Source organism: Pleurodeles waltl, chromosome 5 (assembly GCF_031143425.1).
Source record: "Pleurodeles waltl isolate 20211129_DDA chromosome 5, aPleWal1.hap1.20221129, whole genome shotgun sequence".
NCBI classification, from domain to species: domain Eukaryota; kingdom Metazoa; phylum Chordata; class Amphibia; order Caudata; family Salamandridae; genus Pleurodeles; species Pleurodeles waltl.
This window is the reverse complement of record NC_090444.1, coordinates 1,320,845,780-1,320,917,868: the sequence shown is the minus strand read 5'-3', so window position 1 is coordinate 1,320,917,868 and position 72,089 is coordinate 1,320,845,780.

Genomic DNA, 72,089 nt, shown 5'->3' with positions numbered 1-72,089 from the left:
ACCCCGCAACCTTACTCCACAATGAAAATGCTGAGATTGCAAAATTGGAAGACATTGAGCATGATTGTCTTAAAGTAACTGGTCAATGCACTAAACCAAGACCTGTTATTAGAGACACCCGATTGGAAGAAAAATGACCAAATTGTCTTTGTTGATGGTTCCTGTATAAGAGGCAATACGGGAATACTGAGAGCAGGATATGCTGTGTGCACAATTTCTGGTATACTTGAAGCATTCTGGCTTTGAGGAGTATAGTCTGCTCAGGTAGCGGAACTGGTATCCCTTACTAGAGCATGCCATGTTTCTGCACAGCTTAAAGTTACCTTTTATACAGATAGCCAGTATGGATTTGGAATACTGCATGATTTTGGCCAGTTGTTGTAACAGAGAGGTTTCCTGACCTCTTCTTGTTCACCAGTAAGAAATGGTGAGAGAATTCAAAAGTTGTTGCAAGCTATCCAAATGCCTAATAGATTGCCGTGGTGAAATGCAGTGCACATCTGAAATCGCAAGATCTTGTGTCAATGGGAAATGGATATGGGGATCAAGTCACAAGGTTTTGCACATTGAACTGTATATCGTTCAAGGATAATTGGGAATTGTTACCTGAAGAAGATGAGACATGTCCAAGCTATGCATTACATGTAATAAATACATTGGAAGAACTGAGAACATTGCAGAATAATGTTGACAGGGAGGAAAAATGGTCATGAGGCAAAATGAAGTGTATACAGCAACATTATGAATTGTGGGCTTCAATTGGTTTTGCCGAACAGTTTGTTGACTCAAATGGCTAGATATTATCATAGTCAAGCGCATGTTGGGAGGGATGCCATGATTCGACTGTTCAAACAGAACTGGCTCAATCCAAAATTTAGAGAGGTTGCTGAAGCAGTTTGCCAGCGTTGCATCCTTTGTCACCAAATGAACTTGGGTAAAGGGACAGTGGTCAATTTGAGCCACATTGAAAGAGCAGAAGGTCCATTCAGCAGAGTGCAGATGGATGTTATTGAGATGCCTGTGTGTGGAGCATTGAGATATGTCCTGGTGATTGTCTGCATCTTTAGCCATTGGATCTAAGCTTATCCTACATGAAGAAATGACAGCCTCACATTAGTGAAACTCCTGCTTATGGAACTGATACCACGTTTTGGGATTACGATCTCTTTAGAATCAGATAGAGGAAGTCACTTCAACAATGAAGTAATTAAATTACTATGTTCAGCCTTAAACATTGAGCAGAAGTTGCATTGTAGTTACAGCCCTGAAGCATCAGGACTTGTGGAACAGATGAATGGTACCTTGAAATCAATAATGACGAAAATGTGTGCGTCCACGAATCTGAAATGGCCAGACACACTACCATTAGTTCTGATAACAATGAGAAACACACCTGACGGAAAGACAAGACTGTCACTGCATGAGATCCCCATGGGCAGAGCAATGAGGTTGCCAGCGGTTCCTGCAAATGCTCTTGTGAACATAACAGATGATATGGTGTTGGACTACTGCAAAGGCCTGACTGAGGTGGTTCACTCTTTCTCTTTTCAGGTGGAAGCCACCACACTGCAACCGTCTCAAGATCAAAGGCACAACCAGAGAGCTGGTGACTGGGTTATGATCGGAAAACACGTGAGGAAGACATGTTTGGAGCCTCAGTGGAAAGGCCCTTTCCAGGTAGTTCTGATCACTACCACAGCTGTGAAGTGCGCTGGAGTTCCAAACTTGATCCACACAAGCCATATGAGAAAAGTGGCATGTCCTCTGGACAGTGAAAAAGAGTTATTGAGAGTACCAACAATGACCACACCAACCTAAGAACGGAAATAGAAGAAAGAGGAACTGAGACTGGATCTGAACACATTGAGAATGGTTCAGTCACTGCTGTGAGAGACGAAAGAGAAGACCTACAGGAGAGCGACAGTGAGCTAATCTCAATTGTGGCAGCAGGAGAGTCTAGTCAGAGCAGGGCTTTCCCTGAAGTAGACAATTTTGAGAGACGAACAGAGCAAACACCAGACCCTGAGAGGGAAGGAGTTGAGGCGGATCAAAGCCAATGTGGTATGACTCCTGCTGAACCAGTCGCAGGTCCATCAAGAGAAAATCCTGCAGACCAAGAAGAAGTTTCAAGTTCAACAGTGACAAATGCACTAAACAAAGGTCCATTGAAAGGAGATAAGTGGCCAGAGTCACAAGCAAAGAGAAAGAAAGCAATTGGTGTGAAAACGATTGAGGAACAAATAGACATGACAAGAAGAGAAGACCTGAGTGAAGAAGAATTGAATGGAGATCAAAAGTTGACAAGAAAGAGAATAGCAAGTCAAAGGTACACAGGTCCTGAATGGGCCTATGCAACAGCAAGTGAATGGCAAAGAGAAGTTTTGTCTTTTTGTTTTGATCGAGACATCCCAAGTCAATATTTTGGCACTTGAAGGAAATTGATGGACTGATCTGTTGGATCTACAAATTGAGAAAAAGTACAAAGAAAAGAGTCTGTTGAAAGTAACTGGAAAATACTTTTGAAGACCTGATTTGACAAGATAACCCGATTTGACAAGCTGCTAAATTGATTTGACGTAGGGTCCTAGAAGTGAGACTGAAAGCTGTATAAAACAGCTGAAAGAAGATGGAAGATTTTGTTTTTGATTTTTGCTGCATAGTTACTATTTTTCTCTTCTACTTTCTGATTCTTTACAGATGATGAGTAACCTTAGCCACCAGTTTGGAAGAATAGGTGCTGTAAACACATGAGTATTGGTTTGGCAATTGTGTGTTTGGTATTGTGCTTGATACTGATTGTGGGAATGACTGTTCTTGACAAAAGCAAAGCCAACCATGCATCAGCTTTAGAGAAAACTACTGTGTTTACAGAAATAGAGAAGTTCAGGTTAGATGAGAAGTATCTGCATGTAGACAATGTACAAGGAGAACTTTCCTCTAATGTCTTCTATCGCTTATTGAGTGAGTATGTTAAGACAATGGGTGCGAGAGATTGTTATGTATGCACACAGATTCCTTCATCAGTCTAAGAAGGAGTTACCTTTCATAGTTTACCCCTTACATATGGGATAAGTGTATAGCCAGCTACTTACAAGATTCTGCAACCAGGAGTACATTCAGTATTTCTATTCTAACCATGACGTTGTGTTTTCGTTTGTCCCCATAATTAAGTACCTGAGTAGAGTAGCAAAGCAGAACACTATAGAATTAGTGAGAGGATTCTTTGAGCCTACATTAACTTTTGGCACAGCAAATGCTCACAAGAATAACTTGGCATGCTTACTTACACCACTAGAAAAGAGCTTCTTAGATCAGACAGATGACAGAAGAAAGACATTTAAGGAGAAGTTAGAAAAGAGGATGGTATGGCACATTTTACGTAGCGATAGTTTTCCCAAAGACATTCCAACTTGAGGACCTAAAAAGAGTGCCAAAAATGACTGAGTTACATCACATTATACAAAAAAGAGAGTCTCCTTCTGGAATAGTGGGAGATACATTTGGAGCGATGATTCCTTCAGTGGCAGTTGTTCTGAATTCTATAAAGATTCAAAAGTTGTCTACTATTGTGGATAAAATGTTGACAAATTTTTCAGGAGCCATGATCCTAATGGATACAGAAATGGCTGCGGTGAGATCTATGACTCTTCAGAACCGCCTTGCATTAGACATTCTTTTAGCAAAGGATGGCAGAGTTTGCAAAATGCTTACTTCGAAGCATTGCTGCCCATATATATCTGATAATAGCAAAGAAATGAGAAGCTTGCTTACTTATCTGACTAATGATAGTACAGATTTGAAAGAGCTGAAAGAACCAGGTGTTTGGGAGAAAGTTGGCAAAGGATGTGCTTCAGTGGGTAATTGGCTCAGCAACATTGTGAAAGGGATAATATTGAAAATAATACAAGGGATATTGATTAATATGATTTGCCTAATTGGAGAATGGGGAATATGTAAATTGGGTCACATGATTAAATTAAAGAAAATGAAAAATGATCAGAGGAGGGAAGAAATGAAAAGGGAACAGTTGTTTAGGGGAAATTCAAAGAGGGAACGAAGATTAAGAGGGATAGAGATGACACATTTCAGCTGAAGCAGAACATTTTTGTGGGAAGACGTAGATGTGATGACATATTTAGTCATCAGAGGAGAGATTGTGAACGCTGAATTTTTACTAATGAATATTCATGTATTCTGAATGTTGAATCTGCATAGAAAATGAGTTAACGTTAAAAAATAATACACAGATTTGAAATTGTGCCTCCTTGAATGATCACCAATATTCACGAAGTGTACTTATTAACAGCTTATTAATGTAAAATGTTGAGCTCATGTTTGGGTTAATGTAGTAATATGTCATATTAATGGTTATATATTATGAATTTGCTTCATTAATCTTAGGCCTTAATTTAGCAAGGTCTTGGACCTAGTTGCACAGCTTCATGTCAAGATGCATTGCTTAGGCGATTTATGAAATGGCTGCTTAGAGAATTAAATTTAGATTTTCCACTGCGTTGACCAAATGCTAGTAGCTGAAATTCTTTCCCATTAGAACTGCTTGCTAGAATATGCTGTACGTGCTAGGGATACATTGTATAACTTAGTGTGTGTAAAGACGATCTTCCCAGAAGCAGACAATGGATGCACTGACTGGAGTATAAGCTGATACAAATTTGTTACCTGACAAGTCCAACAACGAGAACAGGAAAAGAGGAGCCAATCATCGACATGCGAACAGTGGACTAGTGAATTCTTAGGTTTGGTGATCTACTTTCATTGGACTAAATGTAAACGTACAATTCTTTGACCAATAGCAAGGCTGGAATTAATTTTGGGAAATCTAACTTAGCCAGACTGCACCGAGAGGAAATACGCCATTCGCCCTTTCTTTCCTAACCATCACGAGAAGCCATTGGCCCCATTCTTCCAAAACGCCATTCTCCCCATTCCTTTGAGTGTTCGATACTATTCTTTCTGAACTGCATGAAGAGACTTCACGTTCCTGAACTTTAATGCTGAATTCCGATGCCTTGCTGACCGAACTGATGTCCAATTAATGAAGACTGTCACAGCTTGCTGGACCATACTGAGGCAAGGTATAAGATGATGTTACTGATTTTTATGTATATTTGCTTTTGTCCTTAGATACCAACTGCTACTTTTGATAGAGCCATAGCTAGATGTTTTCCAAATTTGTGTTGAATAAATTGTTTTGCATAAAGCCCAAACAAGCTATTCTAATCTGAAGGTTAGTCAGGGTACTCACTGATAATGCTCGCTACATGTAATGACAGTTGATGTCTTTTCTTAGCTGAATCCAAATGTATGCTATTTCTTTTGCACAGTTATTCTTGTTATTGATATGTACTGTAACCTTGGAGTGTGCAGTGGTCCAAGCCTTGATTAAATTGCGATTCTTTAAGCGATTTGGGCAGCCAGTATTGTTTCTGTCTGCTTATCATTTGATTTTGAGACTAATTTATGTGATATTAGCATTGTTAATATAGGGAAATAAACATTCTAACTTTTACATAAAGGTGTGGTCATTCATGGCCAAGAGGTCATGGTGTGCGGAAATTACTGACTCCTATGATTATTGATGCTATTGATTGTCATTGCTATTGATCTGTATTGGTATGGAGTCTCATGGTGGGAACTACCCTAAGCGCAGTCTAAAGCTCTATTGACCTACAAATGCGTCCCCTTATCAATTAACCAAATAAGGTCATACGCGCTAACACTTTCAAACAGGTAGTTAGTACTGTAATCAAAGACGTTAATGAAAAGTTTGGCTTATGGTAAAATAATGGCAATTGATAATACCATGGGAAAAAAAAAAAGAATTGGAATCTGCAAAAGCAGACATGATAAGAATTAAAATATGAAACGTGAAAGCATGTGGGGCACAACACTGCATGCTCTTCTCTGGCTCTATGCAACCAGAAGAATCTCACACAAGGCCCTCTGCATCCCATCCACCATGCCCTACCTAAAATAGAAACTAAATTATTTCAAAGGAAATTCCTGTTTTATCCGCCTCGGAGCAGCCAGCACTCAAAGTTCCATCTCTGAAATCACACCACTTACCTTCATCAGATCATGATTTGGAAGCTCCCCTTTTATATTCAAATTTGTACCGAGTCACAACAGATATTTTCATGGCTATCTTACTTTCCACATAGATATGAAGACACCTCTGTTCATGAATACATGTCCAGGGTAGGCCTGGGATAGATAATACGGCTGCCAACAAAATAAAATTGGCCCCATTTTGCGAATCAAATAGTTAAAAAGTAGCCGACATCTGTAAATTAGGGCAAGTTTGAATGTAAAGATAAGCTGTACAAGTGGTTTGCAGAGTATGAAAGACTGCATGCATTTGTGCTTGCTGCTTGCGCTTGCTTGTTTGTGATAATATTAGGGAAATCACCAGTAAACCCCCCCCAACCATAAAACAGGTCCACACACTGCCATGTCAGACCAGAAAATTCAGCATTGCCAGATTGCGCTACAGGCCAATCTGACTCTGTCCTTGACCTTTGTTATGTTGATCCTTTGAGCCCATGTGGCATTTGGCGCATAGTGGTGTTCCGCACTCTGCACGGCATAGTCAAATGTGTTACGACCCCCGCTGTGACGGGAGAAGTGGTCCGCTCCTGACGTAAGGGGTGGAAGGAATAAAGGAGCCTGCAGTTTGGTGCCAAGGGCCATTGTATCCTACGAGAGCATGTAGTGTGTTTTATTTCACCCCATGATTGAATCTGGGCCATTGCCGCAATCCCTATATGCAGGCCCGCTTCACAACAAACTGCCGATGAGGTACGGAAACCAACCTCGCACTGCTGCTAGGTCCGCACGCCGGAGGCATCTGTAGTCGGTCGGGAAGGTACGTGGCTTAGCAGTGTGCATGCCGGAGATTCTGAGCCGGCACTATATGCGGCACGGCAACCTGCTGGGTGGCACCAAATGAGGCAACGCATTCTGATGGTTGCAGCAGTCGACTGACGGGAAAGAAATCCCAGCAAGGGCCCCGCCTGTGTCGTTGCTGTTTTTTTGCTTGTCTCCCACTGAGCAGCATGAGGTGTGAATGATTGGCAATGGACGGGCTGCCAACACACATTTCAACACGGTGAGTCAGCATTGGATACTGGCTCAACCAACATGTGTGTCTGCAGCAATATAAAAGCCCAACAGAACTGTCAGGCACTACAGTGGGGAGGATAACTCCTAGAAGAGCTCAATCAAAAAAAAAAAAAAAAAAAAAATCTGCAGCCAGAGACACCTCAGAAAAAAACAAACTTTGAAGCACTTTTGTTATTCAAGACTGACCACGAAGATGATCTATCCAGACACATAAGTGTAGTCATGCATCCTGAGTGGGTTGTCCCCCCCAACTGGAAGAGTGTGTTTGGTAGCGTCTTCTGTCAGTGTGTAAGTGACTACTCAATCGTTTGGTACTGGCTCCACGGCACTATTGCCTCCTTCCCGGCGATGGAACCTTTCATAGTAGAAGGGCCCCCGTCCGCCCATGCAGCCAAATGGAAATCGTGGGTGGAGCAATCTACGCCAGACGGAGGGATCTAGCCAGCACGTACACACTACCAGACCCAGGAGATGAGATTTGCGCGCAGTTTATTCAAGGGTGTCACTCCATCAAACTGAGGAACACATTATACAAGTCCCGGGTATGTCAATGGCTGACATATTGACAATGGGACGGTCTAAAGAATTGTCACATGTGCGGGCAGCACACATGGAATCAGAACTTGCCAAAACAATCAAAGTAGAGCCAGTCAACGCAATCTCCACAGGAGCAACCATCAAAAAGAAAGACAGAAACAAGTTTGCAAATACCAGTTGTACCTGTTACATGTGTGGTGGGGCGTATCCGCACCAAGGCAAGTGTCCAGCAGCGGGAAAACAGTGCACCAACTGCCAATGCCTAAACCATTTTGCAAAAGTTTGCCGTTCATCACCCAGGCAAAAATCCAAGAGTCCAAAGACGGTGCATGCAGCAAAACAATTCACCTCCAAGAAGATACACTAGATATGGATGATGATGAACCTGAAGGGACTGTATACATTATCCACACCACCCAACCATGCAACCCATCGAAGAAAAGACTTCCAAAGTGCAGAGTGAAGGGCTCTGGTCATCAGGTAGTGGGTCTCATTGGCACAGGAGCCTCAATAAATATTATGGCTCAATCTGCATTCAAACAGCTACTGTTTCGTCCTGTTTTGCGCCCAACCACTGTACAAGTATTTGCTTTTGGGTTGGCAACACAATTCCACTAGCGGGAATGATCATGACAGAAATCAAGAACGAGGCGATCACTGCCCATGCCAAAATATACGTAGCCAAAGTGAGCACAGGAATGCTGTTGAGCTGTCACGCCGCTGAAGAACATCAACTAGTGGCGTTTGCTTTTAGTATCCACCTGGGGGCTCTGGAGACATTGGAAAAAGAATACGCAGACTTGTTCAAGGGCATAGGCTGTTTGAAGGAATACTCCCAATTGGATCAATGACCAGGTTGCCACCCAGCTACAGTCACGGCAGGTGCAAAATGATAGAGTGTCTCAAAAAAGGCGAGCCGGTTCTCGTGACATATGAGTGGGTGAGTTGGTCTTGTGAGTTGGTCTTGGTAAAGAATCCACACCCTGGGGGAAAGTTCAAGCTCCCTTTTGAGGTTCTCCCGTGGGCAGTGGTCAGAGTAAAAGGCACCCTGGTCAACGTCAAAAAAGGTAATGAGCTGCTGATGAGAAATGTGTCTTTTTCCAAGAGATACTATCCGTCAGATGGATAGTGTACATCTTCTGAAGGACCCGTATTGTCGGGAAGGGATGACAAAAACGGTGAGCAAAGTATTCCGAGTTTGGAGACATCCCAGTGAGATCAGAGGTGGTTCTGAGTGGGTCACAAACACCGTTGAGGACACCTTTTAGAGTTGATGGAGGGGATCAGGATGAAGTGGTGACCCCCAGTCTCCCCCCAAACTGTCCAGTCACGGATGCGGTGCCCAGGAGAGGCAAAGACTGATATAACCTCTGTCCTCAACCTGCTGCCAATCAAAAACGGAAGGACTATGTATGTAAATGGATCTGCAACGTTTGATTTCCCCTAACAGTCCGCATTGTTTGTTTTTCATTTCTTTTGTTTTTCTTTTTGATTTTGTGCTTATGGTTAATGTTATTTAAGGTTAAGGAGGAATGTTATGTTGAGCCGTTGAGCCCATGTGGCATTTGGCGCGTAGGGGTGTTCCGCACTCTGCGTGGCATACTCAAATGTGTTACGACCCCTGCTGTGACGGGAGAAATGGTCCGTTCCTGACGTAAAGGAGCCTGCGGTTTGGCGCCAAGGGCCATTGTATCCTACGAGAGCATGTAGTGTGTTTTATTTCACCCCATGATTGAATCTGGGCCATTGCCACAATCCCTATATGCAGGCCCACTTCACAACAACCTTATTACCACTGCAAGGGCCAGATGTATCAAAGGATTTTACCCATTCTGTGTCTATGGGAAAATACTTTAGTACATATGGCCCCAAATTCCTAGATCACTTAGGCCCATATTTATACTTTCCTTAGCGCCACATTGGTGGCGCTTTTTGATGCAAAAACGGCGCAGACTTACAAAATACATTTGTATTTTGTAAGTTTGCGCCGTTTTTGCGTCAAAAAGCGGTGCAAACACGGCGCTAAAAAAGTATAAATAAGGGCCTTAATCTGTTCAATGTATCCAGTTCTTGGAAGCAGCACAAGATGACTCCTGCCTATGCTGGTACAAAGAAAGATCTGTTTACCCCCAAAACTTGTTGCTGCACTCACTACCCGCACATCACTCAATTTGTGATGGATTGAGACAATTTGTTTTTACGTGCACAATCTCCACATACAAATAGCTCCACTTTTGCAATGCAAGCACACAAATGTGCAGGCAAACCCATCATTGTCAATCTTTTCTTCTGGCCTATGAGACCTGCTGAGTGACATTTATAACATTATTTCCACCATATCTGTCCAACTACTTGTTTAGCCACGTCCAGTGTGATGTGACGAGAGCTGCTCTGCAGTTGCTCCTGACAAAACACTATCAAACAGGTTACACTGAAAAACGCCTTACACATACATATTTCCATGCACTTGTCGGCTTCTGAGAATGAGATAACAGTGCTCCGAAAGGTGAAGAGTGGCTACATCAGTTTTGAAGGTGTTACACAAATTGAGGGGTGCATGCAGGAGCTGCAGAATGGCTGAAGGTGCCAAGAAGGTGCTGAATTTCTTGTGACTTACCAAATAATATGTGAAGCTGCCAGGGGAGTTCCGAAGCCACGGCAGGAGCTGGGGAGGTGACACAGAGAACATTGAAAAGAGAAGATAGAAAATAGGGAAAAGTAAAAGTTTTGAAAATCTGATGGAAGAGTAATCAAACATGAAAGTATAACATTACGTATTTTAGGTGAAACAAACATTACATTGTAAAACAATGTGGGAAGAAATGAAAATGTACATTTCCTGCACATGGTGGCAATCAAGTAGATTGGTGTGTGCCCGAGAATAGTGGAAGGACAGGCAGTACTCAACCAGCACCACACTCAGTTCTTTACAGATCCAAAGTAAATATTGCAATAGCAGATAAATATCCACCATCTGTCCCACTTCTCCACTCCAGGTATCTGCAAAGTACAGGGAAGTTATGGAATGGCAGTAGAAGCTTCTCTGCCTTCTCTGTCCTAGTAGAGACCCAGGGGAGAGAGCAGATGTTTCTTGTTTTCCACAGCCTCTACAAAGCACAGTGCCTGCATTACTACCACTCACCCAAAGAGAGTGTAGGTGTGGCTTGCTGATGGAGGAATGGAGGGGGAAGCAAGGGTGCCAGGGCACAAATTAATAAGTATTGAAATGTTTTCCAAAGGTGAAGGGATACTGATGCAGAAGAGGGTGGTTTCAGGATGAAGTTAAATTAGATTTATGTAAGGGAGGAAGGGAGGGCCTAGTGGAAGTTGGGGCATCTGGAAAGACAACAGAGATACATTCCATATATTTAAATTGGAGGTGGTGGTGGTGTTAGAACTGGTATAAGGGATGAATTTATATGGGCCTCCTCTGACGCAATCTCCCTTCCACAACCGATGGATGGATTCAGCTTTGGAGGTAGGAGAGTAATACAGCACACAATTATAGATAGGCAGTTAGCAACAAAGGGAATTTTTCTCCCCAGGGTCCCGAATTAGATCATAGGCAACTCACGTTTCACTCCCAAAGTCTATGAAGTCACTCAGTCTTTGGTACGGATTTGAAGATGCATGGTTCAGAGTTTTAGAAATATATAATGACAGCGTAGTAGTGTAGTGCATTTACTTATACGATTCGAGAACTGGTCAGTAAGAAAAAAGAAGTCAAAATCAACATTTTCCACCCGCACCTTTTTGGTTTTCTGCTCTCTTAAAGCCCTTTCTCTTGTTTTCAAAAATCTCACCTTTGACCATGTAGAAAAATATGCCAGCGTATTAAAATGATTGAGTGCGGAGTCTTAACCTTTTTAGCAGCATGGATACCCTTCGTTGCCAAAAAGCCATCTGCGAGTTCAAATGACAGATCCAGAAGTATGAAATAAATAAATAAACATCTGTGGACATTTATGCCCATGGGTGAACTTCGAATGGTGGAAACCCCACTAGTATTGTGAATTAGCTGCTGTATTAATTAAGTTCGCGATAAAAGGTCGAGCTGAGGTGATCCTAAAGATGGCCTTTGAATGCGACCTCTTGAAAGAAAGGAAAATCACAAGGTCGTAACTTTATAAGATTTCATATACATTCCCAATGTTTTTCCATCCCTTCAAAACATGGATGCATACTCCAAAAAGAGCTGGAGTAAAAATATAGATGAGGTGAAAAAGTTTCCCAAATATACATATTTTTCAAGGAAGCATAAGGGAACAAGTTTCTAAACAAGAATATTTTTTTACTTGTGGACAAAAAAGAAAAAAAATAGACTCATCTGCTCCTGCATTGTTTCTGATCCATTTGGGCCAGAGGTGCGAAAATTGGATTTGCAAAAGTGGTCACAAATTGCGCACTGACGTTTTGTGAATCCAATTAGATATTGTGAATCTAGCTAGGGACTAATAGGCTGTTTCAAAAAATCACCTTTCCGAGTGGGTCATGTACTATTCACGAGGTAGGTTGCAAATTGCGATTCACTATGATTGCTGGCCATCACAGGGATACTGGCTTGCTGGTGTCAGCAGACTGCCATGTCTGGTATCGCTTTTTAAATGTTTTTTTTTCTTTAATGTAGCCCATTTTCTTTAAAAGAACCGAAGCCGCCTTTAAAAAAAAATATTTTTCAAAAAAGGTTTCTTTAACAGCTGGTAGAGGTCACTCCTAAACAAACTTATTTTGCATTTGCAAAGGGGAAGGGGTTCCAAGGTGACCCATTCCCCTTTGCAAATGGGTTACTACCTCCGTTGAAGAGTCCCTAACCTATCATAGGTTTTCAACCTAAATTGCGCTTGTGAAATATTGATACATACCATTGTGTATTGCAGTTTTCAATTTAGAACAGACGGCCTAAGCAAGTCATTCCAAATAGTGCTCTATAATGCATTTCTCAACTCATTTTGCAACTCGGTAAACATGAAGAATAAACGCGATTTCTGGATTGCAAAACTGAACACACCAAAATACAGTTCGTTTTTTTTGCAAAAAGACATTAGTAGTAATTTAATGTGAATCAGATTAAAACACCTTGTCTCAGATTGTGTGAAAACATACAGAGGCTCTATATTTTCTTCAATGACCTATATCACTAAAAATATAATCACGTTGCTATAAATAGCAGAAGAAGGAGAAGCCTGTTCCTGTTGTCCTTCTCCAAACTGCAGTTGCAGTCATGCTGGTTGGCCTGCCTTTCACATTAATTGTAGCCTTTTGTAGCATTGAGATGTCAGAAGTCAGCTATAATACCTTACTACAGTCGAGCAGGAATGCAATTTCTTTATTGTACTCACTAATGTATAATTATAGGCCACCAGCATCATTTTGTAGTCCCACCTTTATACTTTTCGGTTTTCTGGTGGTCTTTCCTCTTGTTTTCAAGAATTTTGACTCTGGGGAGTGAGAAGAACATGTCAAGGTACCAAAACGATTGTGGACATAGTCTTATATTTACATGGATCATAGTTACACGTAGTTGCAATCAGCTAAATATTACTCCAACCTGTCAAAATATGCACGAGATCTATTTAACAAAACCTCTCTCCATACGTTTAAGTAGAAATTTGCTGCTGGATTGCTTGCATTCTTTAATACAGTTTTTACATTTACCGTCCAGTGAATTGTCTTTTCTACATGGAGAGATTTTCCTCAGAGAATTAGGGTCTGTAAACAAACACAAAGACATGCTCATTTTTACTTGGATTAGGCTGCCATGTTCATAACATGTTAAAAAAATTGTTCATTTAAAATAAGATCAACGGCCCTCGGAACAGACCTCAAAAATGTTTTGTTGTTTGGGAACGCACTGTTCATCTCACTCTTCTCACTGCTGTTCCCACTCAGTGTAGAAATGATAACTTACTTGCTGATTCATTTTCTCCCCAATTAAAAAAAGAGGATAAATCTTCATTTTATTCAAGAGACGTCATCGTTGACATCATTGTAATTTTCCAGTGAGTAGACTGAGTTTAGTCAATTATTCCGATTGAGTTAGCTGGAATTCTGAAATCTATAACTTCGTTCTATTGTATGAATCTGCGTTCCTTCTTCTCTCGTGAAAATTCATTTTGATATATTCAAGAATGCCTGGGCCCTTCTACGGGGGCATAACAAGGTCTCATAAAACCCCATGTGCATTAATCTGCTCTCCTTCGTAGTTCTATAATTAAGTTAAGGGCCAATAGGCCATCTGCAGTTCTTCTCCCTGGTTACAAAAGAAATATAATATAAACCTCAATTGAGATCATTATAGTTAGCTCTGCCACTAAGGCCCAGCAAGCAACATGCGTGAACTAGGCACATGGTGTGTCCAGCAGAATGAGAGTGCAACTCTACTTACAAGCCTCTAAAAGGTGGTGGATTGAGCAACATCAAATTGGATGAACCCAACTCCTGTAATTTGCAGTGTGTTAGGAACTGACGGAAAGTATTTGTAGTAGAAATAAACATTTAAAACAATGTATTATTGTTTTTAAAAGATACTGACTGCAAGGTTCTATCAATGCAGTATTGCTAGTTTTTTTGCCTTCACTTGAACCCTATTCTAGTACTCGACTTAGAATAGCAAATACGTCCACGGGAGTATTTTGGGGATAATCAAACTTTTCCCAAATATTCCAGGGCTGGAGTTAATGTAAATATTTCCCAACAAACAGTGTGGGGAAGCAGCAGGCCAAGGGTTTTCACAGAAGTTTGACATGTGCTATTTTTTGATGGCCCCTTCTACGAAAATGAGAGGTCCTGAGACATGCGGTTGGAGCACTGAAAGGCACTTCTACTATGCCAGCTACATTGTGCTTTCCACCAGATCTTCATCTTCCCACCGCTTAGCCCCGGTTACTGACTGAACAGTGCCCCTCCCTCACTTATTGACTTCACACGCATCTACCACGCTCATCACATATATATTGACTGCACGCTGCTTTTTGCTCAATCACTATCTGATCAGACAAATATTTTATAACATAGCTGGTCCCATTTGATGGCCTCAGACATGAACTTGCACGAGTGAAAATTACAAAGGTGTTCATCGGACTCGGCATTAGAGCTACTTCTGAGCAGTCAAAGTGCCTGGACTATGCCTCTGAAAGTCTTAGTTTAGTTGTCAAACACAAATTAGGCAAGTTCCACTAATATTCTGGTAGATCTGTGGAAAAGCACCTCACATGACAGACTGCCACTTCTGAAAGGCTGGGAGGTCTGCGGCAGAGGCAGTTACAGGTCACATACACACATAGAGCTTCAGCCAAGCGAATCTCGAGTCTGGACTGTTGCTCTAAAAGGCCTATATGGCTGCGACAGAATCAGACAAAAATTAGACCAGTGTCCCTAAAAAGGACAGAAGAACGGTGCCAGTCAATCATGGGCCACGTTTGTGCCCTTGAGAGATTGACACAGGTGTGGAAGAGGCACTCAAAATTCAGCTATCCGAAAGGGTAATTGTGCTGCAGCAGATGGCAAACTATTCTCTGCTGTAAGGATTTGCTTTGTGAACCTCAAACATTTTTTATTGTCTGCACCTTGCTCTCAATCTCCACTGGGGTAAAGACCTGTATCCATGCGCTAACATTCGTCTTTTCTGTATAAATGGGATCAACCCTCCTCTGAAAACCATGCTCATAGAATGAGTAAGGTTTAACAAGCCATGACTTTTAGGGGCAGATTTATACTTTTTGCAGGTTAGCATTAGTGCAGGTTGCAGGTTAGCATTAGCGCAGGTTTGCAGCAAAAAGTATAGTGGCGGCTAGCGCCATTCCTAGATGCCAGCCTGGCGCTATATTTGAGGAATGGCATTAGCCGGTGTTAAGGCTCTTAGCGTCCTTTGAAAGGACGCAAACAGTGCCTGGAAAGCGTAGGGGAAACTGGGGCTTGTGCGCCAAATTATGGCACTACACTGTTTAGAGGCAACAAAATTGCCTCTAAGCAGTGTAGCGCCATTTTCTGGTGCACAAGCCCCATGGACATGGCTCCTGTCTTAGTAAAGACAGGAGCCATGCCCATCACCCCAGTGGCCATGCCCAGGGGACAGATGTCCCCTGGACATGGCCATTGGGGCCAGCGCCGTGCAGGGGGCCCCAAGTCAGAGCCCCCGAGCAGCGTTGGATAGAAAAAGAAAAAATACCTACCTGGACTTAACTTCGAATGGGTTCTCCATGCGTGGGTGACCTCCTTGTGTGGGGAGAGGTGGGTGGGGTTGTCCCTGGGGACAGGGAAGGGTACCGGTGGGCAATTTCCATGGTCTCTGACCACGGAAATTTGCCTCTAGGTCCCCTTAAGCCTTCCCATACCCAGGTGTTAAATAATGGCGCTATGCAGGCTTAGTTCCATTATTTAAGACCCTCCTCATCCTGTGCATGATTTGTTGCACGGGAGGATAAGTAAGGCGCTAGGGCCTTTGAGGCATTTTTTGCCTGTGAACGCCTACCTTGCATGTCATTGATGCCATGTAGTTTTCCGCAGGCAAAACATTTTGTTAACTCCAATATTTTGGTGCTAGACATGTCTAGCACCAAAATATAAATATGGAGTTAAGTTTGCGCAGGATTTGTGTAAAGAAAATGACGCAAATCCGGCACAAACAGAGTATAAGTATGGGCCTTAGTTTCAACACGGGGATGGATTATTTTATTACAAATGTTGATTTTCCCTGTGTATGTGGGTAGAAGCCTCTACGGGTGTTATAGAAATATATTGTTGGAATTTGCTCTTTTACAGGTTCATCCCCAATCTTTTTGCCTCCTATTTTTTCTGACCTGGTTCTGTTGGCTTTTGAACTCTGAGCAGTGCTAAAGTGCATATACTCTCTGTGTAAATTGTATGGTTGATTGGGTTATCCATGATTGGCATATGTGATTTACTTGTAAGTCCCTAGTACTAGAGGTGCCCAGGGCCTGTAAATCAAATGCTACTAGTGGGCCTGCAGCACTGGTTGTGCCACCCACATAAGTAGCTCTGTCTCAGACCTGTCACTGCAATGTCGGTGTGTGCAGTTTTAAACTGTAAATTCGACTTGCCATGCCTAAACCTTCCCTTTTCACATGTAAGACACCCATAAGGTAGGCCCTAGGTAGCCCCAAGGGCAGGGTGTTGCGTATGGTTAAGGTAGGACGTATAGTAATGTGTTTTATTTGTCCCGACAGTGAAATACTGCCACATTCATTTTTCACTGTTGCAAGGCATGTCCCTCTCATGGGTTAACATGGGGGCTACATTTAAATGTGATGAAAGAGTATATTCCCTTTTAGAGCGGATAGACATGTGGAATTTGGGGTCTCTGAGCTCACAATTTAAAAATACATCCTTTAGTAAAGTTGATTTTAAGATTGTGTGTTTGAAAATGCCACTTTTAGAAAGTGAGCATTTTCTTGCTTAAACCGTTTCTGTGGCTCTGCCTGTTTGTGGATTCCCTGTCTGGGTCAGTTTGACAGTTGGGCTGGTTGCAGCTCTCACTAGACAGTGACACAAAGGGAGCTGGGGTGTAGTCTGCATTTCCTGATGAGCCATCTGTGCTAGGAGGGAAGGGAGGAGTGGTCCCTCACACCTGAAAGGGCTGTGCCTGCCCTCACACAATGCAGTCTCCAACCCCCTGGTGTGTGTCGGGGACCTGGCCTGGGCAAGGTAGGATTTCACAAAAAAGAGAGGCTTTGCTTTAAAGTAGGCCTCCTTCAAAGGGCAAAATGGGTATAAGAAGAGCACCCAAAACCACAGACTTTAGAACACTTCTGGAAACCAAGAGGAACCTCTGCCTGGAGAAGAGCTGAAGAGCTGAGGAAGAAGAGCTGCCCTGCCTGTGCTTTATGGAGCCATCCTGCAGTTGCTGCTTCTGCCTGTGCTAGAGGACAAAGACTGGACTTTGTGTTTCCTTCCTTCCTGTGGAGAACTCTCCAAGGGCTTGATTTAGTGCTTGCCTCCTGTTGTTTGAAGTCTCAGGGACAGCGAAGACTTCTCTCTGCCAGCACATGGAGCCTCTGCTGAGAATTCTACTCTGTCAAGTGGTGCCAATCCAGTTCCTGGGACCCTGAAAGGAGAAGCTGGCAGCCCAAGAGTGAGAAATCCACGCACAGACCACCGTGTGGGGAAAAGATCGACGCAACTCCGATCTGCGGCTGAAAAATCGATGCGCTGCCGGCTTCGCAGCTGAAAATCGCCACTCGCCTGCAATGCGACCGGAAGTTCGACACCCGTGGCTGGAGAAACGACGTGCAGCATCACTGACGGAGGCTGGTGAGATCGCAACCCGCGCTGCGTGGTTTTTGGACCATTGTGCGGCTGAATTTCTGACGCAAATACCACTGGGCATGTAAAAATGAAGCAAGGCATGCCCGGACCCAAGAGTTCTGACCGGATCGACGCATCGCTGTTCTGCAGAGATAAGAAACGATGTACGCTGACCCGACTAACGACAGAAGGTCTCACTCGTGAGTGAAATCAACACATGGCAAGCCCTTTTTGACGCACACTCGCCCGTGCAGGGTTATTTTTAATGCACTCAAGGTATATTTTCACACTGACAGCGTTAGCGTTGTGTTTAAAATTACATGAGGATGCTTTTTGAATTCTTAGTGATAACTTGACTTGTGTAGTGTGGATTTTTGTCATTTTGGTCTTGTTTTGTTCAGATAAATATTTTCTAATTTTCTAAACTTGTGTTGTGTCATTTTGTAGTGTTTTCATTAAGTTACTGTGTGTGTTGGTTCAAATACAGTACACCTAGCACTCTGAAGTTAAGCCTGCTGCTTGTGCCAAGCTACCAAGGGGCTAAGCAGGGGTTAGCTGAGGGTGATTCTCCTTTACCCTGACTAGAGTGAGGGTCCTTGCATGGACAGGGGGTAACCTGACTGCCAACCAAAGACCCCATTTCTAACATGGGTGATCAGCGTTTGGGATTGGACTTGTATTTGTACTTGACATATAGGGGGTCATTCTGACCCTGGCGGCCGGTGGCCGCCAGGGCCACCGACCACGGGAGCACCGCCAACAGGCTGGCGGTGCTCCCACGAGCATTCTGACCGCGGCGGTTCAGCCGCGGTCAGAAGCGGCAAGTCGGCGGGCCCCCCGCCGACTTACCGCTGCTCGGGGGAATCCTTCATGGCGGCGGAGCGCGCTCCGCCGCCATGAGGATTCTGACCCCCCCTACCGCCATCCTGTTCATGGCGGGAAAGCCGCCATGAACAGGATGGCGGTAGGGGGGGTCGCGGGGCCCCTGGGGGCCCCTGCCGTGCCCATGCCAATGGCATGGGCACGGCAGGGGCCCCCATAAGAGGGCCCCGCAAAGTATTTCAGTGTCTGCCTTGCAGACACTGAAATACGCGACGGGTGCCACTGCACCCGTCGCACCTTCCCACTCCGCCGGCTCGATTACGAGCCGGCATCCTCGTGGGAAGGGAGTTTTTCCCTGGGCTGGCGGGCGGTCTTTTGGAGACCGCCCGCCAGCCCAGGGAAAAACTCATAATACCCTCCGCGGTCTTCTGACCGCGGAGCGGTATAATGGGGGCGGAATTCTGGCGGGCGGCCTCTGCCGCCCGCCAGAATCAGAATCACCCCCATAGTGATTAAGGGGGTCATTCTGACTTTGGCGGGAGGAGGAGGCCGCCCGCCAAAGTCCCGCCGTCAGAATACCGCTGCGCGGTCAAAAGACCGCCGCAGTAATTCTGAGTTTCCCGCTGGGCTGGCGGGCGACCGCCAGAAGGCCACCCGCCAGCCCAGCGGGAAACCCCCTTCCATGAGGATGCCGGCTCCGAATGGAGCCGGCGGAGTGGAAGGGGTGCAATGGGTGCAGTTGCACCCGTCGCGATTTTCAGTGTCTGCTTGGCAGACACTGAAAATCTTGGTGGGGGCCTGTTAGGGAGCCCCTGCAGTGCCCATGCCGTTGGCATGGGCACTGCAGGGGCCCCCAGGGGCCCCATGACACCCGTTACCGCCAGCCAGGTTCTGGCGGTCAAAACCGCCAGAACCAGGCTGGCGGTAAGGGGGTCGGAATCCCCATGGCGGCGCTGCCTGCAGCGCCGCCATAGAGGATTCCCTAGGGCAGCGGGAAACTGGCAGGACACCGCCGGTTTCCCGTTTCTGACCGCGGCTGTACCGCTGCGGTCAGAATGCCCATGGATGCACCGCCAGCCTGTTGGCGATGCATCCGCGGTCCCCGGCCCTGGCGGTAGTCAACCGCCAGGGTCGGAATGACCCCCTAAGTGTCATTACTGTTTTAAGTTCAGACCTCTACGTGACCACATACTACTTGTCTTGTGACTTTTCTTTTTTGTTCTCTGATGTCCTCCTGGATATATTGTTGAAATTTTGGGACTCTGGTTTTTGTTTGTGAAACCTTTGCAGAATGGAAGTACATTTTTGCCACTTGGAGATCTATTCAAAGAGGGAGCTACAACCTTTCTGCAAGGACAGGGCTGTGAAGAGAAGGTCCCCAAGGTTGGTCTTTGAGACAGCCCTGTTTCAGTATGAGATGAAATGCTGGGAAGCAACCATACCAGTTGAGTCTGAGGAGGAGGGCTACTCTGATGAGGAGGGCAGTAGCCCTGATGAGAGAACAGAAAGAGATGAATGGCTGCTAGCTCAAATCCAGAGGCTGGATGGGCTAGATGCAGAGATTGAGAGGGCTGAGGAAGAGAAAGCCTTAGCTTGGGAAAAAGAAAGGATTGCAGCTCAAGAGCTGAGCTGTGAGGAGCTAAACCTGGAAGCCATGAGGGCTGAGTCCAGTTCAGATGGTGGCAGAATAAATCTTGTATCCAGTACTGCTGAAGAAGTGCACATGCCCAGATATGTGGTGCCCTACTTAAAGGAGGGAGTTTACACGCACCAGGAGGTTCAGGGGTATGAGGTAGCTCCATTGATGCACAGGGTCCCTGAGGTGGATTTGGTACTGGCATGGGGAGTCATATTCCTACTGGTGGGAGGGACACTCTACTGACTCTAGGTGAGAGTGACAGGGAGAGCCCCCCCTCCCCCCCCAGGTAGAAGTCCTGGTTATGGAGTGTTAAGACATCCCAGAAGAGTGTGGGTTGAGTGTCAGGGACAGTCAGGTACTGTCTCACCAGTCTCAGGAGAGTGATGTGGGGTGCTTTTTCAAAGCTGAGTCACTGGATGGTTGGGTGAAGGGTAGTTTGGTTCATTCATGTGAGGGGCTGAGTGATGTATTTGTTGGAGAGCATGTGTCTAGTCCTTATTTTCCAGAGCTACGCCAACACCAGGTGGATTGTGAGTTCTCTGACCCCAGGGAACGTACACTGGAGGCAGACCTCTGGGTGAGTACCAGAGAGTCTGAAGAGGCATTTGGTGGTGCTCCTGAGGGGAGTGGTCTAGGTATTTCCCAGCCAGGTGAGGTAGGGAAGGATTGCAGTGTCCCAGGTAGGTCGCAGTGTAGTGGGATGGGTAAAGGACCCCATGCCAAATCTCAAAGGAGAGGGAATGGGGATGGGCTGAGGCCTAGGGTGCCTGAGATCCAATCCCAGGTCCTGGAGGGTTCCATGAGGGAACACCAGGAGGGGAGCCTAGCCTGTACCGTAGGGCCATCTGCTGAGGGAGACCCCACAGTGTCAGGAGAACTTGGAGGGGCAGCTGTAGCCAGTGTCCCACCAGTTCTGGTGTTGTGAAGTACCACTCCTAGTGAGGGGGTGCAGAAGTCAGACAGAGGATTGAGAGGGGGTTGTGGACCCCAATGGAGAACCTGGAGGGTCAGCTCTGAGAGCAGAGCCCCGCAGGAATGACCTTGGTGAGACCATTTCTGGGTTGGGGGAATCCAGATTCTGCCAGATGGGTAGGGGTCAGGAGACCTGCGCCAGCCAAACTCTTGTGTGGCCCTTGGGGATGGTGTGTCCCTTGTGGGGGATAGGTGTGCCCCATAGGAAGTCCTGGGTTGCCAGGCAGTGGTCCAGTCTGAGGGTACAGACCCTAGACTGAAGGATTAGGTGCAGGGGGTGAACCCTGACCTGAAAGGTGGGGCAGTTGACCCAACAACCTCCCAGTGTGATTTCTAGGGGTACTCTTTCTGAGGGGGGTGCAGAACCCTGCGAGTAGGGGCAGGGGAGGGAGAGACTCACTCCTGACCCCAGTGCAATCTAAGGGTACAGACCCTGGATTGGAAGGCCAGGTTCAGGGTGTCCCCCCGGACCTGGAGGAAGGGGCTACTGCTAACAGTGCCCCTACCATGTTGTCTTCTGGGGGAGCCACTCCTAGTTGGAGGGTGCAGGACCCCAGAAGGGAGGGCAGGGAGAGGGAAACCTCACCCCTGGCCCTGGTCCAACCTGAAGGTAGAGACCACAGGTTGGAAGACCAGTTGTAGGTTAACATCCCTGCACTGGTGGAAGAATTGTGGAGGGCTGCTTCTACAAGCATCGTGACAATTTTGGACTCTGGGGGTGCCGCTCCTAGAGGGAGGGTACAGAGCCCGAGAGGGGAGGACCAGGGTCATGTTGTCATTCCTGACCTGGTGGAAGGGAGAGTGGTCAAAGGGTGCCAGGCACCTTGGGCTACCGCCCCCACTCTCCACAGTCACAGTGGTTCGAGAGGCCTGAGGTGGGGCTCTCATCCCTGACAGTTGTCAGGGGTCACTGTGGCTTGCTGTCCAGAGTTGCCCCTGGAAGGGGGACGAGAGACACACCCTGGGGGTGGAGTGGGCAACACCACTATGTTTGCCTTGGTGGTACTATCTGCCCCCTGGGATACATCTGCAAGCAAAGTAGAGTTAAGTGCTGCACAGATGGTATCTGCAGATGTGGAGAAGGGTTCCCCATGGGTTAGCTTAGTGGGCCCTGAGAGTATAGACAGAGGGGTCCAACTGGAGTCAGGAAGGCATAGAACTGGAACATGCCCCTGCTGTTTTGGGCCTGGGTCCCTGTTCTATTTCCCCAATCAGGGAAGTACACCAAGGTATTGATTGTTCTCCCCTGGCTTTAGGCTTGTAGGGGGTCATGTTGGAATTTGCTGTTTTGCAGGGTCATCCCCAATCTTTTTACCTCCTGCTTCCTATTTTTTCTGACCTGTTTCTGTTGGCCTTTGAACTCCAAACACTTTACCACTGCTAACCAGTGCTAAAGTGCATATGCTCTCTGTGTAAATTGTATGGGTGATTGGGTTATCCATGAATGATTTACTGGTAAGTCCCTCGTCAAGTGCATTAGAGGTGCCCAGGGCCTGTAGATCAAATGCTACTAGTGGGCCTGCAGCACTGGTTGTACCACTGACATAAGTAGCTCTGTAATCATGTCCCTGACCTGCCACTGCAGTGTCTGTGTGTGCAGCTTTAAACTGTAAATTCGACTTGGCAAGTGTACCCACTTGCCAGGCCTAAACCTTCCCTTTCCATACATGTAAGACACCCCTAAGGTAGGCCCTAGGTATCCCCAAGGGCAGGGTGCAGTGTGTGGTTAAGGTAGGACATATAGGCCCTCATTCTGACCCTGGCGGTTCTCTACCGCCAGGGCCAACGGGGGCGGGAGCACCGCCGACAGGCCGGCGGTGCTCCCTTGGTCATTCTGACCGCGGCGCTTTGGCCGCGGTCAGAACGGGAAAACCGGCGGTCTCCCGCCGGTTTTCCACTGACCTTAGAATCCTCCAAGGCGGCGCAGCTCGCTGCGCCGCCGAGGGGATTCTGACCCCCCCTACCGCCATCCTGTTCATGGCGGGAAAGCCGCCATGAACAGGATGGCGGTAGGGGGGGTCGCGGGGCCCCTGGGGGCCCCTGCCGTGCCCATGCCAATGGCATGGGCACGGCAGGGGCCCCCGTAAGAGGGCCCCGCAAAGTATTTCAGTGTCTGCCTTGCAGACACTGAAATACGCGACGGGTGCCACTGCACCCGTCGCACCTTCCCACTCCGCCGGCTCGATTACGAGCCGGCATCCTCGTGGGAAGGGAGTTTTTCCCTGGGCTGGCGGGCGGTCTTTTGGAGACCGCCCGCCAGCCCAGGGAAAAACTCATAATACCCTCTGCGGTCTTCTGACCGCGGAGCGGTATAATGGAGGGCGGGATCCTGGCGGGCGGCCTCCGCCGCCCGCCAGGGTCATAATGAGGCCCATAGTAATGTGTTTTATATGTCCTTACAGTGAAATACTGCTAAATAAATTTTTCACTTTTGCAAGGCCTTTCCCTCTCATAGGTTAACATGGGGGCTACATTTAAATATGATTAAAGTGTAGATTCCCTTTGGGAGCGTAAAGACGTGGAGTTTGGGGTCTCTGAGCTCACAATTTAAAATACATCTTTTAGTGAAGCTGATTTTAAGATTGTGTGTTTGAAAATGCTACTTTTCTGTGATTCTGCCTGTTTGTGGATTTCCTGTCTGGGTCAGTTTGACAGTTGGGCTGGTTGCACCTCTCAGTAGACAGTGACACAAAGGGAGCTGGGGTGTAGTCTGCATTTCCTGATGAGCCATCTGTGCTAGGAGGGAGGGGAGGAGTGGTCACTCACACCGGAAAGGGCTGTGCCTGCCCTCACACATTGCAGTCTCCAACCCCCTGGTGTGTGTAGGCCTACTTCAATGGGGAAAAATGGGTATGAGAAGGTCACCCAAAACCACCGACTTTAGAACACTTCTGGAAACCAAGAGGAACCTCTGCCTGGAGAAGAGCTGAAGAGCTGCCCTGCCTGTGACTGTGCTTTGTGGAGCTATACTGCAGTTGCTGCTTCTGCTTATGCTAGAGGACAAAGACTGGACTTTGTGCTGCCTTCCTTCTTGTGAAGAACTCTCTAAGGGCTTGATCTAGAGCTTGCCTCCTGTTGTTTGAAGTCTCGTGGACAGCAAAGACTTCTCTCTGCCAGCACTTGGAGCCTCTTCTGAGACTCCGTCTCTGCCAAGTGGTGCCCATTCAGTTCCTGGGACCCTGAAAGGAGAAGCTGGCAGCCCAAGAGTGAGAAATCAACGCACAGACCGCCTTGCGGGGAAAAGATCGATGCAACTCTGATCTGCGGCTGAAAAATCAACGCTCCGCCGGCTTCGCAGCTGAAAATCAACGCTCACCTGCTACGCAACCGGAAGATCGACTCCTGCAGCTGGCGAAAAGACGTGCAGCATCGCTGACGGGGGCTGGTGAGATTGCAACCCGTGCTGAGTGGTTTTTGGACCATCGTGCAGCTGAATTTCTGACGCAAACACCGCTGGGCGTGTAAAAGCACTGCCTGACCCGAGAGTGCTGACCGGATCGACGCATCGCTCTCCTGTGGAGAGAAGAAACAACGCACACCGACCCGACTAAAGGAGAAACAACGCAATGTCTCTAGCTCGTGAGTGAAATAGGTGCATCACAAGCCCTTTTTGACGCACACTGGACCATGTGGGGTTATTTTTTATGCACCCAACGTACATTTTCACGCTAACAGTGTTAGAGTTGTGTTTAAAATTACATGAAGACTTTGAATTCTTAGTGATAACTTGACTTGTGTATTGTGGATTTTTGTAGTTTTGGTCTTGTTTTGTTTAGATAAATATTTTTTATTTTTCTAAACCTGTGCTGTCATTTTGTAATGTTTTCATTAAGTTACTGTGTGTGTTGGTACAAATACTTCACACATAGGCCCTCATTCTGACCCTGGCGGTCGGTGATAATGCGGCGGCCAAGCCGCCAACAGGCCGGCGGTCCAAAATATGCAATTCTGACCCTGCCGGGAACCGCCAACACAGCCCGCCGCATTAACACTCCGCCCGCCACGGCGGCACAAACAAACAGCGCGGCGGTCCCCGCCAACAGCCAGGCGGCAGACAATGTACCGCCCACCCTATCACGACCCACCAATCCGCCACCTTTTCCGGGGCGGGAGCACCGCCGATAAAAACACGGCGGAAACAGACTACGAACGGGAAAACGCTCACCTCTACGCACTCCACGCGAGATTCCGGCAGTATGGAACCCGAGTTGCAGGTCATCCCCGCACTCCTATACCTGCTCCTGTACCGGGAGCACGCCCGGCGGCGCGGAAGACATCGGTGAGTACTGCACCTACGACACAGGGGAGGGAAAAGATTACCAGCACACACCCACCCACCCATACCCACTACAACACACACATCAATGCATTCCCACAGATCACTGTCACAACCCACAAACCCCCCCCTCCGAAATAATGCAAAGACCAAAAGAAGAGATCATAAACGGGCAGATATATTGAAATATGGACACCAGTAATCCCAATAAATAAATAAACTATGTACAAAATATATACAGCTACTAAATGTAGTCCAACCACTGTCCGTGGACCACAGGGGTCCTGTGCAAAGGGGCAAGGCCCAGTCCCACGACAAGAACTCCACGGAGAGAACACTGCAGGGGCATCAGAAAGAAAATAGGACAGGCACCTCAGGGGGAAGGGAAGGGGGGGCACCTCAGCCACTTGAGTACACGACGCCAGATCCACGAGGGGACTCCATGACCACTGGCCCATCCTGGGGAGTGCAAAGCCACAGTCCATACAGTCCATACAGTGGGTGGCCTGCCCACTGGGCCATCCTGGGGAGAGCAAAGCCGCAGTCCAAACAGTCCATACAGTGGGTGGCCTGCCCACTGGGCCATCCTGGGGAGAGCAAAGCCGCAGTCCAAACAGTCCATACAGTGGGTGGCCTGCCCACTGGGCCATCCTGGGGAGAGCAAAGCCGCAGTCCAAACAGTCCATACAGTGGGTGGCCTGCCCACTGGGCCATCCTGGGGAGAGCAAAGCCGCAGTCCAAACAGTCCATACAGTGGGTGGCCTGCCCACTGGGCCATCCTGGGGAGAGCAAAGCCGCAGTCCAAACAGTCCATACAGTGGGTGGCCTGCCCACTGGGCCATCCTGGGGAGAGCAAAGCCGCAGTCCAAACAGTCCATACAGTGGGTGGCCTGCCCACTGGGCCATCCTGGGGAGAGCAAAGCCGCAGTCCAAATAGTCCATACAGTGGGTGGCCTGCCCACTGGGCCATCCTGGGGAGAGCAAAGCCACAGTCCAAACAGTCCATACAGTGGGTGGCCTGCCCACTGGGCCATCCTGGGGAGAGCAAAGCCACAGTCCAAACAGTCCATACAGTGGGTGGCCTGCCCACTGGGCCATCCTGGGGAGAGCAAAGCCACAGTCCAAACAGTCCATAACAGACCCCACTGCCACTGGAGGAGGCATGTTGGCCAGAGGACATCCTGCAGCCCTGCCCGAGACAGATCCTGCCCTGCCACGTCTGCCAAAGGGCCAGCGGTTCTTGCCTGGAAGGGCCCAGTTCAGCGCTTCTTGCCTTGAAGGGCCCAGTTCAGCGCTTCTTGCCTTGAAGGGCCCAGTTCAGCGCTTCTTGCCTTGAAGGGCCCAGTTCAGCGGGTCTTGCCTTGAAGGGCCCAGTTCAGCGGGTCTTGCCTTGAAGGGCCCAGTTCAGCGGTGCTTGAGACGGCGGGGCCCAGTTCAGCGGTGCTTGAGACGGCGGGGACCAGTTCAGCGGTTCTTGAGACGGCGGGGCCCAGTTCAGCGGTGCTTGAGACGGCGGGCCCAGTTCAGCGGTGCTTGAGACGGCGGGGCCCAGTTCAGCGGTGCTTGAGACGGCGGGGCCCAGTTCAGCGGTTCTTGAGACGGCGGGGCCCAGTTCAGCGGTGCTTGAGACGGCGGGGCCCAGTTCAGCGGTGCTTGAGACGGCGGGGCCCAGTTCAGCGGTGCTTGAGACGGCGGGGCCCAGTTCAGCGGTGCTTGAGACGGCGGGGCCCAGTTCAGCGGTGCTTGAGACGGCGGGGCCCAGTTCAGCGGTGCTTGAGACGGCGGGGCCCAGTTCAGCGGTGCTTGAGACGGCGGGGCCCAGTTCAGCGGTGCTTGAGACGGCGGGGCCCAGTTCAGCGGTGCTTGAGACGGCGCGGCCGGTCTATGGCCAACTGCTCATTGCCTGGTGGTGCCCTCCTGGGCAGCGGGGATGGTGCTCCTTCAATGCCCACCTGGGCTGTGGGTGGTGGGGCCCTCCTGGCCAGCTGGGCTGGGTCCTCCCTGGGCAGCGGCTATGGGGGTGGTGGGCTCCTCCTGGGCAGCAGGCCTGCAGCCTGACCTCTCCGACTTGCTGCCCTTGCCCTCCTTAGTCGGGAGTCTGTGGCCCTTTCCTCCCTTTGGAGCTGTGGCTGGTGACTGTCTCTGGGTGGTGTCCGGGGGGGATGTAGAAGCCGGGCTCCTGCGGCGCCCCTTCCGCCTTCTGCTCCTCTTCCCAGGGGGTGGGCTGGCTGTCCCCTTGCTGCTGGGCGAAGATCCAGACATGCGGGCTGGTGGGCTCCAATACCCCTGCACCCTTGTCAAGGGGGCTGCAGGGCTGGTGGTGGCTGAGGTGCTCTTCTTACCCCGACGAGAAGGAGGGGGGGCTCAGGGTCAGGAAAGAAGTTAGCAGTGGCGAGGAAGAGTTTCTTGGGACAATGGAGAGTGGTAGGTACAGTGGGAATGGGAGTGGAGGGAGAGGATGTGGTTGTAGGTGAGTCACGTTTGCTGTCTTTGGGTGCAGGTGCAGGAGGGATAGGCTGTCGTGAGGTGGATGGCTGTTGGGTGGGTGGGTGGCTGCGTTTGTGTGGTGTGGAAGAGGGGGTGACAGACACAGTGGGAGAGGACACAGGGGATGTGTAAATGGCAGTGGGGGTGGTGACTGCACGTGTGCGGACTGGAGTGGAGGGTGCGCTGGTGATGGAAACACTGGCTGATGGTGAGGTGAATGGAGGTGTGAGTGTAGACGTCACAGGGAGGGAGGAGGGAGACGAGGAGGTGGGGGTCACAGAGGTGGTAGTGACTGTTGGCATGTCTGCATCGGAATGTTGCGTGTGTGAATGTCTGCGTGATCTGTGGTGCTTATGTTTGGATGAGCTTCTCTTGGGTGTTGAGGTGTGTGCAGGCTGGTCTGATGGTGTGGGTGGGACAGGCAGAGGAACAGGAGACTGGGAGGAGGGAGTTAGTAGAGGAAGGCAGGAGACAGGGACAATGGCTGCCGTCAGTGCTGAGGCCAGAGCCTGGAACGATCGCTGATGGGCAGCCTGACCCGAATGAATGCCCTCCAGGTACGCATTGCTGCGATGAACCTCCCTCTCCACCCCCTGGATGGCATTCAAAAGGGTAGTCTGCCCAACAATGAGCGTTCGGAGGAGGTCAATGACCTCCTCACTGAGGGCAGCGGGGGTAACAGGGGCAGGGCCTGAGGTGCCTGGGGCGAAGGAGATGCCCAGCTTCCTGGCAGAGCGGGCACGGGGCGAACGCTGAGGGGCTGCTGGGAGGGCGGAGATGGTGCGCTGGGTGGCGGCTGTACCTGTAATGGCGGGGGGCACGGATGGTGCCACCCCCGCAAGGGAGCTCCCTTCCGAGGACGTGTCCGTGTCGCTGCAGGGTCCAGTCGTCCCCGTTGTGGAGCTCCCCTCGCCCTCCGTCTCACTGGTCCAGTCTGACTCTGTGGCATGGCCCTCCTGGGCCATGTGAGATGCAGCTCCCTCCTGCCCCGATGCCACTTCTCCTCCGCCTGATGATGCTGATGCACACAAGCACAGAAAGACAAACAAAAAGGGGGGGGGAGAGAGAAATAAAGGGATATTGAGTACATGGATCTCCGGTACAGTTAGCGGACATGACAGACACAGATGCCCCCTGCACTAAGTTGCGCACTTGGGGTCCGCTACGCATTCCGTGGAACATGCCCTACACGCCTAGAGTTGACAACTGCACCCATGGATGACACGGCCCAGGGATGGCTGTACTGACAAACTACTGAGGGTGGTGGCTGGGGACACAGGGGCTTACGGGGGTGCCCAGCCTACAGATATCGCCCTGGCCTAGGGGGACCCACAGCCCTCCTCCCCCACCCAGACACCTCCACTGCGCGACAACAGAGTAGATAATGCTTGTACTCACCCCCTTGTGTCTGCTGTGCTGCCCTCACGCGCCCATCCAAATCAGGGTAGGCCACCGCCAGGATCCGGAACATCAGGGGGTCAGTTGACGGCAGGCACCCCGCCTACGTTGGGAGGCCATCCCCAGCAGAGACTCGGCGGTCTTCTTGGTCCCGCGGCGGATGTCCTCCCACCTCTTGCGGCAGTGGGTGCCCCGTCGATGGTGGACCCCCAGGGTCCGGACTTCCTTGGCGATGGCACGCCAAATCCCGATCTTCTCATGGGCGCGGACCTATGTGACACGTACAGGGAGGGAGAAATACCACGTTCAAGTTTGTCTGCATTTTCGTTGCCAGTGCCCCAACATGCCCCCCCATCCCCGCCAGGCCCCCCGCCAGGCCCCCAAGCCAGGCCCAACGCCCCCCATCCCCGCCATGCCCCCCGCCATGCCCCCCGCCAGCCCCAACATGCCCCCCCATCCCCGCCAGGCCCCCCGCCATGCCCCCCACCAGGCCCAACATGCCCCCCCATCCCCGCCATGCCCCCCGCCAGCCCCAACATGCCCCCCCATCCCCGCCAGGCCCCCCGCCAGCCCCAACATGCCCCCCCATCCCCGCCAGGCCCCCCGCCAGCCCCAACATGCCCCCCCATCCCCGCCAGGCCCCCCGCCAGCCCCAACATGCCCCCCCATCCCCGCCATGTCCCCGCCAGCCCCAACATGCCCCCCCATCCCCGCCAGGCCCCCCGCCAGGCCCCCAAGCCAGGCCCAACGCCCCCCATCCCCGCCAGGCCCCCCGCCATGCCCCCCACCAGGCCCAACATGCCCCCCCATCCCCGCCAGGCCCCCGCCAGCCCCAACATGCCCCCCCATCCCCGCCAGGCCCCCCGCCAGCCCCAACATGCCCCCCCATCCCCGCCAGGCCCCCCGCCAGCCCCAACATGCCCCCCCATCCCCGCCAGGCCCCCCGCCAGGCCCCCAAGCCAGCCAGTGGCCCCAAATCCAGATTGAATTAAACTCACTTGTTGGTCTGGAGGACCGTAGAGTAGCGCATACTGGGGGAGGACCCCATCCACAAGTTTCTCCAACTCCTCTCCAGTGAAGGCAGGGGCCCTTTCACCAGGCGCAGCAGCCATTGTCCCTTCCAGACCGAGGTCACAGCAACACTTGCAGTATAGGTCCTCTCCTGTGAAAGTTCAAGTCGCAAGTGGATAAGTAGATAGAAAATGGCGGTCACGTCCGCGGCGGTGCGTACCGCGGCGGTGCGTACCGCCACCGCCGGCGCCCTTCGCCATTGGCTCCTGAAACCCATAGGCTTCAATGTTAACCAATGCGGCTTCGCGCCGCGGTCTTCGCCCGCCGCCCGCCGCGGTGTGCCACGCCAGCGCATTGACCTCACATCCCATTGTCACACTTCACAGGTCAGGCAGCCGCCATTTCGAGGGTCCACATGGCTCAATTTCAACTGCGTCACACAGGCCTAGGCCTTGCATAGCCACTCAGACACGCCATTCACTGCATAGAGAATCGTTTACTGTGCTAGCTGTGAGTACGTACCTGTGGGTTGCTTGACTGTGTGCTCCATGTTGTCCTTCCTAGGCACCGTCCGCTGGGTTTGGCGAGGAGACGGATGAATCCTCCCGTGTACCGACCGCTGGTGGACCTGTCGACAATGGAAGAACGCCACATTATCCTGACCTACCGTCTTAACCGTGCCACTATACATGAACTGTGTGCCCAGCTGGAGCCCGACCTGATGTCCCCCATCCGCCAACCCACAGGGATTCCCCCTCTGGTGCAGGTCCTGTCAGTACTCCATTTCTTGGCAAGTGGGTCATTTCAGACAACAGTGGGAATTGCTTCTGGGATGTCTCAGCCCATGTTTTCGAAGGTGTTATCCAGAGTGTTGTCTGCCCTGATGAAATACGTGAGGAGCTACATCATTTTCCCTGAGGTGGGCGAATTGGCTGCAGTGAAGGGTGATTTCTACACCCTTGGACATATTCCCAACGTCATTGGTGCCATTGATGGGACCCATGTGGCTTTGGTTCCCCCAAGAGACAGGGAGCAGGTGTACAGGAACAGAAAAAGTTACCATTCAATGAACATCCAGGTGGTGTGTTTGGCTGACCAGTACATCTCGCATGTAAATGCCAAATTCCCAGGGTCAGTGCATGACGCCTACATCCTGAGGAATAGCAGCATCCCTTACGTGATGGAACAGCTAGAGAGACACCGTGTATGGCTATTGGGGGACTCTGGGTACCCCAACCTGTCGTGGCTACTGACCCCAGTAAGGAATCCCCGGACCAGGGCAGAGGAACGGTACAATGAGGCCCATGGGCGTACTAGGAGGGTGATCGAACGCACCTTTGGCCTCCTAAAGGCCAGGTTTCGGTGCCTGCATATGACAGGTGGATCCCTAATGTACTCACCTAAGAAGGTGTGTCACATCATCGTGGCCTGCTGCATGCTTCACAACCTGGCTTTGCGCCGCCAGGTGCCTTTCCTGCAGGAGGATGGTCGAGACGGTGGTGTTGTGGCAGCGGTGGAACCTGAGGAGAGTGACGAGGAGGAAGACGACGGGGCTGAAACAGACAACAGGGACAGAATCATTGGCCAGTACTTCCAATAGGACACAGGTAACAATTCAAAGATAATTTAATAAATGTGAACTACTCTCCTGCATCTCTGCTGCCTGTCTATTTGCCCCAGTGTATGATGACTGAGTTGTGGCTTTTCCCTCCCTATTTCAGATCTGGGGTCCCCACTACGAGTCCTGTGCTTCGTTTCCCCATGGACTACAGCTTTGTGGCAGCTGTTTGTTGACTTCACTATGTACAAGGACATATTTGCACTGTCATGTCAATTACAATATTTTGAAATCACAGCCAGACTCCAGATAGTTTTGTGCAAAATAGGTGTTTATTTAAGTGCTCAAAATGGGATGGGTGGTTTCAAGTGGGTGGGGGCTATGGTGAAGGAATGTCCATGGCAGAGTCCAGAGTAACAGTCACACAGGTGCATTGTCCAGAGGCCTGTGGAGAGATGGAGCATGGGCAGTTCAAGGATGGACAGGGTGACAATGTGGGACAGTGGGATGACATCAGGTGGTATCCTTTGCTGGCGGGGGTCTTGACATCCTACTCTGTCTTCTTGCGAGATCTCAGGGCCCTCTTGCGGGGTGGTTCTTCTCCTGCAGGAGGTGGGGGTCTGGTGGGCTGCTGCTGTGCGGGGGCCTCCTGTCCACTAGCGCCGGCGGAGGTGGTTGGCTGTTCTTGGTCCAGGCTAGTGGCAGGGGCCCTTTGGTGTTGTTGAGTGTCCGTCCTGGTGTTGATGAGGTCCTGCAGCAGCCCTACCATGGTAACCAGGGTGGAGGTGAGGGCTCTGATGTCCTCCCTGTACCCCCGATAGTGTTCCTCCTGCAGTACCTGGATCTCCTGGAACCGGGCCAGTACCGTCGCCATCGTCTCCTGGGAGCGGTTGTATGCTCCCATGATGGTGGTGAGGACCTCGTGGAGAGTGGGTTCCCTGGGCCCGTCCCCCCCCTGTCGCACAGCTGCCCTCCGAGTTGCCCTGTTTCCCTGGGCCTCTGCCCCCTGGCCGGTGTGCCCACTACCACTGCCCCCAGGTCCCTGTTGTTGTTGGGGTGGTGGGTTATCCTGGGTGCCCTGTAGTGGTAGACACACCGCAGATTGACGCGCCCTGGAGACAGAGGCATGGGCCCGCTGGGTGGGAGCTGTGCTGGTGTTCCCAGAGGGGTTTGGGTCTGTAGTGGCCTGGGCCTGTGTGAGGAGAACCGACTGTCCAGAGGTCCCCGATGGTCCGGGCTGGTCATCGGTGTCCAGGTCGACAGAGCTGCTGTCATCGCTGACGGCCTCTTGGGTGGGGGGTGGGGAGAATTCTGGGCCCTCCGCGGCGGTGTGTTGACGGTCGGGTCCTGCAGGGGTATAGAGGTATGGTTATAGTTTCAATGTGTGGCATATGGGTGTATCTGTGGGTTCCCGTGTCCCCAAGTGCTGGCATTCGTGTGTGGGGGCTTTGGTGAGGGTGGCTTGTGGGGGGGATGTGTATATGCATTGGGCATGCTTTGGTGATGGGTGTCCATGCTTAGTGGACGCATGCAGGCCTAGGTTTTTGGATGTGTGGGTTGTGATGGTGAGACATTGGCAGGGAATAGGTGTGCTGGGGGTGGGGGTGAGGATGGTGGTGGGGGTGAGGATGGTGGTGGGGGTGAGGGTGGGGGTGAGGATGGGGGTGGGGGTGAGGGTGGGGTTCGAGGATGGGGGTGAGGGTTGGGGTATGATTTGGCATGCAGGTGGGGGGGAAGCAGTAGTGAAGCTTCAACTTACCAGTATCCATTCCTCCGCCGACTCCTGCGAGGCCGTCAGGATGCAGGATGTTCAAGACTTCCTCCTCCCATGTTGTAAATTGTGGGGGTTGAGGTGGGGGTCCTCCGCCAGTCTTCTGCACGGCGATGTTGTGCCTGGATACCATGGAACGCACCTTCCCCCGTAGGTCATTCCATCGCTTCCTGATGTCTTCCCGATTTCTGGGGTGCTGTCCCACAGCGTTGACCCTGTCGACAATCCTCTGCCATAGCTCCGTCCTCCGGGCAATGCTGGTGTATTGGACCTGTGTGCCGAACAGCTGGGGCTCTACCCGAACGATTTCCTCGACCATGACCCTGAGTTCTTCGTCTGAGAAGCGGGGGTGTCTTTGGGGTGCCATGGGGTGGTGTGTATGATGTGTGGGGTGGAGTATGTGTAGTTAAGTGTGTTGAGTGTGGTGGTGTGTGTTGTTTTGTGTGTGGATAGTGTGTGGGTGATGGTGTTGAGTGGCTGTGGCTGCTAGTTTGTGGATGGTGGTGTCTCGCTCTGGCCTTATTTCAGAATTTTTGGTCGTAGGGGTTTGTGGGTGATGTGGGTGTGTGTTTTATATTGTATTGTGTGTGTGGGAGTGGTGTGTGTATGTGTATCAGGTGTGTGGTATTCAAATCGGCCAATGTGGCTGAGTTTTGTTCGTTTGTGTGTATTCTGACCGCGGCGGTGTGTCCCGCCAATGGAATACCGCGTTTGAAAGACCGCCGCGTGGATTCGTGGGTCGTAATGGCATGGGCGTATTTCTGTTGGCGTGACGGTGGAGGTTTTGTCACCTCCACTTTTCCGCCGACCGCTGGTCTGGCGGTCTGTTGTGGCTGTCGGATTTTCGGAGGTTTGCCTTCTGCGGGTCAGAATGACCGTGGCGGGTTTCCGCGACCGCGGCGGGATTATGGAGGATTTCTGACCGGCGGTAGGCGCCTTTTACCGCCGAGGTCAGAATGACCACCATACTACTCTGAAGTTAAGCCTGCTGTTCGTGCCAAGCTACTAAGGGGGAAAGCAGGGGTTAGCTGAGGGTGATTCTCTTTTACCCTGACTAGAGTGAGGGTCCTTGCTTGGACAGGGGATAACCTGACTGTCAACCAAAGACCCCATTTCTAACATATATATTTGCCTTCATGTTCCCTGATGGCTTAAGATCTACACCAATTGGATTAGGGATTTCTTTTATAAAATGTGGTACTATATCTATCATTGTTGTAGCAGCAGACTACAGAAAAGGAGATTCCTGCCTCTCCTAACTTTGAAGAAAAGAAGAGAGCCAGTTCTAATTTGAGCCAGAGTCTTTCTTCACTGGACTGAGCTAGCCTATCAGAGAAAAAGGGTACCATTCTCTTTGTCATTCATCTATAGATTCACATATTTGGTGGATTTTGTTATCAGTTATTGTAGGGACGATAAACATACATACTCTCTAAATGCTGCACTAGACTAAACTTACATGTTGAGCCAGTATTTGATTTTAAGCTGTTCCTTCTCTGTTCTTTTTTTCTGGCCTCTCCTAAGATCTAGGACTGTTCTGATGAGCTGGTGCTGGGTGTTTTTTATCCAGTGCACTAGCAAGTGACTAGGACTTCCCTAGGCGAAATCAATGCAGAACACTAAACAAAACACAACCTTCTTTTCCATCACTTGCTAACCCACTTGATTACAAAAATTGACAAAGATCTGTGTTCAAGATGGCAAAATTCAGGCTCTCCCTTCAAAGAGCTCCACACTCATCTTTACAGGTCCACCTCCACGGGCATGAAGAACTACCCTTCTTCCTTGTATAGGAAGAGCTGACATTCTATTGGGAAAGAGACAAATGTCTGAGAGGCTTCTGTCACTTGGGCGTCATTATGGCAGAAGGCAGGCCTCTATTCAAATCCTCTGTGGTACCACTTGTTCCCGCCTGTGGTAGCTGGAAAGATGGAATGCATTGCATCATTGGAGGGTTAGAATGGAAGAGGATTCTACATTACTCAGGGAGACTGGAGTGGGATGAGGAGGAAGCGGTTGGAGGTTTTGAAGCTTGTTGGACCTGCTGGTGTGGATGGAATATTTTCCAATAAAGAATCCACTGGAATTGTAACCTTTGAGAAGCTCCTTATTACACTGGCGACGAGGATCTGGGCTCTTGGAATATCCTAACACATCAACATCATCAATCTCAACTTCGTTTTGCACTTCCCATATTTTCCTGTTAAAGCTGCTACCACAAACTCCATATCAACTTTTAAAGAAAAGACCATCTTCCCTGGTGAGTCATTTCGTGTCTATACGTGCGTTTGTAGATACTGGAGAAGGAGGAACTCCCTTGCAAATACGTTTCCAAACGGTTATTCATAACTTTTTATGCCTCCGTTTACTGGCAATTTTTTTTTTTTTTTTACTATTATCACTAAGAATTGTCCGCACGTCTGAGCCGGCATTGTCCTTTCTGTGCACGTGAGAAAGGAACATGCGTGTGTCAACCCGGCGCTCTCCAGGCATTTGTACACGCGCCCGTCTGGAGCCAGCATTTCGTGATTTGTTCAATCACAACCCACAGCGATATACGCGCCCGAATTGCCGGCGTTTTTTAAGTTAAATGCACTCGACACACCAGAAAATCTCCTTACCTCCGTAAGCTTGGATCATCTCCCGACCGGTGCCTGGAAAAGAAAAGGAGAGGAAAAACATTTTTTTTTAAAAAGGGGAACTTACTGTCAAAAACAGCCCTTTTGCTGCTCACATCAAAGAAGGAAGTGGATTGACATTATTAAAGGAAAACAGACGTGGTTTTTTTGTTGTTTTTTTTTGGTTCTGCTTGTTTGATGGATTGCACACTAAAGACTTCCTAGAATAAATAAATAATTTATTTGGTTGGAAGTTCTTAATTATATCTAAGCCATGCAGAATATGCCTCTCCCTCCTTTCTTTTTAACGATTCCAGGTGAAGCACCAATAATCTGGTCTAAATGGAAAAAATCCTTTTTGCATTATACTAGAGTGTGTGGCACAAACTTATCCAACGAAAGAAAAACGTCTCTGCTCATGCATTGTTTGGGAAGTGAGGGGCAAGAAGTTTTTGAGACCTTACCAGAGCCTGATGATAAAGGAGCTGACTTGAATGAGTTTGAACTCTGTTTGAATGAGTTAGACTTGCATTACTTACCAAAAATCAGCACGATTCTAGAACGTTATCATTTTGGTATGAGAGAACAAAAACCTGGTGAAACTATTGAGGAATATATTACAGCCTTAAATAAACTAGCAGCTACATTCAAGTTTGGAGCAACTATTGAACGTATAAGAGATCAGTTTATGTTGAAATGCTCCAGTGACAAAATCAGACAGGAACTTTGGAGCAAAGATGATCCTTCTCTACAAGAAGTCGTGACTGTAGCTAAGGGTGTGGAACACACTTTAGCTTGTGTAGAGGAATTGGAGAGGAACAGAAGTCCCGCTGTCTACAAGATAATTCAGAAAAATGAGCAACAAGATGTGTACAAAGATTGTGAAGGAGAAAAAGAAGACAGTAAACTTAATCAAATTCAGAGGTCTAAATTCAAAGACACTAAGGGGCATATTTATACTCCGTCTGCGCCGAATGTGCGTCAAATATTTTGACACACATTCAGCGCAAACGTTGCCCCGTATTTAAACTTTGACGCCCGACCCCGCGGACGACCAAAATTCTGCCGTGTGCATCATTTTTTGGATGCGGCAACCCGCCTTGCGTTAATCACATGCAAGGTAGGCGTTCCCGTCCAAAAAATGACTTAAACGGCCGTGTGTCGTATTTATGCTTTCGGGCAAAATTGACACACGGAAGGCAGGAGAGGATATTCCACCCCATAACAACCCTTCATGGCCTCAGGGAACACAACATCATCCAGATGTACAGCTTGAACTGGCAGGCCGTTCAGCAGCTGCTGCGCAACATTGAACCGCAGTTGGCACCCACTTTGCTGACACCCCGCACCATCCCAACAGAAACCAAGCTGCTAGCCGTACTTCACATGCTGGCAAGTGGCTCTTTTCAAACAACTGGTGCCCTGGTTGCCGGGATATCACAACCATCATTCTCTGCCTTTTTGCCCAAAGTACTGGATGCCATCATTGGACTTACACCCCGCCACATCTGCTTCATTAACACACTGCAGAAGCAGCAGGAAACAAAACAGGGGTTCTACCTCATCAGTGGCTTCCCACATGTCCTTGGTGCAATCGACTGCACACATGTACGCCTTGTGCCACCTGCTGCAACTGAACACCTCTACCGCAACAGGAAGCACACACATTCCATTAAACGTGCAGGCCATTGTCGATCACCAGGGATTGATCACCAACATCGTGGCTAAATATCCTGGGAGTGTCCATGACTCATTCATCTTCCATCACTGCACCATCAATGAACACTTCCAGGATGGACGGTATGGCAATGGACTACTTGTTGGTAAGTACAAAAACCTACTTATATACACACTGCACAGCAACCCTCTAGGACACACAACACATACACCACAACAGCAACATGTGAACAGGAACACACTGAGGTCGTGACATCGCTAGCTATGTTTGTTAGGTCACCATTGAACCTGTCACACATCTGAAATTACTGTACAGCCTAATGTTAAGACGTCAAAGATCACAACGTGTGGAGTGGGTTGCCTAAATGTCACCTTGCAAAATGTAAGTGTCCCAATGATATTTACATGAATTCATTGCATAAGTCTAAAGGTATGGGATGTCCAGGGTACATTGATATGAACGTGTTAACAACACTGTCAATTTTAACCTGTGTATGGAACTATCATCTCACCCCCAGTGAAGACACAGGGACACCTGTATCACAAGTCACAATGCTAGGGAGGACACATTGTACTGCAAATCCCAAAACATACTGCTGACAAACGGTCAGCAGACAAACAATTGTTCAGCCAAGGAAACAACACAATGTAGATAGTACATCCTACAAGCCTAGGATGCGACATTATAACACAAAAGAGTCACAGACAACACAAGACAACTACTGCCATGCAAGGTCATTTTAATAGGGCTAGCTACATCAACATGATCCCATTCATTTTCTCTTGCAGCTGATCAGGGGTATGGCATCCAGCCATGGATAATGACACCTATTGGCAACCCGAGTACTGCTGCAGAGCGTGCCTACAACGACGCACATAGGAGGACATGCAGCATAGTCGAGAGGACCTTCGGCATCCTCAAGTCAAGGTTCCGGTGCCTCGACATCACTGGTGGTAGCCTCCTATATTCCCCAGAGATGGTCTGTAAGATCATCCTAACATGTGCAATATTGCACAACATTTGCATCAAAAGGAACATTCCCCTCCTGGAACCAGAGCCACTCATGCCTGAAGAGGAGGAAGAGGAGGATGCTGGCCTACAACATGAGGGGGAACTACAGAACACGGCCGCTGGTATACGCAGGCAGCAACATATCGTCAACAATTTATTTTAAATATAATCACCACTTTAGTTAACTAATTTAAATAAACACCTATAATAATCACCATATCATGGTCTGGCTAATCATTTTTGCACACCTTCATCTCTACTTATCAGAATAAGAGTGTTGCCTCATGGAGCATTGCTGAGATATTGATTAGGACACTGAAAGTCCCAGAGCTAATGTGATGCCTAACATACAATGGTCACAAACACACACACTGTAAATGACATATAGCATGTACATTTCTCCTTTGAAGGCCAATAGCAGAGGACCACACCTATTTCACACATACATGTTGAAATCAAGGTCCAACGCAGCATATGGCACACAACTAAGACACCATCACTCAACAAGGGGAAAACAAGCTGCATACATGAGGCAGTCGATGTGCTTTAGCATCAGTAACAGGAATGTCTGACCAGACCCTTGACAGCAATAAGTCCAACTTCATCCAATATTTGCATGGACTATCTGTGACTAGAGTTCCATAGAAGCAGAACATAGACAGCACAAGTGCCACTCATATGAGCAGCATTGCACACATGACATTCCATGTACATGTCAGCCCATTTCCTAACTCCTGACACACCCATGCACCTGGTCACAACCCACCTGTCTGAAGAGGTCCCTGGAATACTAAGATGTGCACCCTGATATTACCTCCTCTACACACACAGACTAACAATAGCAATCCAGTGTGCTACACCCTTTCCTATGGTATGCCATTGTCATAGAACATCTGACTGCGTGGACGTCAGGTTAATTTATACACTGTCTTCTAGTTTCTAAGCCCTGTTAGCACCTGTAGATTGCTTCCCGTGTGAAAAAGTATGTTGGCCCTTAGAATGCAAATCTCACCTACAGGACTGGTGAGAAATAGATGCAGCCCACACCTGTGATCACCTCCATGCACACCACCCAATTCAACAAGCACTGCCCCTGCTGAGGCCTGGAACAGCATAGGAGTTGCCATTATGTCAAATACACTGTTAAGCATTGATACTAATTAAGCCGTGTAACACAGCCCTTGGGTTCATTTGTCACCTTCAAAAACACAGGACATACACAGTTTGACATGTCAACTGTCTAGTTCGTTCTCCAAACAGTCTGAGTCAGACCATTGATTATGTAACTTGTCAAATTGCTGGATCCTGAATCACCCTGCATTCTGTCAGCCTGACTGGCATCTGTCTGTGCATAACACTAAAGTATCTCTGTGTCTACATATGTACCACACTAGCGTTAGCAAACCTCTCATTCATCAGGGGGTATTGGGCATGGGCTTCTTCAATGCATACCCAAATACATTGTATAGCATCATCTGCCTTTTAACTGTACCATTTGAGTTAAATCCTCTGGGAAAAGCAAAATTCATGGCCCATCCCTTGTCTGGGTCTCATGTATGCATGAATGACAAAGTGTGACAGTGTCCCAGGGCCGTATGCAGGGATTGGGTACGGGGCCTTCAGCAGAACCAGCAACCTCTGATAATGTCCATAAAAAATCCACACATGTCAGGACCCTGACAGTTCACACACAGAATCACAGTGCTTACAACATATTGATGGGCCATGTGTGGTTAATAGCTGCAAGAATAATCAGCACAGAGGATATGATGTTCCCAGATGCAGTGGGAATTGCAGAGGCTAACCTGTGTACAAATGTTGTAATGACACCTGCCGGACCATGACACCTGAGACATTATCTCACTCAGCACACCAAGGTTGCCCTGTTGACTGTCTCATTACACGTCTTTAGTGACAGGGTGGGATCTTCCCCATGTAGGTTCACATGTCCTCATCCACTTTACTCACATTGATCAACCAAGGATACTCAGTAGAAACAGGAATAGCTGCCACTGACTCATGATGAGTCCTGGACCGAACTGTGACAAATTACACCCCAAGCTATATACAGGATCATCATTGGACCACACACATGAACAAGACACCTATGTGCAATTGATCACTGGAAATATGTGGACACGTGCTGCCTCGTATGCTGGTCCACCACAGCCACTTGAGAGTTGTGGCTCACTTCTATGGCCTCAACTGTGGTGTCATCATACATTTGAGATTCACCCTTGTCTGTCTGTGCAAACAACATGGTACCCACTTCCTCAATGCATGTGTATGACTCACTGTGAGATTCACCAACTAGTTCCTAGGAAGCTGTTACCAAAACTCTAGGACATAGGATGTTGAAAATGTGGACCATTGACATGAACAAGCGTCTGCCATCTATCTGGTGCATGCTTTGTCACATGTGGTGTCTACGTTACCCTAAATCTTGGAAGTCCACATTACCGATGTTGCTACATGTATGATTAACACATGCCCTCTCTCAGTTCCACAATGACTTGCATCTAAGGATTGGACACATGGACGTCACATTCATACAAGCATATGTGCAATAATGCTTCATGTGATACACACACACTTGGTCAACAAATACATTAGTTGCCAAAGCACAGACTTTGAGCCAAAGGTATTTAGGTATTGTACATATGTGCGTCACATTGCTGTCCTCTCCTTATGCCAAACACGCCCAATTTGTGCAACACATATATGTAGGCCACACTTATGACCACCTATTGTGTCAGCCAACCGTAAAAATACTGTGAAGGGAGTAGCGGATCATGGTCCGCTGCAGTATGATTTCACACATGTGAACATACACCATCAACACCATAGTGTGTGCAATCAGCCTATCTCTGATGTGTCCCAAATGTAACATAACAAAAAAACAGAAAAATTGCCCAAAACCAGTTCATGCTCTGAAATGTTGACGTTCCTAGCGTTATGCGTATTTTTTTGCCCACCAATACTGTACTTGTGTAATTTTTTTTGATGCACAGGAGTGAACATTAGGCCGAATCCAGATGTTTGTACAGGCCATGTACTATTATTTGGATGCAGGCTAATTTTCACTCCAGTGCGTAAAAAAAAATGACGCAAATACAGTATTGGTGGACAAAAAATTACGCATAACGCGAAAAAGGGCGGACATTTCATACAGGAAGTGATGTAATATGATATCCTGTTTACAGATCATGTACAGTGGGTGTACTTTCACTTTCACTTTGTAGTCTATGATTCTTCTAGACTGTGTGGCTGTGTAGAGAGTTGTGTCCTGAGATTTTGTGCTTTTTTGTCCTGTGTGCTATCTGTATTGTCAATTTGTGAAATAAATATTGTTGGTCTATACTGTACTACTGTGTTTTGTGTACATTTGTCCATTTACCTAGTGGTTTTGTTGTTTGTGGGAGTCTGTTGTGGGTAGTGGTAGTTTGGGGATAGTTGGGCTCTTTTAGTGGTTAAGTTTACTTTTCATCTGTATTTGTACCCCTACTATCCCCCTTTTCCCCTTTCTATTTCTTTAACCCCTATTCCCTTTCACATTTCTACTATGTCTGGTAGGCCACGTCTTGGCAGGATGGGTGAAGAGGAGTTGGGGGGGTTCATATGGGTTGTGTGCCATTTCTTGCCACTCATGATCCAGGCAGGGGGCAGGGTGATACAGGGGTATCAAACAGAGGCGCGCCGAATCCGGTGGGGAAAGGTGCTGCATCACCTGCAGCGTGTGTATGCCAGCCAGAGGAGTGACCACCAGCTGAAGCACCGGTGGGCTGACCTCATCACTAGGGAGCAGGATCTCTTGGACCACCTGGGAATTGTGATTGGTGGCACTGTTGGTGAGTACTAAACTTGTAAATGTGCACGATTAAATGCTCTGTAGTGACATAAGAGGATTTGTACTATGTCTGCCAGCTAACTTGCTGACTGTGTGTAATGCTGGGGAAACATACAGGGATAATTGATGCGCTATGGTAAGGATCACAATTGCTAGCTGTCAGGTAGCACTTGCTCAGCAAACTTACAGGATACTTTTCCATTAAGTAAATAGGTGCGGCCTTTGTGCCAGACAACCAAACAAAATAGGAGCCAATCATGTCTATATAGGGCACTTCTGACAGAGAAGTAAAGATTTACCAACATATTGGCTAACTTTGTTGACGCAATAGCTAGACTGACTTTAGAATCACTACATGATGCAGAAAATGAGTGCTGCCTTCACGTCAATTGATAATAGCAAAGTGGCTCAGACATATGTCTCATGTGAGTCTGGTGAGTGTGGAAGGAAAGCGTTCACAGAAGTACTATGAATGTTTGGGATTATTGTGTTCCTTTATCTTTTTGGATACATGTCAGATCTGGATTTGAAAACATCGTGGAAAGGTGTAAGGTGCCCTCAGCTAACATCTTAGAATGTTTGTTGGAGTTAGTTGTGCCACATTCCAAATATGGATGGCAGTCAAAAGATATGCACATGGGTTCACATCTCCATGGTTGGTGCAAATCACCATAGCTGTGCCACATCAATTGAATCCAATGTAACAGCAGGAGGGCTTACAAAAGTCCCTGCCCCTCCCTCTGTACATTGTACCTATGTGTAAAAAATGTGTCATGGCCACAAGGCATGTTTTACTGGTAATGCAGTCGTCAAGTAACCAGGCTTTGGATGTCTCTCTTGGATGCACATGATGAGACGATTACACTCCATATTTTTTTCTGGTCACCAATTACGGGGCATGTTTGCAACCACATGATAGTTAGGGCCAATGTATGTGTGCAGATATGTGTGTAACTGTCACAGGAGACCCATGCTATGTACAAGTTGGCCGAGATATATCAGATGCAGTATCATCATGTCTGAATGGCTGCCATTTCCTTATTCAGCCTACACATTGTATATGTTTATGAAATTGTTGCTCTGTGCACAGATTTTGAGCACATTTCTTCCTTCCATGCCTTACAGGTGGACCGGCACCCTACACTGTGGGAGAGGTGGTGACATTTGAGGACCCCGACCACTCCAGTAAGTGTTGATATGTCTGTTATGTGTTGTGTTTACTGTTTATGGACTTGTGTATGTTGAACGTATTGCAAGGTGTGATGCGTTGGGCAATCATTTCTCTTGTTCCATGAGTGGGATTTCAGTTTCTCAAATGTTTTGAGTTGGCCAATGCGTATCCAATGGTATTATCTAGGGATTGTAGGCCATTCCTGTAGGCCCCACTGTGAGTACTGGGGTTAGTCATGTGGATGACACTTGTGTCAACAAGAGTGGCACTGGAAGTCAGCTCCAATTTAGACAGCCTGTCAGACCCACATTCTCCAAGATTGGCACAGCAAATTGCTTTCCAATAGACTTCTGCTTTCCTATTTACCAACGTACTTATGAAACTGTAGGTAGAACCTCCTAGCAGCATGTACTTCCACATGTAGTGCTACAAGTATGTGGAACTTGAGTGCAATGGCCTAGGTGTGCATGCAAATCATGATCATGGGTGTTCTTGCAACTCTGTGTCTGATGTGAGTCAGGCCTTACTGGAAGTATATGTTGTGTACCAAGTTCTGTATTTCCTGACCCTATGATTGGTCTAGGGTTTGCTGACTCCTCATTGTTGATAGACCTTACCTGTGGTGTGTGTGTAGTGCCAAACACTTGTGGAGTTTTCTATACACTCCTCGGTGTACATGTTGTTGGAAATTGATAGTTGTTTATCCACCCCCCCACCCTCAAACACGGGCATGGGTTTGTGAATGGGGTACCTAGTACTGATGCTACCAGTATGTTACACATACATGTGAATAAGTGACTGTTTGGTTGGAACCTAGTATATACACTTAGGTATGGCACTTGGTACTACACTGGCAAGTCCAGTTACAACTTGCAGACCATGTGGCTTTAGTTTTGCATTCCGTACACTGACATTTGTAGCCCAGGTCTTGGCGGAGGATATGCAGCATGAGTCTTAGCTGATAACTGGCAGAACTCAGATGGCAAGTCAAAGCCAGTTGTTACCCATCTTGTAGGTTATGGATGTGCTATGTGTGATCTGACCTTTGTAGGCTGGCCTGCCATGTACTTCCTCAGGGACATTCAATGATCTGTATTGTGATATGAGCTGTTACACGTACAGTAGATGTATTGTCTGATTAACTTCTTGTGCCATTTCACACAATGCAGTTACTAATGTAGAATATTTGCATTTGTCTTCACAGCTGCAAACATGACTCCAGACCAGGTCCGTGAATTCCAGCACCGGGCCATGAGATACCAGCACATCCTGCTGATGGAGTCGGGGTTCAGGAGGATGGCCCGTCGATATCGCCATGAACGGGCCTCCGGGGCATGGAGAGCCTTCCCACAGGGTGGGCCTACTTTGCCCACCACAGCCACCACCAGCACAACCATCACTTCAAGCCAGGTGGCCCCACCCACAGCTGGGACTATTGTGCCTACATCTGCTGGACTTCCAGGCCCCAGCATTGCTACAGGTGCAGGACAGCCCACTGGCCCTGGCTCCACACACACACAGACCTCCTCCACCGGTACCCAGACTGCCACAGCTCCATCTGTTGACCCTGCAGCCTTCCACAACATGGAACGGAAGATGGACCGTGTGCTGCGCAAGTTAAGCCACCTGAGCCGGGATGTGCGCCACATTAACCGGCGTGTTAAGTCAATCAAGAGGACCCTCCGCAGGGCCAACCTCTAGAATGTATTTGAAATGGACATGATTCCCTCCCCTCCCTCCTCTTTCCTTGTTCTTAAAGTTAGTGGGCTTAGGGGGCTTAGTGTTAGGTTAGTATAGGCTGTTAGTTTAGTTAGTGTTAGTGGGTGGGGGGTGGGAGGTCCTGATTCTTTCTATTTTTACTTATTAAGTGTGTGGGTGGGTGGGTGGGGGGCTATGTTGGGGTTCTTGTGTGTTGAAAAAAAAATACCAAAAAAACAAATAAAATAATAAAAAAATAAAATATATATATTTTTGTTTAATATAGTATTTGTTTAGGTTAGTATGTATTGTCCTCCATGTTTCCCATCTCATAAGGGGGGTGGGGGTGGATGTTTAGAATGTTTCGTTACATGTGATAAGTAAGTGTAGCTTAGGTTAGGTAAGATTTTTCCCTCAGTTTCCTCTTCTGTGATTAGCATTAAATAAATATTTGGTTAACCCTTAACAGTATGTGTTAAATGGTACTTGATCCTGGGTTTGGAATCAGTGTACATGAATTTTGTACTATTGCATTTGTGTCCTATGCTACAAACAAATCCAAACTGAGCTGTACGATTGGCAGCTACCCCAGAGCTACCTTGCAAAGTTTCCACCATTCGTTGCAACTACCAGTCACAGTTAATATGGATGACAATGTGTTTCTGTGGATAAGTGTGTTTTCTACGTCACAAACTGTGCTTCCAGACTTGGTATTGGGGGAACAGTTTTAGGTCTGACTGCAGTGTGATGATCAAGGACACCCTTATAAGATGAGTTCTCATTGGCACTCTTGTATTCTTGTCTTCATGACTCTCATACGTCATTTGTGACACAGTTCAGCATGATTACCTATTTGTATGTAAACTCAGACACCTTCATTCATGCAGTTTTTGTAGTGTTTGCTTAGATTAGTGTGCACTGTTATATGTGTTAGTAATGCATGGTGACAACATTTTGCGGCCACTATTTGATGACTTAGATATCCCTTGAGGAAGCATTCTTCTGTCCAACACAGCATGATGGTGTATGGTTTCTTACTTCATCAGATCTTACCCTCAGGAAGGGCAGAGTATGATGCAATCATGGGCACTGTGCTGATTTATCTGACTACATAATATCAGGACAGTTGTATTGACAAGCTACGTAATTTGACAGTAGGCACATTTCAGTTATCTACTGCACAGTTGATATGTCACATTACCCAGAGACAGATTTGTTGTGTAAGTGCTATTTATTGAAAAGTGCTGTAGTGCTATCTGTACATTGTCCATGATTGTGAGTCCATTATAGTGATCCTACACAAGGGGTTACGGAAATGCTTTTGACATGCTGGGGTTGATGTTTCAGACAGTGCAGAGGGACAGGATTTGCCAATGAGTAGGAGAGAGACAATCACTGGGCTGGGTGACAAGATATACAGTGGTTTGCAGAACAGTGCTTGAGTACAGTTGTTGCAAGACTGGCAAGTTACAAAGCGCAGGACATTGGTAATAGTTGGCCATGTGGCAGAGACTAGTGCTTCCGTGTACCTTTCCTTGTGAAAGTGATCTGTTCCATGTCTTCTTCTTCTGATGTGTGTGTTGCCTCCTCTGTCCTTGTTGGTGGTGGTTGTGAAGGGGCAACACACACCTCAGTGTTAGAAGACGTGGAGTCAGACATCCCGGCCGCTGCTCCCTGTGAAGGTCTTAAGGGCAGTACTGCAGCAAGGAGTATCTGCTGGTTCTTGAGAATAGCAGCCACATCACGATGGTAGGCAGCCAGGTCGGCCCTGAGGGGTTCAATGTTGCATTCGTGCACACGTTGACAGGATTGCTGTTGTAAGTGTTGGGTCAACTGTATTACAGCTGTGCTGATTTCCTTCTGGGTTTTTTGCAGTTCCTGCAAGATAGATGTTAGGGCTTGCATAGCTGCTGCCTGATCTGCAGATGACATCATGCACGAACGCACCCCCTGTAGGCTGGCTGCCATAGTTTGCATCCCCACCCGCACCTGCTTGGCCAGCTCCCGCTGTACTCCAACTACAGTTCTCTCAAAGCTGGTGCCAGTGTTGTCTGAGTCCTCAGCTGTATTGGAGCTGGCAGGTCTTACAATTGGGGTGGTGGGTGGATCCTCTGCGATGGCTGCTTGTTCTGTGCTCCTCCTTGTGACTGAAGGTGGGGTCTGGAGGGTTTCAAGGACCTTTTAGATAGTCTCCTGGGGAATGTTTATCGGCTTGTCATCCATGTCATCAGGGTAATCTGGGACAGGCATATCCGCAGGAGATCCATCTTCCTCTGCAATGAAACAGGGTACAATTAGTGTGTCTGTGTTGTGGCATGGGTGATGTGACATGCCTGCCTTGTGATGAATTCACATTGTGATCTTGTTTCGTGTTCATTGCTCCAGTCCTTCAGATGGGCATTCTTCCAGGCCAATGGCCCACCTGCATGTCACATGTATGTTATTGAGTTATTAGACTTGTCGGCATCATCTCCTCTAGGTGTTGGTTTTGGCCAAATAGAGAATTGCCACCTTCTTGTCCTACTCAAGCCTCCGTCTACATCCATTCTCATGGTGAGACCTTTCACTGGCTGTGGGTGTTCTGATGGCCCTGGCAGCACACTGAACAATCTGGACCAGACCCAATCTCTGATCTTTCACATCCACTTAAATGTATTTGACATGTGGCATATCCTATGCATAGCAATGTTATGACACAATATGGATGTTGGCATTGGTAATGTGTACAGCTGATGTTGGGGAATGTGTGTTACATTGGATTGCCCTGATAATCGTATCAGTGTCCTATTTCTTCCTCTGACTGTGCAGGTGTATTTCAGTGACCATTTACATGTGTCCCCCCTCAATGCTGTTGTCTGAGCAGTATGACATTTGGGATGTTGCATTGTTACCCAGGCACAGGATGGACCCTGACATATGCAGCATGGGTGTGTCCTTAGTGCTGTGTAGCTCCTATTGTTGTTTACATTGGCTGATGTTTGCGACAACTATGGGCATTGACATTTGACAGTACTAGGGCCTTTGTCTTGTTTCAGGGGATTGTTGAAGTTGTCATCCTCAACCCCCTAATTTAGGTGTGTATGATCCATGGGGAGGTTACTGCCATTGGCTACTTGAGCTGCACACAGAGCGGAGGTGGTAGTGGCAACTGTTGTTGCAGTTACATTCCAGTTGTCGGTATGGCTAGAGGTTGTTAAGAGGGCCCTGGTTAATGTAGGGGGTATGGTGGCTGACGTGTGCCGGGATGTCAGTTTGACGTTGTGCCCTTCCCTCCTGGCGTGGCTTTCCCTTTGCTCCATCGTTGGCATGACAGCATGCCCCCATGGGACTGTTGTTGGTGTAGTGTAATGGTGTGCCCCAGCTTCTGTTTGTGCAGGCCATGCCCCCATGCCGTGCCCCTTTACCCATACCACTCCATGTATATGATGACTTCCATGCATTTTGTGGTCGGTATCCCCCTCCTGCTCACAGTTGACATTATTGCATTTTAATTCCCCATGCGACTTACCATGCATGTGCGTTGTCTCCTGGTAGTCTGCGCTGTCCTGTCCTTGAATCCCTGTGACGATCTCCTCAAGGATGACGGCTGCGACCATCTCATCCATGTGGTCCAGGGCCTCCTGGTGTGCTGGACCCCCCCCTCCAGTCTGCAGTGCTGCCTTCCTGTTCCTGGCCATCTTTTCCTTGGTCCTGCGCTTGCAGTCATGCCAGCGTTTCTTGCACTCAATGACTGTTCTGCGTACTTCTGCCACACTGTTAATCTTGTCGACAATTTGTTGCCATATAGCCTCTCTCCTACTAATTGCAACTTTGCCGTGGCAAACAGTTGGTGCTGGTGTTCGTCACCTCTTTAACCAGAATTTCCTGTTCCTCTGCACTGAAGCAACACTTTCTTTTCTTCTTATAAGTGTCCTGGTTCTTGTGTGGGTCCTCCTGGCTGGTTCCTGGTCTGTTGTCATCTTCCTGGGGTCTGTAGTGGCATCTGGGATCCATTTAGGCTCTCCTCTGGTGAAATGGCAGTGTTCACAGGTTTTTTTGACGCTATTGCGTCAAAAAACTGCGCATATCTGGTTTGCGGGGTCGTAAATCGACCCACAGTCATTTCCGCCGCGTTAACGTCGTTTTGCTTTACGACTTGACGCTGCGGTGTGCGTCAAAAATAATGACTCCAACCTGTGGTTTGCGCCGCCGTGCGTCAAAGTATAAATTTGACGGCCGCACGGAGCACCAAAATGGCGTTAGCCGGCGGTAATATTTTTGACGCAAAACTGCGCCGGCGCAGTTTTGCGTCAAAAAGTATAAATATGGCCCTAAGTGTTTCCGGTGTGGAAATCTTGGACATTATGCCTCTTACAAAAAGTGTCCAGCTATTAATGTAACTTGCAAGTTATGCAACAAACGGGGACACTTTGCAAAGTGCTGCAAGTCAAACAAAAATTCTCCTTCTGTGAGACTAGTGGAAGATTGCATTTTAACAGTTTATACACAGGAAAAGAAGAAGAAACATCCTAAAGACCTTGTGACTATTGGTGGGATTGAGAGTGAAGTCTTGTTTAACTCTGGGGCTTGGTTGAAATTATTGTCCAATTATATATTTGACAATCATTTAAGTCAAAGTGTTTGTGTTGAAAGATCCGGATGTGATTCCTGAGGCCTATAGTGGACAAGTTATAGAACTGAGGGGCTATTTTGAATCCGAAATTACTTTCAAAACTAATAAAATTTTGGGGAACATTTATGTACCAGTGAAGGGTGACAGTGTTTTGAGTTGGCCACACCAAAAGGAACTGAAAGTTATTTTGGATCCAAATAGTCCTACGCCAGTTATGATTAAGAATGATTTCGTCCAAAAGTTGCGAGATGTATGTGAGGTCTCTGGGAAGGAGGAGAAAGAGAAAGTTGAACTTTTATCTGATTTTGTTCATAAGTTCAAGGATGTGTTCAGTGACAAATTGGGATGCTTAGTAAAATATGTGCATCGCATTAAGATTAAGGAAGGGGCTGTGCCAGTAGTGTCCAAGGTGCGACCCATTCCTATATCAATGAAGGATGATGTAGAAAAGGAGATACGGAGATTGTGCGATGAAGGAATAATTGAACCGGTGGAGTCCTCTGAATGGGGTTCTCCAATTGTTATGGCACGTAAATCCTCTGGTGAGATCAGGTTGTGTGTGGATTTGAGAAATCTCAACAAGTGTGTCATTAGTGACCAGTTCCCATTACCAAACATAACTGAAATGGTGTCTTTATTACATGGTGCAAAATATTTTAGCACATTAGATTTAGCCTCAGCATACCATCAGGTTGTCTTACATGTTGACTCGAGGGACTATACTACTTTTATCTCGCCGTTTGGGACCTTTAGATTTGTCAGGATGCCTTTCGGGTTGGTGTGAGCTGCCTCAGTGTTCCAGCGTTTGATGTACAATTTATTTAGCTCCGAACCTGGAATAAAGTATTTCCAGGATGATATTTTAGTTTATGCTCGGACACAGGATGAACATGAGGAGAGAGTGAAGAAAGTATTGACCATTATGAGAGATCATGGTTTGACACTTAAATTAAAGAAATGTTCATTCGGAAAGGCGGAGATTGAGTACCTCAGTCATAAAATCACCTCTACGGGGTTGTTTCCAAAGAAAGAGCTAGTTAGAAATATTTTAAGTTTGCATTCTCCAGAAAAAAAAGAAGAATTGTTGTCTTTTCTAGGGATGGTGGATTTCCATGCTAAATTCTTGCCTAACTTAGCCTCCAAAACGGAGCATATGCGCAAGTTGCTCAGGAAATGGGTTGAATTTTTGTGGGCTGATGAGTGTGAAAGGGAGTTTGAAAGCATTAAAGTGGAGTTGTCCACCGTGAAAAGTTGGAAATCTTTTGATCCAAGAAGTTTGCGTGTGATAATGACGGATGCTAGTACTAAAGGTCTGGGAGCAGTTTTGTTGCAAAAGTCTGATGGTGATGGGCTTAAACCAGTGGTATACAATTCACGGACGTTGCGAGGAGCAGAGATCAATTATTCAACTATTGACAGAGAAGCTTTAGCTACAGTTTGGGCTATCAACAAATTTAGGAATTTCATTTGGGGAAGGGAATTCCATGTTTACACTGACCACACGCCCCTTCTGGAAGTCTTTATGAAAAAGAGACTTGACTTGATTTCAAGTCGGATCAGCAGATGGGTTGTGAATCTTCAAGATTATGATTTCAAAATGTTTTATGTTCCAGGGACTTGTAACAAAACTGCTGATTGTTTATCAAGACTTACTACTGAGTCAGAGGAAAATTTGGACATGAGTTAAGAAGATTAATTCAGTGTGTGTAGGGTCACAGAAGGAATTATTGAACAAGATGAGTGGGTAAGAGCTGTTACTGAGGATTCTGTGTTGCAACGTGTATGTCATTCACTCAGACGTTTTGGGGATTCTGAGATGAAGAATGATGAAGCATTTAGAGGGTTCTGGAAGGTGAGAGATGAATTATCTGTGTCTAATGGATTATTGTTGCGGGGAGTGAGATTAGTGATTCCGAGTGTATTGACAGACAGAATTATTCAGTTGGGACATGCTGGACACCAAGGTATGAGTAAAACAAAGGCCAGAATCCGTCTCAACTATTGGTGGCCAGGAATGGATATGAGTATTGAGAGGGTAGTTAGGCAATGTCCTGATTGCTGTAATAGTGACAAGATATATAAAACAAGAGTTCCATCTATGTGTGTCAGAGATTTACCTAGCAGACCTTGGGATGTAGTTGCTATGGACATCTTAGGACCTATTCATGCGAAAGGTGGAAGTAGTTACATTTTGGTTTTGGTGGATAAGTTCTCCAGGTGGGCTGAAATAGGGATTGTCAGCAGCATTGAAACAGGGAGAATAATTGGGCTGTTAGAGGACATTTTCTGTCGAGAAGGGTTACAGAATTCTATTTTGACTGATAATGGTCCGCAATTTATTTCCAAGGAAATGGAATAATATCTCAGGGGTTTGGGGATCAAGCATAAATTGTGTTCCTTGTATCATCCTGAAGGAAACGGGACTGTGGAGAGATTTAATAAGTGCATGAAGGAATGTGTGCAACTAGAATTAGCAACTGGGAGAAATTGGAAAGAAGGTTTAAAAAATTTCTTGTGTCATTTAGATTTACTCCACATTCTACCACTGGAGCAGTCCCTTTTCAATTGTTTAGAGGTAGAAAGGGAAACACTGTGTTAGCTCCTGGATGGGTGTCCTGGGGTAAAAATAGTGCTGTTTCCTGGTCTGATAAGAGAGGATATGACAGAGAGTGTGAAAAGGTATGTATAAAAAAAAGGAAAGAGTATGTTGACAAAAAGAAGAGTGCAAGTACTATCAGTGTGAAAGTTGGAGATGAAGTTTTGATTAAGAAACCCACCCTAAGTAAGAGTGGGAGTACATTTTTGGGTCCTTTTGTAGTCACCAAACTGTTCAGAAACGCTGTCAAAATTAATGATGGGAGGATATGGAATCTCAATCGCGTTGTGATCTCCAAGAAGAAAGCCTCCTAACTTTCCGAATTTTCTTATTTATTCTTGTTTTTATTATTGTTCTCGCATTATCATATTTTGCAATGAGGTTTATAGTTTTCTTGTTCAGTATTACTCATCATATTCTTTGGGGGGAATGTGTGTGGTAGCTGGAAAGATGGAATGTATTGCATCATTGTAGAGCTAGAATGGAAGAGGAGTCTACATTCCCCAGGGAGACTGGAGTGGGATGAGGAGGAAGCGGTTGGAGGTGTTGAAGCTTGTTGGACCTGCTGGTGTGGATGGGATATTTTCCAATAAAGAATCCACTGGAATTGTAACCTTTGAGAAGCTCCTTATTACACCGCCCTTTCCCTAATTGCCCATATTTGGATGTACTAAGCATCCAACTCTGTGGGTTTAGAGTGCACATGTGGGAGGAATTAGCTGATATATAAAGGTAGGTTTTTCTAAGTGACAAAACACTTTTCTTTGACGTGTTACTGCAGCTTTTTAAACTGCAGGCATGATGAAAAAGATTGAGCCATACATTTTTATCCATACATGTGGGTGATGTAATTACATGCTGCAGCCCACATGTGACATTAGGACTTTATGACACACATGCATTTCCTGCTACAATTTACAATGGCTTTACTGGAAAGTTAAATAACACAATTAGTTATAACCAATTTGACAGTACTTTTAGAGCACAGACACTTTGATACTGAATGACTGTGCCAAAGTGAAAGTAAAAGATGAGACAATAGCTTAATCCTGACAGCCAAACTGAGTAACAGAAATTGAAAAATACCATCATGGCTGACAGGGCAGTAACTTCATTAAATAATGTGCCCCTTCTTTATCCCTTATAAATGTTAATCTTTGGGATCACACCATTAATATACCTTCAATTCAAAAGATCCAGAAGAATACACTGCATTAAAAAAAATACTTCATACTAATAAACCATTTCTTCAAAAGTGTATTTTCGTAAATTTTTCATTAGTTGTTATTGGCTTGGACTAGAACTATATAAGTTTTACAATGAACACCTTAAAACTGAGAAATCAAAAAAAACATATTTTTTTACCATTTCTCCATCATGCCACACAGTTGGGGATTATCGCCTTTAGTGCATCACACTAAACATTTTCTAATTGAGATTAGGCCCATATTTCAAAATACTGGTGTAAGCAATAAAATATGTTCTTTGCATAAACCCGGGCAATTACAGAAACAGTGAGAAACATCTTCAAATCATACCCATGTAGCCTACAGCAGCTACCTGAGATTCCTTGTTACTTTAAGGGTGAATTGATAGGAAACAAAAACAGAGAAAATCCTCATGGGCATTTTTTGCCATAGGACTAAGCAAATACGGTGGAGCATGATGAACATTATACATATGAAGGAAATGTTGACCTGTTTTCTTATGAATACATGCTTACCATTCTAAATAATCATGTTAAGGTAACATAGTCAATGTCTGATCTCCATAAAAATCAAAACCTCACACATAGTCAAATCCCTTAATGAGGGGAATTCATGTAAAATTTAACTTGTGCCAGCAATTAGTTTGCACATCACTGTTATGTTCAACTGTATTCTAGAGAATGGCTTTAATGGAGCCAGTGAGTTCTGACATCAGTTTATGCATGGATTTTAAATCATTTGCTTATAATAACACCGCTGCAGAGGTAATCCCAAACTCTAATTGGATCAAAGTTTTCAGAAATGCATTACTCAGTGAAAAGAACTTCCAAACTGAAGTACAAACTATATTAATTAAATAACTAGCCAGACTATCTGTATATATTTAAATATATGAATTTTTGAACACCATTTATCAAAGCAAAAAGAGGGAATGAAAAAAGCAAAGGCAATCAACGCAGAAAGGACAGATGCAAACCTAACAGCTTGCAATGTTGGCAGACTATCCTCAAATATGCATACTGCCTTAAATGTCACAAAAGTAAAAGAGATTAACAGGACATTTTTAACCATAGAACACTATAAAGCTATAGAAGAGCTTAGGATTCTTCCATAACCAAGATGGCTGCCACTGTGAGAGAATGCAAATAGAGGTAGAAAAGTGCTCTGTATTTAAATATGGTCAATGCCTGTCCAATGCAGTTTCGCTCCAGAAACGTTCCATGAAGTTGTTAGTGCATCTGACCTTATTTGGTTTCTTATCATTAGGTTGTAAGGGGACAGGTTAGCGGTTCGATGGACTTTTTTGACTGCGCTTAGAGTAGTTCCCACCATAAAACTCTGTTGAAAACCAATCAATGGCAATACAAATCAATAACATAAATAATCTTGGGAGTCAGTAATTTCCATGCACCATGACCCCTTAGCCATGAATAACCATGCCTTTATGTAAAAGTTAGAATGTTTATTTCTCTATATTAACAATGCTAATATCACGTAACTTGGGCCCATATTTATACTTTTTGTGCGCCGCATTTGCATCATTTTTGGACGCGAAAACGGTGCAAACTTACAGAATATAATTGTATTTTGGAAGTTTGCGCCGCTTTTGCATGAAAAATGATGCAGATGTGGCTCAAAAAAAGTATAAATATGGGCCTTAGTCTCAAAATCAAATGGTAAGCCTACAGAAACAATAATGGTTGACCGAATCTTCTAAAGAATCTCAACTTAATCAAAGCTTCGATCACTACACATTCAAGAGTTACAGTACAAATCAATAGCAAGAATAACTGTGCAATAGAAATGGCATACATTTAGATTCAGCAAAGAAAATACATCAACGGGCATTAATATTTAGCAGGCATCATCAGTGAGTATCCTAACTAACCTTCTGATTATAATGGCATGTTTTGGCTTCATACAAAACAATTTAGTCAACACAAATTTAGAAAAACATCTAATTATGGCTCTATCAAAATTGGCAGTTGGTACCTCAAGACAAAAGCAAATGGAACTAGCAATCAGTAAAATCGTCTTATACCCTGCCCCAGTTTGGTTCAGCAAGCTGTGACTGTCTTGATCAATTGGACATCTGTTCGGTCAGCAAGACATTGGTTCTCAGCAGTAATGTTCAAGATAGAAATGTTTCAGGAACGGACATAATAGGAAAGGTACGTTTCGGTAAAGATTAGAAAAAAATTGACTCTCTCTCTGCAGTTTGAAACAAATATAGCTACCTCCTCTCAGTGCAGTCTGGCTCAGTTAGATTCCCTGAAACTACTTCCCACATTGCTATTGGTCAAAGAATGGTTTGTTTACATTTAGTTCAATGAAAGTAGAATCTCAGATCTAAGAATTTACTAAACCGTTGTTCACATGTCAATGATTGGCTCCTCTGCTGCTGTTCCCATTGTTGGGCCCGTCAGGTAACAAATTTGTATCAGCTTATACTCCAGTAAGTTCTTGGGGACATCGCCTTTACACATACTAAGTTTTACAAAGTATCAGTAGCTAGTACAACATATTCTAGCAAGCCGTTCTCATGGGAAACAATTTGAGCTATTAGCATTCAGTCAATGCAAAGGAAAATTACAATTTAATTCATTAAGCAGCCATTTTATGATTCATCTAAGCAATGCAACTTGACATGAGGCTGAGTAACTAGGCCCAAGACCTTGCTAAATTAAGGCCTATGATTAATAAAGCAATTACATAATACATGACCATTAATATGACATACTACTACAATAATGCAACATTTTACATTAATAAGCAGTTAATAAGTATATTTTGTAATTACTGTTGGTTACTCAAGTGGGCACATTTTCAAAGTAGTGTGTTACTTCTCTAGAATAATTCATTTCTTATGCAGATTTAACATTGAGACTACTTGAATATTCATTAGTAAAATTTCAGCGTTAACAATGTGGACAAGACACTTCAAACAATTAGCAGGCTGTTAGTGACACCAGCTCCCCATTTCATTATATGGCCAAACCCTTCAGGACACCAGGTAAGGCCGCCAGCATTGGGTGATACAATCTTGAGGGTAAGATCTTATCTTGTCACCCACTTCCCTGCTCTCTTCCAAGTTCCTCATAAGAAATAAACCTAATTTTCACAGGATTGAGCGGCAGACCATCAGTTAAAGCACAAATGTACTCTCAACTTTGGATAGAGCAAGAGACAGCTTTCTAGACTTAGTATTAAATTGAGCTGTTGATTGGAGGAATTCAATTACATGGCACATTTTCCTTTTTCGCCTCTTCCCCTTTTCCCTTGTTTTTCATTTTTTTGCCAGATATTTCCCTCAATGGACATGCTAGAATATGTGCATTATTATTGTTATCGAGCCAACATTATTAATAAAATATGAATAAATAAAATATATGAATGATGTGTACTAAATGAGCCTAATTAGAGAAAATAATGCTAGAAATATAAAACCTACATGTTTTAAATGTGGTCGACATGGTTTGCAACTTCAAACTCTACTGACACTCAGCAGACTGATAGTCCAGTAAAAGAATTACCAGTGAGAGAAATTCCTGGAGGGAAATATGTTCATGTACCTTGGAGCAGGAGTGATATTTTGTCATTTAAAAATTATTATCTGAGACTGAGAGAGAAACCAATGGAATACTATCAACTGACAGACAGGTTTGTGGAACTTGCAAAATGTTTGGTTGAAGATTTTAATACTGTTTTGGAAATAATAGTCCCAGCTGATTCATGGATTAAATACAAGAAGAGTGTGGACCGGCCGACAAGAGAGCCTCCATGAGATCCAGTTACCTGTGCGTCATCTCCTGAAGTATTGAAAAGCTTGAAAAGTATTGAAAAGTGACTGATTTTTTTAAAACGAGAATTTCCATCAAAAGATATTGATTGTTAGAGAACTGATAGGACAGCTCAGGAAGCAAATGAGTCAATATATATATATTATGAAAGGTTGTTGCAGTCATTCAGCCATTACAGAGGTACGGAGACAATTGAGCCCAAAGACATGACTCATTTTGTGTTCAGGTTTGTGCAGGGTTTGAGACCTGAAATTGGTATCATGCTTAAGAGTCATTTGATTTGCTGACAAGCAAAGCCGATTGAGTGACCTGAATACTGATATTAATACAGGTGATGTGCAGACAATGAAGAAGATGTTACCTTGTCATGCATGCTGGATTCTTGGACACTGGAATTGGGAATGTCCGTTGATGGTGCAGGAATGTGTTATGCAGATGATCAAACAAAATATTTTTTTCATAATTTGAGAGGACAGAGAAATGGAAATCCTAATGTAAATGACCAGAGTCTAAATATTTAAATGCAGATTCCGCAAATGCAAATTCCTCAACTGCAGGTGCCACCTTTTCAGGTACCACAACAGCAATGCAACAGCAGATGCAAATGATTCCACAGCAGCAGTAAAAGAAAATACCTGAAGTTCCAATGACACAGCAGCAAGTAGTGGATCCTCAGCATAACATGGGACAAAGATTAAGTCAAAACGGTCAACAATTGATAACACAATATCCCTTACACAGTGAGGGTGAATTGAGTGATGAAATCATGAACGAGAGTTTGGATGAAGAAGAATGTGTGTTAGTAGCTTTCTTAGAGGTGGATCAGACTGGTCCCCATGGAAATGGAACAGTTATGGATCATGAAGTTTCATTCCTGGTTGACACAGGAGCTACACACTTTATCTTCAGAACTACAGAAGTTCCCAATGTGCCACTTTGTGGGAGATAAGTACAGGTTGCAGGAGTAGCAAATCAGCATCTGACAAATCAGATTATTGAATTGATTCATGTTAAAATTGGTACTTTTGAAGGTATGCACACATTTGTAGACTGTGACTCAAGTCCAGTATGCCTGTTGGGAATAGATTTGGTGTACAAATACAAATGTTCAAGTACTTGCACAAATGATGAATTGTCACTCAAAGAAATTGTGATGATGAAGAGTCATGCATATGAGTTGGCTGTAATATAATTAATGGAGAATTCCCATTGAATACTCTTTCCCCCGCATTTACAGTACAGGACCTGCCAACTGACCTACAAGACAATGTTATTCTAAAGGTGTGGGATCTTTCTGAACAAGATATTGGTCTAATTAAAGGAGTGGAACCAGTCAAAGTCACAGTTAAACCTAATGCTGTTTTCCCAATAACTCTCCAGTATCGCATGGCACCAGATGTAATTGAAGGAGTTACTCATGCAATTGCAGATTTTGTTGACCAAGGGGTTTTGAAAGAAGTGTTGAGCAGCCCAGGTAATTCAACTATTATGTGTTTGCGAACACCTAGTGAAAAATTTTGTATAGTTCAGGATTTCCAAAAAATAAATGACATAGGCCCTCATTATAAGTCTGGCGGGCATACTTCCCGCCATATTATGACCCTGGCGGAGACACGACAGTGGAAATGTCGCCACCGCGAGGCTGCCATCACCAGGCAGTCTGCAGTCTCAGCATTTCAAATCCGACAGGGCAGCCCTGCAAGCAACGCTGCCCTGGGGATTATGAGTCCTATTCCACCAGCCTTTTCTTGGCGGTTTACACTGCCAGGGAAAGGCTGGCAGAATGAGTGACTTTGAGCCCCTGCACTGCCCATGCACTTGGCATGGGCAGTGCAAGGGCCCCCATGCACAGCCTTGTCGTGCATTTCACCGCCTGAATTACGGGCAGAGAAAGGCGCGACGGTGCTGCTGTACCCACAGCACCGCCACATTGACGCCGGCTCCATTAGGAGCCAGCGTCAATGTAAAGGCCCTGTCTCCCGCTGCCCGGTGGGTGGAAACGCTGTTTCCGCCCTCCGGCCCAGTGGGAAAATAATAATAGGTCCAGCGGGGGCTTCACCATACTGGCAGTGAAGTAGGGGTAATGAGTTTGGCTGGTGGTGGAACTCATAATGACCCCCATAGTAATCAAATGTTGTCCAGCAGTACCTAATCCAGCAGTGATTTTGTCTCAGATTCCATGTGACATAGAATGGTTCACAGTAGTGGACTTGTCACAAGCATTTCTGTCAGTGCCTCTACATGAGGATGGGCATTTTCTCTTTTGTTTCAAATTCTGCAATGGTGTATATTCCTGGTGCAGAATTCCACAAGGATTCTCAGAATCCCCATCAATTTTTTATCAGGTGCTGAAGAAGAATTTAGAATTATTGGAAATGCCTTTCCAGTCTACATTGATTCAGTATGTTGATGACTTAATGATTGCTTCAAAGAAATGAGAAGCATGCAGGCAAGATACTAAAGCATCATTTGGATGAAAATGGACATAAAGTGCATCCAACAAAATTATAGTACTGTCAGAAAGAGGTGAAATATTTAGGACATCAAATACAGAAAGGTGTAAGGAAGGTATCCAGAGAATGGGTTACAGCTATTTTGCAAATGAACCCTCCTGTTACTCAAAGAGATGCCACGCTGTTTTTGGGAGTGGTGAGTTACTGTCACCAATGGATTCCCAATTTTTCTGTTATTTCCATGCCTTTTACAGAGGTTGACTCACAAAGATATTGCAGATCTGGCACCTTTTACTGAAGCTTGTATGAAAGCTTTTACTGAACTGGGAGAGATCATGTGCAGAGCACCAGCTCTCAGAATGCCTGACTACACAAAATCATTTTAATTGTTTTGTCATGAACGTGACTCTTTCTGTCTTGACACAGATACATGGTGGCATAAATAGTCCTGTGGCATATTTTTCAGCTACATTGGATCCACTTGCCACTGCTTTAACAGGTTGTCTAAAGCAGGTGGCTGCGGTTGGTATTAGTCTTGCCCAGTGTGAGAGCATTGTGATGGGACACTTTTTAACTGTTCTGGTCAGTTAAGGTCTTGCTCATCAGGACCAAGACCCAATGCTTGACAAATGCTTGATTGACAAGATATGAATTACTGATTTTGGGTTACCCAAATAAAACCCTGAGTAGGTGCGGAGTACTTAACTCTGCTACTTTATTACCTATAGACACTGCTGAATCTGAAAATGTAAATGAAGTGGAACTTGACTGCCTGGATTTAACTGAACTGTGCACCAAACCCAGACCTGCTATTTAGAATACTCCTTTAGAGAAAAATGACCAAATAAATTTTGTTGATGGTTTCAGTTTAACAGACAATGTGGTAACAATGAGAGCTGGTTACACTATGTGCACTATCTCTGGTGTACTCAAAGCTTCATGGCTTCAAGGAGTGTTTTCTGCACAAGTGGCTGAATTGGTTGCTTTTACAAGAGCATGCTGTGTTTCATCACAGCTCAAAATTAAAAATTTTACAGAGAGCCAATATGGAATTGGTGTTGTACATGACTTTGGGCAGTTGTGGTCCCAAATGGGTTTTATGAATTATTCTGGCTCACCCTTTAGAAACGGTGATAGAATTCATATGCTGATGAAGTTGCTAGATATTGTGCACTTAATTGTTTCTACTTTCAAAGAAGAGTGGAAAAATGTAACAGGTACTGATGAGACAAGTCAAAGTTTACTGTTGACAGTGGTTGAAACTTGGGAAGAATTAAAAGATTGCAATATTAAGTTCCAGAAAATGAAAAAAGAAGCTGGAGAAGACTGGGTAGTAACCAAAGAGAAATTGATGAAATATGGGTTTCAAATTAAGGACAGGTAGTTTTGCCAAACTGTCCAATGACGCAAATGGCTAGATACTATCATGGTCAAACTCACATTGACAGATAATTAGAACATTTAAGCAATCCTGGTTCAATCCGAAATGTAGACAGGTTGCAGAAGCAATTTGTCACAGATGCATTACATGTCAGCAAATGAACGTTGGAAAGAGAACTGTTGTCAATTTCAGTCACATTGGAAGATCAGGTGGTCCAGTTAACAGAATGCAGATAGATTTCATTGAGATGTCTGTGTGTGGTGGATTGAGATATGTGTTGGCGATTGTATATTTAGTCATTGAATTGAAGCCTACCCTACATGTAGAAATGATAGTATAATAGTAGCAAAGCTGTTTAAGGATTTAATCCCAAGATTCGGGTTCCCGGCCTCTTTAGAATCAGATAGATGAAGACACTTCAATTATGAGGTGATAAAAATGCTATGTTCAGCCTTAAACATTGAACAGAGATTGCACTGTAGTTACCGTCCTGAAGCTTCTGAATTAGTGGAACAAATGAATAGTACTCTGAAAGCTAGATTGGTAAAAATGTGTGCATCTACTGATCTGAAATGGCCTGATGCACTACCTTTGATTCGGATGAGCATGCAAAGTACACCCGACAAAAAGACTGGTCACTTGTCGCATGAGATATTGATGGGCAGAACTATTAGATTGCCAGATGTTCCTGCAAATGCGCTTGTTAGCATAACAGATGACTTGGTACTGGATTACTACAAGGGTCTAGCTGATGTGGTTTGTTCTCTGTCTCACCAGGTGGAAGCAAGAGCCGTGCCACCATCACAGGCTACTGGCTGGTGATTGGGTGGTGATCCAGAGGCACCTGCGGAAGACTTGCTTAGAGCCTTGGTGGAAGCAACCTTTTGAGGTCATACTAGTGACGACAACTGCTGTGAAGTGTGCCGGAGTTCCAAACTGGATTCATTGAAGCCATACTCATGAAGTGCCACATCGTTTGGATGATGAAGATCCAGTGGTCCTGAAAACACCAGAGAAACTGTACAGTCTCAAGAGGAACAAGTGACAGAAACAGAACAAGAGACTGCAGAAGTAAAGACAGTGTAAACAGGTGAAGATCAAGATCAAGGTACCCCTCCGACAACTTGAGGCCAATCCTGATACTCCTCTATCAGTAGAAAAGGAGGTGGATGTAGCAGGAGAGTTGAGTCTGAGCAGGAGGTCTCTCCCAGAAGCAGACAATTGGGAAAAAGAGATAAAACAAATATTGTTTCCTGAAGTAGCCGAAAGTGGAGTTGAGTTGAATCAGATTCACACAGATTTGATTCTTCCTGAACTGGCTGGTGGTGCAGATGAAAGTCAAAAAAGAATTTGTCAAATTCCTACTAGGCCAAGAAGAAATGTAAGTCCAGTTGTATCATCCCCCTCTAGAAAAACTGAGAAAGGAGATAAATGGCCTTCCTCCCATGCCACTGAAAAGGTTTCTGATGTGTTGCGAAGAATAAGTGAGGAAGTATAAACAGCAAAAGGGACAGATCTAAGTGAAGGAGAAATAAGTACAAGTCAAAAATCTAAAAGTTAAAGAGTTGCAAGTCAAAGATACACAGATTCTGAATGGGCGTATCTTGCAACTGATGAGTGGGAACATGAGTATATGTCCGTGAGAATCCAGTTCAACATCTTGGAACATGAAATCGTACTTGAACTGAGTTTTTAAATTACATTGTTGATTAACCAAGAGAGACAATATACACTGGAAGTGATAGTCTGGAGAGCGAGCCTGAAAATGTGCTGTATATATAATCACAAAGAAAACTGAAGACTATTTTTTTGTTTTGTTATGGCTGCATAGTTAAGTCTATATTTGTCTTCCCTTCACTTTTTGATTCTTTACAGGCCATAAATATTAATCACAATAGAAACAATGGGTGCTAGCATGTGTGTGTTGGATTGTCAGTTGTATGTGTGCTGTTGAATTTGTTGTTGATTATAAGCATGAGCATTTCTGATAAAGCTACAACTACTTACACCTTATTCAATTCCAGAGGTTACTACATTTTCTGAATTAGATACGTTCTATAAAGATGAAACTTACTTATACTTAGACGGTTCACAAGGAGATCTTTCTTCTAATGTTTACTGTTGTTTGCTGTATGAATAGGTTGAGACTATGGATGTAAGAGGATGTTATGTGTGTGCACAAATTCCTTCCGCAGTGTAAGAAGGAATTATATATCATAGCTTACCACTAACTTTTGGAATCAGTTGTAGTCTTTTGTTTACAAGACTTTAGAATCAGGAATACTTACAGTATTTGTACTCAAATTTTGACTTGGTCTTTACTTTTGTTCTAGTTAACCAACACCTGAGTAGTATTGCTAGAGCTAAACATATAGATGTTGTAGAAGGCTTCTTTGAACTTACACTGAAAATTGGTACAGGTTACGCTCACAGGAATAATTTAACATGTATGCTTTCACCAGCTGAGAAAAGTTTACTGAATCAAGCTGATGACAGAAGGAAGGCAATGAAAGAGAAGATAGAGAAGGGCTTAGTAAAACACAATTATAAGAATGATCATGCATGTAGTGTGCCTAACATGCGAGGAAAGTTTGCTTTAGATTTCAAGCACATAGGGAAACTTTGTATATACAGACCTGAATCCAGAACTGATACTAAGTTTGTGGAAGTAGGTGAATGCAAACATGTATTTCTCTTTAGGAATATATAGCACTTCATGCTGAATGGACAAGATTCTGCGATTCCAGGTGTATATTATATTTGTGGTAAAAATGACTATTATCGTCTTCCTAGGGGATGGTATGGGACTTGTTACCTGGAAGTGGTTTCCCTAACATGTACCAAATTGACAACATAAATGATACTCATGACAATTCAAGGCCAAGATCAAAAAGGGCAATCTATTCAGAAATAATTGGAGATATATTTTGAGCAATCATTCCTTTTATAGGAGTTGTTCTGAATGACATGAAGATTGGGAAATTGTCAACCATTGTGGACAAAATGTTAACAGATTTTTCTAGAGTGATACTTCTCATGGGTATAGAAATGGTTGTGGTCTGTTCGATGTTTCTTCAGAACTGTCTTGCAATAGACATTCTTTTAGCAAAAGAGGGGGGAGTCTGTCGGATGCTTAAGGTGCAACATTGTTGCACTTTTATTCCGGACTACAATAAAGAAATTGAAAGCTACATTAGAAATCTGACCAATTAGGATTCTGACTGAAAAAACCTGAAACAACCAAGTGTGTTGGAAAATATAAGTAAAAGTTTTACAAAAATGGGAAATTGGTTGGGAAATCTTGGTCAATGTGTTGTGGAAATGATACTGAAGCCATTATTAATAGTGGTTGTGTGTCTCATTTTTATACTCGGATTTTACAAACTGTACAGATTCGTACAAATACAAAGAATGAAAAACACACAGAGGAGGAAGAAATAGAAACGGAAAAGATAAGAAGCAGATACCTTGTGATTTGGGAAATTTTGAAAATTTGAGAAAATCTATCTGTAGATATACTAAACAAACTAAGCTTTGAATTATCTCATCAATGAAGTGTTCCTTTGCGGCGGCACATATTACCGTTAGAGGAGAGATTGTTGGTGAGAAAACATTATTAATAAAATATGAATAAATAAAACATTTAAATGATGTGCACTAACAGAGCGTAAATAGAGAAAATTGTGCTAGAAATATAAAACGTGCATGTTTGAAATGTGGTTGACATGGTATCCACCCTTTCGAGTTCTATGTGAAATAATAAATAACTTAGAAAATATATTTTGATGAATTATAATTATTTGTGCTGACTAAAGATGATTAAGATTGATGTGTAAAATTATTGATATTAAATTATGATTGACTAATTAAATAATGTACTAAGTATGATTGACATATATCAAAACATTTTTATTCCTCATGTGTTAGCTTTAGGTAAGGCCTAAGTGTTAGTATTTTTCCACAGTACAGTGTTCAAGAGGTTATACTGTCTTCATTGAAATTCTTTTGAAAAACATTGTTCATTAACTATTTCATTGAAAGCTCACAGTGGGATTCTACTGCTTTTTCACTTAGTCCATTCTGTACTTCCTCATGATAACTATTGAAAGTTTTAACAATGTGCCTTAGTTCCTGGTAGGAAGTAATGTTAATAAAATATCCTGTCCTGTGCTGTTTTCTACAATGTTATTTATCTGCAGAAACTGTAGTCCAGAGATGAGTGTCAACATACGCCTACCTCAAGGAAAAGAGGAGAAAATCTGAAACTGGAGAATTCAATTGGTTGCTCATTATCACACCTCACAGTCTTGTCCAATAGGAGTTTAGCTCGTGATTTTTGGGACTTTAATTTGGGAAAGTTTCAGTTAATGTGGGTCAGCTGAGGAGAAGAAGAATTGCTGTTATGTTTATGATCCTTATAGTTTGTTCACATTAAGCCCAGCTTCACTGAACTGTTGTCCTTTCCATGTTCCTGATGCTGATAGGGGAAGAACCGTTGTGCCTGCGCTCTGCTGACGAAGACTCTGCACTAACTGCTGTCACACTTAGGAGAGGTATAACCAATGTGCATTTGTTTTTCTCTTACAAATCCAATCAAATTTTTGCTAGTGCCATAGTTCAGATGTTTTCCAAAATAATTTTAGCCTTATTTTGATTTTTACATGTGACAAAGCCCAGCCCTACACATGCTTTCTGAATTAGAATTTGGTAGCAAGGTTGTCAGGCCCAATAATTGAAATATTTGTTTATTAATTTATTATGACTGATTCAACTGCACAACTAATGAAATCTGTTGCTAATTCTCAAATATTTCTGTTGTTATTCTTTTGGAGTGTTCAATGGTGATTGATCTTGTTAGACTAAGATTCTTCAGATGTTTTTGACAGCCTGTGCTGTTTCTGTATTGCTATCGTCTGGTTTTGCGTATTGTTTACGTGCCTTCAGCATTGTTAATATAAGAGTAATAAATGTTTGAACTTTACTAAATTGGTGTGGTGATTCATGGCCACATAGGTCATGGTGTGCATTTTACTGACTCCTTATTGCATATTGTTGTTATTTATGGCTTTTGGTTCTTATTGTTTGATTTGATGATCTTATTACTCCTGTCTGAGTCAAAAGATTTGAGTCGACTTCTGAGGTGTCCTTGACGTGTAACTGGTGACCTATTTGTAAGGTTTAAAGTTGCTACAGAACTCCATAATTTCACTTAGTGTTCTCCTCCCTCACTGTTTGATAACATTCCTAGTACAGCTCCAATGTGTTCTACTGGATCCTATGATTGCTCTTCATGAAGTGATTTTGCTTATGCAGATTGTTGTTTAATGTCCCCAAATGGTTAACCATGAGCTGCATGTGCCTCTCACTGTCTGTGAGTCGTGTGTAACAGCATCTTGCAAAGCAATTAAGGGGCTCATTTACAAGCCCCTTGCATTGCTCTAGCTTCAACTGTTTTACACTACTGCAGCGCAGAGCAGTCCCCCACCCCATGCCATATTTACAAACTGGTGCAATGGGACCATTGCACCAGTGTGTAAACCCTTGCACCAGATTGTACATGCCAACGGTATAATGTGTGCAAGGGAGGTGTTCCTCCACTAGTAAGCCCACAGGAATGGCTTTCCCGGGTCATTCTAGCTCCATTTTTAATGCCTGCTCAAAGGCAGGTGTTAAAGTGGTGCTAGGCTGTTCTAAATGGGTCTCCCTGATCTTTGCTGGGCTAGCATCAACAATTTTTACCCTAGTCTAGAAAAGCACCACAACTGCGTCAGAAATTCTGATGCAGCTGTGCTAACGAGCGCCATGGTGCACTGTATTGTAAATACAGCACCACCATGGTGTTGTTAGGGTGGTGCAGGGCAGTACAAGCAAACTGGCACATCGTGATTGATGTCCCAGTTTGTTGTAAATGACGGAGCGCGACACTGCGCCAAAATAGGCAGCTCCTCACTCTGTCATTTTCACAATGCAGGGATGCGCCATATTTAATTGGATATGGCGCACCCCTGTGTTGACGCTAAATTGAGCTGCCTAGCGTCAACGCAGTCATCCTTGCACCATCGTGCAAGGATGTCTGCTTTGAGGGGTGTGATTGTTTATGTGTGGGAAGTGTCCCTTCCTGCACATAAACAATCAATATTGTGATTTGACGCTTCTGTGTGTGCTACAGAATGGGCATTGCACTACCGGAGCATCACAAAAGTATGCCCCTAATTCTTTACCACAAGTTTTGGCCTGCTCCAGCCCAAGCCTCCATACATGCTTGGTCATGTCTCCCTTCCTTTATTTTGAATATGTGGTGGAAGGTTGATTGGAAGAGGATTTCAGCATGACAAATTGTCAAGTTATAATCCTCTGGACCAGCACACCTGCTGAAGCCCATATTTTGCTACCACTGATGCTAACCTTAAACGAGAAGAGGCTTTGAGTGGTCAGATCAGGTGAAGGGTTTGGGAAGGTGCAGCAAGGGTGGAGATCTGGAACAAGAACCTACACAAACCTCAGAAGAGGGTAGACCTTTTGAAAGTACAGATACAATATGTACTCATTCAGTAATTACCATGAAATAGTAGAGGATTCTCAGTATAATAATCAAGTTCACATCTCCAACTACCACTTCTACTAGATTCATTACCGAGCTGCACTTCTGATATTATTGGCACCTATAAAGAAAAGAGGTAAATCACTTCTCCTTTATGTACACTACCTGATTTCTCTCTTGAATATTAATCACAGCTGGCAGTGTCAATATGGCCGCTGGCAGGAGGAATGGCGGTGGGAGCTCTGTGTAGCTCCTATGATGTGTACCTCTATTTTATCATTTAAGCTGTCCTGACCACCCTTTGAGTTTCTCCCAAAAAGCAACAAAAACCATCAGCAGGAGACATGAGGTGACACTTAGCCCACAACAACTGTTGACCTACTGTGAGCAGGGAATAAGCAAGAGAACAACAGATACAATCATCTTTCTAAGCACTACCTGCACTCTCCACTCACTGCCTGCCTGTTGCTGCCACCCGGCCCCACCCAGCTGACATGATTTAGCAGTGCACTGAGGAAGTCACAGATGGCGAGAGGCTGTGATGTCATACAGCTTATGCAGTATGCTGAGCTGAGGATGATGCCCTTGAACTCCAGCCCCTGCCGACTCCTACCTCTACGTTCTGCTGCCCCTACCCCTGGATGGCAAGGGGGAGGATGATTTGGCCTTGTTTGCACCATTTTCTCATTGGTGACCTGCAACCTGGTGAGTCTGATCCAATAACCCAGGCTGCATGTGTACCATGACTCTTTGGTAATATGGCAAGGGTAGAGAGAAATCTGGCACTTACTGGTTCTTATTAGGCTGTGCCATACAAATTGGATTAAATTGTGGCTGGACAGATTAGCTACCCTCTGTTACCTTATTTCAATTACTTGAAGCTGCTATATTATTTTCTGCAGGCTATTGACGTTTGCCTACATTTTGCTGTAGCTATAGGCGGCACTTTCAATATGGCATCTCTGTTCCTACTTTCGTATTTATTATTATACCATTAGTTCTTTAGGTGTTGACCTCCTAGCTACAGTGACACATAACACTTGTCAGACAAGGCCTAATAGGAACCAAATAAGTCACAGCTGTTAGCTGGGCTCATTAGCTGGTGTTAAATGTAGGAGAGGCGCCTACAGAAATTCTGGCCAGTTTAAAATAGAGTCTTGCAAGCACCTTAACTTAGGAAATGGCAGAGGCAGAGGATGCCATGACAAACCTAAGGTCAACCCAGGAGGGCTGCTGGTAGCAATTCTGCATGAAATGTCATTGATAAATCCTAGTAACTCTACTACTGACTGTGCTTTTAATGATGAGATCTGTAAGGAGCCATCTTGAGGCAAACCTTGCCCTAATGGGTTTGCTGCAAGTAAAACAGGAAATAATAGCCCCATACTTCTTGCTCACTAATGCTGCTTCTGCTGAGCTTATCCTGGCTGCTTTCACGGATAGAACACTAAAAGTGCTAAAATGTCTAAAGCCCTATCCGTCCCTTCGAGTGCTACAGTCAGCTTTGAAGGCCGCTATTCTCACTATAACATAGCTCCTTAAGCTATTCAACTGAGATTCCACAAGCCACTCAGATGTACTGCACAGAACTGCAAGATCTTTCGAATCTACTTACTTCTACTGATCAAAAGTGACACAGGATGGCTGGAATATTGGAAGAAGCTAAGGTAGTAGCGAAAATGCCAGAATTAGCAGTCACCTCAGCCAACTCTGTATTAAATCCAGCTCACTGCTTGTCAAACACTGCTGAGAAGCTGCTGAGCCAGTCTGTCAATATGTCAGTAGTACTGCTTTGGAAGAGATGTACAAGAAGGCCCTATTCCTGTCATTATGATCAACTTCAATGGATCGTGAGTGACTGGATTCTGCAGAAGTACACACCCTTGACTGCTGACTATATGCAGTTTACCCAACATTACGAGGTACTTCCCTGAGGAGTGCAAAATAAGTAATTCAAGAACCCTGAACATAGTGGTTAAAGCTAATGCCCAGAAAACTAATGTATCACTGCTCAACAAGAGGCTGGAGGATCGGAACTCGATCTCTTCAATACGCTATGCTACCTATGCATTGATTCCTACACTCCTGAACAAGATACAATCTAATGGATAGTCTATCTAGGATCCACCTAATGAGAACTCTAAACAAGAAACAGGAGTTGCTAAGGACTTTGATATGCAGCAGGATATATCCCTAAATACTCTATGTACTTCACATACTTCTGAAGCCAAAATTGGAGAAAATTCCAGTCACTCTTTGACATCGGCCTCCACTAAGTCTATGCTTAAAACTATCTCAAAGGAAGTTTGTCTGATCATAAATAATCAATCAGCCCAGCCTGTCACGGTTTGCACGCTTCTATTTCAATTACTTGAAGCTGCTATATTATTTTCTGCAGGCTATTGATGTTTGCCTACATTTTGCTGTAGCTATAGGCGGCACTTTCAATATGGCATCTCTGTTCCTACTTTCGTATATATTATCATACCATAAGTTCTTTAGGTGCTGAACTCCTAGCCACAGTAACACATAACACTTGTCAGACAAGGCCTAATAGGAACCAAATAAGTCACAGCTGTTAGCTGGGCTCATTAGCTGGTGTTAAATGTAGGAGTAGTGCCTACAGAAATTCTGGCCAGCTTAAAATAGAGTCTTGCAAGCACCTTAACTTAGGAAATGGCAGAGGCAGAGGATGCCATGACAAACCTAAGGTCAACCCAGGAGGGCTGCTGGTAGCAATTCAGCATGAAATGTCATTGATAAATCCTAGTAACTCTACTACTGACTGTGCTTTTAATGATGAGATCTGTAAGGAGCCATCTTGAGGCAAACCTTGCCCTAATGGGTCTGCTGCAAGTAAAACAGGAAATAATAGCCCCATACTTCTTGCTCACTAATGCTACTTCTGCTGAGCTTATTCTGGCTGCTTTCAAGGATAGAACACTAAAAGTGCTAAAATGTCTAAAGCCCTATCCGTCCGTTCGAGTGCTACAGTCAGCTTTGCAGCCTGCTGTTCTCACTATAACATAGCTCCTTAAGCTATTCAACTGAGATTCCACAAGCCACTCAGGTGTACTGCACAGAACTGCAAGATCTTTCAAATCTACTTACTTCTACTGATCAAAAGTGCCACGGGATGGCTGGAATATTGGAAGAAGCTAAGGTAGTAGCGAAAATGCCAGAATTAGCAGTCACCTCAGCCAACTCTGTATTAAATCCAACTGACTGCTTGTCAAACACTGCTGAGAAGCTGCTGAGCCAGTCTGTCAATATGTCAATAGTACTGCTTTGGAGGAGATGTACAAGAAGGCCCTATTCCTGTCATTATGATCAACTTCAATGGATTGTGAGTGACTGGATTCTGCAGAAGTACACACCCTTGAATGCTGACTAGATGCAGTCTACCCAACATTACGAGCTACTTCCCTGAGGAGTGCAAAATAAGTAATTCAAGAACCCAGAACATAGTGGTTAAAGATAATGCCCAGAAAACTAATGTATCACTGCTCAACAAGAGGCTGAAGGATCGGAACTCGATCTCTTTAATACGCTATGCTACCTATGCATTGATTCCTACACTCCTGAACAAGATACAATC